The 60,420-nt window shown below is 46.3% G+C and overlaps 2 protein-coding genes across 2 annotated transcripts in view; one reads left to right on the top strand and one right to left on the bottom strand.

Moving 5' to 3' along the window:
- The first annotated feature begins 11,734 nt into the window (after positions 1 to 11,734).
- On the top strand, positions 11,735 to 40,919 carry NANS (N-acetylneuraminate synthase). The gene is made up of 6 exons (XM_082842257.1): positions 11,735 to 11,947; positions 23,145 to 23,360; positions 34,951 to 35,050; positions 35,857 to 36,011; positions 38,654 to 38,920; positions 40,689 to 40,919. Exons 1-6 carry the CDS (start codon positions 11,816 to 11,818, stop codon positions 40,896 to 40,898), a joined length of 1,080 nt encoding a protein of 359 aa, XP_082698383.1. The 5' UTR covers positions 11,735 to 11,815; the 3' UTR covers positions 40,899 to 40,919.
- Positions 40,920 to 48,026: 7,107 nt separating this feature from the next.
- Positions 48,027 to 60,420, bottom strand: part of TRIM14 (tripartite motif containing 14) — a gene marked incomplete at both ends in the record, with an annotated part of 21,375 nt that continues 8,981 nt past the window's right edge. Inside the window, 7 exon segments of the mRNA XM_082843419.1 lie at positions 48,027 to 48,130; positions 48,133 to 48,287; positions 48,289 to 48,526; positions 52,263 to 52,355; positions 56,124 to 56,304; positions 59,917 to 59,991; positions 59,995 to 60,150. Coding sequence (XP_082699545.1) covers positions 48,027 to 48,130; positions 48,133 to 48,287; positions 48,289 to 48,526; positions 52,263 to 52,355; positions 56,124 to 56,304; positions 59,917 to 59,991; positions 59,995 to 60,150 — 1,002 coding nt within the window.

Below are 60,420 nucleotides of genomic sequence, written 5' to 3'. Positions count from 1 at the left end.
GATCTTAAAAGGACTTGGGGGAGGGGTAAGATTCTGCGGTCTTTATGCAGTGTCTCAACAATTTAATACATGTGCGACTACATTGTCAATTTTTGTAGTGGAAGACTTGAGGATTGTTTTGGTAACTCTTAGCTATAAGCTACTGGAGTGAGTGTGTTTTTACACATGTAAAAGCAATGTTAAAGATTGGAAACTAATCTGAATTTGTCATTTTAGTGTCAGTGGAGCCCCCAAATCATGTACTTTACATTAAAGTCCCCTCTAGGCTTTAAAGCGGAGTTTGCTTTTTGCAAACAGCAAAAAAGACAAACCAGCCCTTGGGTGCTCATAGGAACTAGTAGGGAAGAGAAGACACATGGGAATGATGTTTACCAAGATGTAGTACCAGTGGTCCAGTAAGTGTTAAGAGTAATTTAGAGGTAGGAAAGGTAGCTTTTAACTGGGAGGATTAGGGAAGTTTCCTAGAAAGGAAAGTATTTGAGGCGCACATGCGGATGTGAGTAGAGTTTAGAAATAGAAATGGAGAAAGTAGGGAGGAACATGATGGACAGAGGTCAGAGGTAGGGAGTTGTGTACGCTTGGCTTCAAATAGGCAAGTTTGACTAGAGAATGAAGAGGAAGAAGAGGAATGGCAGGTGAGACTGGAGCAGTGATTTGGGACCTTATCCCAAGGGGGCTTGAACGGCAGACCTTTCTTTTGCATTCACTTTGCAAAAATGTCAGTTTGATCTACTACCTGTGGCCAGTGAGGATTCTAGGGAACTATCAAACCAGCTTTTCATTTCTATCATGCTTTTTCTTTTTCTTTTTTTTGGCGGTACGCGGGCCTCTCACTGTTGTGGCCTCTCCCGTTGCGGAGCGCAGGCTCAGCAGCCACGGCTCACGGGCCCAGCCGCTCCGCAGCACATGGGATCTTCCTGGACCGGGGCACGAACCCGTGTCCCCTGCATCGGCAGGCGGACTCTCAACCACTGCGCCACCAAGGAAGCCCTTTTTCTTGTTTTAAAATTAGGTTTTCCAGAAGCCTGTGACATTCAGACCTCTGGGAGGGCCTTGAGGCTTAGCTGCTCTTAATATTTATTTATTTACTTACTTATTTATGGCCGTGTTGGGTCTTCGTTGCTGCGCGTGCGCTTTCTCTAGTTATGGCGAGCAGGGGCTACTCTTTGTTGCGGTGCGTGGGCTTCTCATTGCAGTGGCTTCTCGTTGCGGAGCATGAGCTTTAGGCGCGTTGGCTTCAGTAGTTGCACCACGCGGGCTCAGTAGTTGTGGCTTATGGGCTCTAGGGTGCAGGCTTGGTAGTTGCGGCACACATGGCTTAGTTGCTCCGTGGCATGTGGGATCTTCCCGGACCAGGACTTGAACCCATGTCCCCTGCATTGGCAGGCGGATTCTTAACCACTGTGCCACTAGGGAATTCCCTGGCTTAGCTGCTCTTGACTAAAGACTATTTTAAACTTCTTGAGGAACAGGATTTTTGGTGATGAGGTCACAGAGCAGACCATATTTCTGGAGTTAATTCCCATCTGAAGGAGACGTTCATTGAGTGGGTTTGCTCCCAGCTTTTGCAGTGAATGTTTAAGTTATAAATGTCTGAGCTGGATGGGAGCTGTGATGGGCTGGATAACTGGTTCCTACTTGCTCCTTCCTGCAGGGTGGGGAGAGGGGTCTCTTCCACACACGCCTGCCCTACATCCAGAGCAATGGCCCTGTTCCTGTGTGATATGTTGGCATGCATTTGAAGCATTCGTCTCTTAAAAATAAAAGGGCTTAGAACTATTGCTCATTGTAGATATGGGGAAACTGAGGCACAGGAAAGCGTCAAGGACTGGCCCAAGGTTTCCTGGTGAAGTAGTGAAAGAACCTGGCCCTGCTTTCAACTTCGCTCTTACCTTTAGTTTATTCCTGCTTTAGGCATCCAGGCCCTGAAGAGTGACTGACACTTCTGATGGAAATGCAGAGCACCTTGTGTAAGACGCTAGCCCCCACTTATCACCACTACCAGGACTCCTAACTAGGACACATGTGAGCAGAGTTACAGCAGAGTCAATGGTTTCCATTTCTGGCATTCCTGTTTGGGCTACACCACCCTCCCATCAGAGAAGGGTGAGACAGAACCACAGAGGTGGTTCTATCCCTAGGCTATGACCTTCCCTTTTCTCCAGCCCTGTCAGGTTGTGCTGACATCAATTTTAATGAGACTGGTGATACCACTGTGTTGACAGTTTGAAAGGGAGTCAAGTTACCCGCTGACTTAAGCTTCAGCTGCCAAACAGTTGCTCTGCAGGAAAGCCACCAAGATTGAAGCAAGTGTTGAAGTTCTTCCTAGAGCCAATTAGGTCAGCTTCGTAATCTCTGACCAAGTATTTTATAACTTGTCCCAGAGGTGTCAGAAGGGCATATAGAGAAAAGAAAATGACCCTAGAGTTACCCTGATTAAGGGGTCTTGACCCAGGTCAGCATGTGTGTTCGTTACAACGTCACCCCACCCCAGCCCTGGGGAAGAGGAGTGGAGGTGTGGTGAGGGAGGCCTCAGAGAGAACCCAGAGACCTGTTCTAGCCCCAGCCTGGCCACTAGCTGGTATTTGACCCTCCTGAGTCACCTCCCTTCTGTGAACCTTCAGTTCCTTGGCTGAAAATATGGGGCCCAAGCTTAAGCAAGCTTGCAGCTCCGATCCAGCTATACAAATCGGAATGGGGGTATATATTCCAAGTGCTAACCAGCAGTAGACATGCTAGTAGTTAATTACATGCCGTTACTTCCACTTACCCCACCCTCCTGAGGAGTTAGGTAAGGGTTTGGGCTAATGGGAAATGTCAGAGCTGTGCCTTAGGCTGGTGGAGTAGAAAGGGGTAGACCTGTAGCAAGAGATCATTGAGGAGGCTGTTACAGTTACCTGGACAAGGCTGGATGAGGGCTGCACCCCCAAGACTGACGGTGAATGAGGTGTCATCCAAAAACTGCAACAGGAATACTAGTAAATCTGTTTTACTAGTCAGACTAATCAGACTGGAAGACAGAATTACAGACTTGCCTTAGCATGAGCAGGATGTATATCTGCCCCTAGCGGGGCACTAATGCTCTGAATCAGAGGGAGGGAGCTAAACTGTAATCCTCATTTCACGGATATGAAAACTGAAGGATTTAGAGGTGAAGTGCTTCTAAAGTCACGTAGCCGGTGAATAGCCAGCCTACTCCAACCCAGCTCTGCCCGAATTCAGTTTCTGCTGTTTGCCAAATGCTCCTCCGTAGGGCTGTCTGGCTCCTGGCTCTGTTCTAATGAGAAAGTTAGTGGACCTATTTCTTTCTTCTCCGGAGCAAAGTAGATGTTGGCTCACAAGACCCTGAGGCTCAGGACAGAGTGAAGACAGAGTGCGAACAGAGCTAGTTTTTAGAATTAGAACCATGAAATGCTTTAGGGGTGCAGGCAAACAGTGGGCACTCTATAAATACAACTACCACTCTTAATCATCATAATTTCACATTGTGAGAGGCAGCCCTGCCATATACCATCTTAGTGAACTGGCAAAAGACCATTTGCTTCTTGGGACTCAGTTTTCCACTTAAAAATTGGGGGTGCCCTGAGCACGCTGTGGTAAGCTAATGAATGTGAGAGTGCTGGACACTGTGAGGGGTGATGTGGAGAACTGCTGGGAACAGCCTACACCATGGGCTTCTCTTAGTGGCCAACTAGGCTAGCACGCGTGCAGCGGGGGTTCTGCACAGCTGTGCACCTGGTAGCTGCAGCAGCAGCAGCAGCAGGTGGGTGAGAGGTGGGCATCTGAGCAGAGTGGGTGACCTGGCACTGGGGGAGTCTGGGAGTGGGTGACATGGACTCTGGGGAAGTGAGTAGTCTGCAGGATCCCAGCCAGCCCCTGGTGATAGGAATTCCTGTCAGGCCCTTGGCTTTGTCCATACCAGTGCTGGGTCAGGGCCCTACCTTGTCCCTGATCTGCCATTAGGTTTCACTCCTGCTGGCACATCAGCCCATTGCTTTCCTGTTTCTGTAGCCACCTGGTGCTTCCCACAGCTACCTGTCCAAATCCTACCTACATCCACTCTGCCAAGCTCAGGCCTGACCAGCTCCAGTCTGACCCGTCCTGAGCCCCACTTCTGACAAAAGAATGATGGCCCCCAATGCGTCCATACCATGCTACAGTTCGCATAGCTCACATCCATTATCTTGTTCAAGGGAGGCAGTGTGAGGATTCTGACCCCATCTTTCAAATGAGGGAATTGGGGCTCAGGATGACTGTTGCAAGGCCCCAGAGTGCAGAGCAAGGTCGACTTCTCTCCCTGCCTTGTGCTAATCCCAGGGTAAAGGCCAGGGATGAGCTAGTAACAGTAGACTATTCCACTGGACTTGGGAGAAGCTCATCTCAGAGGATCCCTCTGTGGATGGGAACTTCTGATACCCAGAGCACTCCACAGTGCGGGTGCTTCGGCAGGAGGAAGAGGGAAATGGAAGAAATGAGGCTGAGGAAATCCAAGTTCCCACATCATAGGCCACTTGAGGCCCCTCAGTGTTTCACCCAGGACCTGTCCTCCCTATGTTGCTCAAGGGATCTCCCCACAGCCTGGTTCTCCTGATGCAGCTCAGGAACTTTCAGTGACTTCCCAGTGCCACACACCCCCCAAGTGCACACACACACAACATCCCAAATCACCCTATCAGCCTTACTTCCTGCACCTAATCTCCATATGCCCTACCTGGCCATCCGAACATTCCTGTGTGTTTCACCTTGCTCATGCTGCCTCCTCTGTCTGCACTCTTCCTCCACCTGCATAAGCCAACCATCCCAGTCTTCAAGAACCAGTGCAAAGGCATTAGCCTCCCCAGCAGGCCAGCAGACAGGAAACTTCCCTCCCTGGGTTTCTCATTCAGTGACTTTGATAACTTGTTCTCATGGCCCTGGCACTGGCTACTCTGCTCCCTGTCTTGTCTCCCCTGCTAGAGAGTGAGTGCTCAGGGCCATGGGCCTGAGTCCCTTTGCTGTGCCTCACCCACCAGCCCTCAGTGCATATTTCCTCAATGACATTTCCTCACGTGTATTAACTTCCTGGGGCTGCCATAACAAAGTACCATAGACTGGGTAACATAAACAACAGAAGTTTATCGTTTTACAGTTCTGGAGGCTAGAAGTCCAAGGTCAAGGTGTTGGCAGGGTTGGTTCCTCCTGAGGGCTGCAAGGGAAGGTTGTGTTCCAGGCCTCTCTCCCTGGCTTACAGATGGCCATCTTCTCCCTGTGTCTTTCATGTGGGGTTCTTGTGTATGTGTCTGTGCACAAATTTCCCTTTTCTATAAGGACACCTAATCATCTTGGATTAGGGCCCACCCTAATGAACTCAACTAATTCATCTGCAACAACACTGTTTCCAAGTAAGGTCACATTCTGAGGGACTGGGCATTAGGACTTCAACATATGCATTTTGTGGGGACACAATTCAACTCAGAACGCCAAACACGTGAATTGTGAAAACCTCTGGGCAGAGAATGGCAGTCAGGAGCTTAAAAGGCCCCACAGTTGGGTGTTTGGACATAAATGTGATTAAAAGTCGAACCCAGGAATACAGATTCGGAGAGGAGAGTCAAATCCTGATTTGCCTCTTCCTACCAGTTTTGTGATCTTGTGTAAGTCAGTTATCCCAAACTTTACTGCTCTTTCAAACTACACTAATTCACATTAATTATCCCCACCCCCTTTGAACTTGGAACTGGGAAAAATTATTTTATTTTGAGGAGCAGAAGGCTAAAATGGCAGTGGATGATACAAGTTTACAGACGGGAGTCTAGAGTCCCAAAAATCAGAACCCACCAATCTGGAGCTAACAAAGTTGTATCTCCAGACACCCATGGAAACTTCTAAAATGCAGTGAAATCCGGGATCCCCAGGCAGGAAGAAACCAGATCTCATCTAGTCAAATTCCTCTACTGATGTTGGAAACCCCTCAGCAACATGCCTACCTGACTTTTGTTGGATACCTTGGTGATGGGGACCTCACACTTTATAAGGCAATGTATTTACCATCTTAGAAAGACAGAAAGTTCTTTATCTCCGCAATAGTAAGGCAGCTTTATTTTTTATTATCATGGGTGTTGTTAACTCACCCTTACTTAGATAAGCTCTTACTTATCTAATTTCCTGTAACACTCTTGGCTCTAATTTTGCCCCATGGAGCTGCAGAGGGGAAAAATCCAATTTAGCTTTTTAAACTTGCAAATATTTGACAATGTCCATCATGGCTCCCCTAACCCCCAGACTCTCTTCTTCACAATTTATCCCAGATGAGTACCCTTGAAAGTTTCACCTATTGAATACTCATGTGACAAGGTTCCAATGCTGGGTTCTTCCATGTTGTAGCATGCATCAGTGCTTCATTCCTTTTTGTTGCCAAGTAATAGTCCACTGAGTGGCTATATTATACTTTATCTGTTGATTAGTTGATGGACATTTGGGTTGTTTCTACTTTTTGGCTTTTATGAATAATATTGCTATGAACATTTGTGTACAAGTTTTTGTGTGGACACGTGTTTTTATTTCTCTTGGGGATATATCTAGGAGTGGAATTGCTGAGTCATATGGTAATGCCGTGTTTAACCTTTTGAAGAGCTGCCAGATCATTTCCCAAAGCGGCTGCACCATTTTATATCCCATCAGCAGTGTATGAGGTTTCCAGTCTCTCCACATTCTTGTTATTATCTGTCTTTCTAATTCTAGATATCCTACTGAGTGTGAGGTGGAATCTCATTGTAGCTTTGATTTGCATTTTCCTGATGGTTAATGATGTTGAGCATCTTTTCATGTGCTTATCGGTTGGAATATTATCTTTTAATACACGTCTGCATCAATCTGGTTGGCCTCGGGTTGGCAGTATCACATGTTTGAGACCAGGTTGCTATGGGGCGTTCTGGTGTACTGGGGCTGTTTCTAGAGATGGTTGTGAGCTGAGCAGGCAACCAGGAGAGCAGTCAGACTGGGGTTGGTGATGAATATCTGGGAGTCACCCATGAAAACATACATCTTGAAGCTCTGTGAATGGACGATATTCCCAAGGACAGCGTAAGGGAGAAGAGTGAAAGTTGTTAAAGCTTTGGAGACTCTTGGAAGTTAAGAGTGATAGGAGGAAAAAAAATTTAAAAATAAAAATAAATTTAAAAAAAGAGTGATAGGAGGAGGTGAGACAACGTAGACTCACTGTCTTTATTTTGGCCACGCCGCACAGCTTGAGGGATCTTAGTTCCCCGACCAGGGATTGAACCCAGGCCACCACAGTGAGAGCACCGAGTCCTAACCACTGGACCGCCAGGGAATTCCCTAGACCCACTGTCTTAACTGGGGAGAGGGGATGGGCAGGACCTGCCAGACAGGGGGTTGTAGTGGGGAATGAAGAGGAGATGAGGCTGGTGACAGGCAGAGACTGTCAAGATGAGGTATGAGGATAGGGAAGGTCCTCCAAGCCACAGGCAGTGGAAGCAGGCCAGGGAGCCAGAGCTCAGGATGAGACTTCTTTCTCCCTAAGTATCTGGGGTAAGAACCTTGGGCCGCAGGTCCAGGCTGTTAGAGGTCTCACACCTCTCATCTCCTATGGTCCTCACTACGGCCTCTGGTGGTGGTTGTTTCCATTGGCTGGAAGTTGAGAAGTTCCTTAGCAGGAAGGAACACAGCTGGGAGTGGAACCCAGGCCTGACTTATTCCAAACCCTGTGATTTTTTTCAGGACACTATACTGTTTCAACCTCCTGTGGGGGCCCAGTGTGGGAATAGATTATTATCATTTGGAAGGAATTTGGGATAGGGGTCTCAGCTTCAGTGTCGACTCTTCAGAAAGACACTTCCTGACCACCCGTGTAAAGAAGGTCCCCTTGTTAGTCACACACAGCACTCAATTTGTTTCCTTCGTTGCCCTCGTTATTATAGTCCATGATTTTACAGCAGTGCGTGAACATAGATTACTTTTGTCGTAAACTACATTTACTGTAAAATACAGTTTACAGAAAGAGGGCCACACTCTTCATTCCCCTTTCTATTCCTCGTGCTTGGCGGGGTGCCTAGCATGCAGGAATTATTTGCTGGATGCGTGAGTGAGGTAGCATTTGGAAAATGGAGGCAGGTAAGTTGTGTATCCCAGGTCAAAAATCCTTCCACAGAGACAGTATGAGGTGACTTTCACCTCCCAGGCTGCCCCAGGTGTGATGGTGGGCTTGTTCGCTCAGGGACAGTATAAAAATGATGCTTATATTCCAGGAATGAGGACTAAGTTTGAGGAAGCAGGAAGTGGGTGTAGGTCAGGGTGTGACCATCAAGCGTGCCTATAAACGGAACAACTGAGAACCTGGGGCACTTGACACCAGGGCAGGTCCTTGGCGGCTGGGGTCGGGGAACTTGGGTGCATTAATACTTCACTTCTTCCTCAGAGGAACTTTCCAGAAAGCTGACTTCAGGGAACAGTCATGTTCACCTAAGAGGCTGAATGTGGCCTGAGGAGTAAATGTATGAAGTCAGTTATGCCTCAGTCCTTGCTGTCATCTTTCCTTTTCTGCACTTGGCCATTCAGAAAATGTTTATTGGCACCTACGAAGTGTTAAGTTCTGTGCTTGGTGCTACGGATATAGTAGGAAACAGTTCAGGCCCTGCTCTCAAGGAGGTCTTTGTCCTGGAGGACACAGTTATAATATAAGGCTCTAAGCCACATAAGGGCAGAGGCCTGGACTTCTTGTTTGTTCACCATGGTGTCCCTAGGGCTTTGCCCTGGGTTTAGTGCTGAGTAGGTGCTCCAGATGGTTCCAACCCAGAGGAGCTCACAGTCTAGAGAGAATAACAGACAAGAAAAGAGGGAGTCACCATGAAGGGTAGTAAGTGGGCCAAAAGAGGGTCCTATGGGAGCCCAGAGAAGGTCGGTGGGGAGATCAGAGAAGGTCCTGAGAGGAGGTGACTTCTACCCTGAAGGACTTGCAGAAGGACCTGTAGAAGGCAGGGCTCAGCGTGGTGGGTGTAGGGGAGGAGGGAGTGTGCAGGCTTAGGAAACTGCCTGTGCCAAGGCCTGGAGGAGAGAGAACATGATCCTTTAGGGGAACTCAAAAATAGTTCAGTGTAACTAGAGCACAGAGTGGCAAAAAAATTAGGCAGGAGTCCTAGGCTGGAGGAGGCTTTGCGGGAATCAGCTGCAGGAGGGGCTGATGAGCACAGTCAAACTAGCCACTGGGGTCCCAGGCCCCAGGGTCTGAGCTCTAGGAACTGGGTCCAATCCTTGACCTTGACCCTCATGACCCAGCACTCTGGGTACCCTAGTTTCCCCAAAATTAAGTTCTTCCTTGCCCTCTCCTGCCAAAAAAAAGAAAAGAAAAGAAAAGATCCCTCATTGGTTTTAATTTGTTTTTAAAGACCTTCCCATATGTTCTCGTCCATTTCGACAGATTGAACACTGGTTCATTATCCAAGCAGAAAAAGCAACAGAAAGCACTGGAAACTGGCTTTAAAAACAAGAACGAGGGCTTCCCTGGTGGCGCAGTGGTTGAGAGTCCGCCTGCTGATGCAGGGGACACAGGTTCGTGCCCCAGTCCAGGAAGATCCCACATGTCGCGGAGCGGCTGGGCCCGTGAGCCATGGCCGCTGAGCCTGCGTGTCCAGAGCCTGTACTCCGCAACGGGAGAGAACACAGCAGTGAGAGGCCCACGTACCGCAAAAAAAAAAAAACAAGAACAAGAGTAGAAGAAAAATTGTATACTTTCCTCCTTATTCGTGGTAGGTACTAAATAAGTACCTACTTTAATTTATTGAAAGTCCTTATTTAACCACAGATAACAACAGCCTAATTTGCTTCTGTGGGATGATCATATTTTTAAATGTGATTTCTTTTTTTTCCTTTAAACTTAATTTCCACTTATTTATGAACTATGCAAAACCATGATGGTTTTCTTTAGCCCCAAGTGACTGAGTTACTTTAGTGCTGGGTTTAATTTTCTCTGTAATCAGGTCCTGTTGCTCAGCCTTACCCAGGTGTGAAAGGCCACTTAAACTTGAGAGACATAAAGCACATGGCATCTAGTCTAGACATATCGCAGACGAATGAACACTGCTGCAATCTCCTTGTCCTTTGGTTGCTTCCTCCTGGCCTCCAAACTTGCACTTCTTCAGAACCGCTCAACTTTGGGACCCCCCTCTAGCCCATGGTCCATTTTCCGTCTGTTTTTAACAACTGAACTTTTCCAAGGAAAAGTCTATTTTTGCCTCCGGTGTTTCTTCATCTTCCTTTGGCCACCAAATCCATTTTACCACCAAATCTGCTGTCTCCAGTGGTCCCCCTGCCCCCATGTTCCCACCAAGTTCTGGCTCCTCATTCTCCTGCACTGCTCTGGGCCTTTGAATCTGTGGGTCTCTCCTCCTCAGGACACACACCCTGGTTCTCTGTCCTTCCAGGACGGCTGCACAAGGCTCACCTCTCCACTGCTCATCCCTCTGCACACTCTCTCCTTCAGGAGTCAAACCCATCCTCAGGTTTTCCTCAAAATGGCTCCCACATCTCTCTCTACAGCCCAGACCTCCACTCAGAGCTTCAGACCTGCCTCTCTTCCTGCCTGGTGGGCAGTTTTACCTGCATATTTACACCAACGTGTTCCAAACCTACCCTTCTCCCTTCCACCCAGAAGTGCCTCCTCCTCTCCTTTCTGTTATTGTTACTTTGCTCATTAGTTCTGAAAGTCAAGCAGGTAATCAAGTGTTATTTCTTCCTTCAAACTGGTTATTTCTCAGCTTTGTCTGTAACCCAGTATAGTGTATTGCAAGAGCCCTAGGCTAGGAGGGAGTCCAGGGTCCTAATCCCAGCTCCACCACAGCTTTCTGGACGGCTTTGGACAAGTCAGTGAACTTTTTTTTTTTTTGCGGTACGCGGGCCTCTCTCTGGACACGCAGGCTCAGCGTCCATGGCTCACGGGCCTAGCCGTTCCAGGGAAGCCCTCAGTGACCTTTTTGAACTTGTTGCCTCTCGTGTAATAAGACTGGCAACCACTTTTTTTTTTTTTTTTGCAGTATGCGGGCCTCTCACTGCTGCGGCCTCTTCCGCTGCGGAGCACGGGCTCCGAACGCGCAGGCCCAACGGCCATGGCTCACGGGCCCAGCCGCTCCGCGGCACGTGGCATCCTCCGGGACCGGGGCACGAACCCGCGTCCCCTGCACCGGCAGGCGAACCCCAACCACTGGGCCACCAGGGAAGCCTGGCAACCACTTATTGAAAGCTTACTACAGGCCAAGTACTGTGATTAGGGTGTTCTATACATCATCTCACGAACCTTAAGAGGTGGGGTCTTTATAATTTTCCCATTTCAGAGAAAAAGGAAAGTAAAACTCAGAAAGACTAAGGTATTCAGGATCAAGAGCTGGTTAGTGGCATGGGCTGGGCTCGAACCAGCTGTGTAATTCTAACTCCAGAATCTGTATTTCCATTACACTGTAGGGCGCGCACTCTCTCCACGCCGAAGGCACCCAGCCGTCAGCCTCCTTCGGGGAATGTCTGCTCACGGGTAAACGCAGGGACCCCACGACCACCAGACTCTGTGAGCCACAAGCTCAGCTCCCGAGAAGTGCGCGCGGCTTCCTCTTCCCGCCGCACCTCTCCCCTAGAGGGTGGCTCCGCCCCCTGACCTGATTGGCTGTCTGGAGCGAGGCGGCGCTCGAGGATTGGCTGCGCGGTGGTCGCGGGCTGACGTGGCGGGGCCGGTGTGTGGGCTCTGCTGGGCTGCTGACCGAAACGACCAAGGCGGCGGCGGCGGCGGCGGCACCGTGACGGGTAGTGTGGCGCGGAAGCGCGAGCCGCTGCCATGCCGCTGGAGCTGGAGCTGTGTCCCGGGCGCTGGGTGGGCGGGCAGCACCCATGCTTCATCATTGCCGAGATCGGCCAGAACCACCAGGGCGACCTGGACGTGGCCAAGCGCATGATCCGCATGGCCAAGGTGAGGGGACTGTCTAGAGTACTCGGGCGCCGAGCGGGGGGCGGGGCCTGGGGAAGACCGGCCTGGGCAAGGGTGGGGCAGGGCTGCGCAGAGCTGGGGCCATCCTTCCTCTGCCTCTCGGTGCCCTACGTCCGGCCTGCCGTCCAGCTCGCCGGATCCATTTCCAAACGTTTCGAATCCTCTTCAGCCCTCCGCCACCATCCTGATTTGTTTGCATTACTGCATCTGCGCCCCCCCCCCCCCCCAGCTCTCTCGCTCCCTTCTGGTGGCAGAATGATCTTTCTGAAACACAGATTTGATCAGCCGCCTGGCACCTTCAGTGGCTTCCCACTGCCAGCGGGTAGAGTCGAAACCCTTTAATAAAGCCTTCAAGACCTTAATGATCTGGCCCCTTCTTGCCTTTTTTTTTTTTTTTTTTTTTTTTTATCTCTGACATCTTCCAGCGACAGTGAATTACTTCCAGGAAGTTCCTGAAATTTGCTGTTGTCTCTCTCACCTGCCATTCCTTGTACTTACCTACCTCATAGAGTTGTGAGGATCAAATGAGATATAACTCGTGTGAAGCTCTTAGTAGAGTACTTGGCAAATAGGACTCAATACATGTTGGTTATTAGTGATATGATGTTAATGAGCATTTATGATCCCTCTTTGGATACTTTCTCCAATCCCTACCTGCAAAGCTGGGCTCCTGTAATTGTTCCCATCGAATTGTATTGTCACTGTCTGTTTAAACTTCTCTCTCTGTTAGACTGTGAGCCCTCTGAAGGGGAGGCCTGTCACGTTCTTCATTGTGACCCCGGGCCCCACAATAAGTCTGGGCTGTGATTCCTTGGTTTAGCGATAGCTCACTCCATCTTTTTTCCTTTCACTTCCCTTCAGTCAGTGCTGTTCACTCAGTCATTCATGATTAGGTTTTCTGTTACTCCTTCAAGACTAACTCTTATTACTCCTTCAGGACTAGCTTTTATGGAAGCCTACTGAATCATAAAAATACTTTTATTTTTAAATTTTATTTACTTTTTCATTGAAGTATAATTGATTTGCAATAACATTGGTTTCAGGTGTACAACATAATGATTCAATGTTTTTATAGATTATACTCCATTTAAAGTTACTGCAAAATAATGGCTATATTTCCCTGTGCTGTACAATACATCCTTGTAGCTTATTTATTTTATACATAGTAGATGGTGCTTCTTAATCCCCCACTCCTATCTTACCTCTCCCCCTTACTTCTCCCCACTGGTAACCATTAGTTTGTTCTCTAGATCTGTGAGTCTATTTGCAACCTAAGTGTCCATCAACAGACGAATGGATAAAGAAGATGTGGTTGATATACACAATGGAATATTATTCAAGCATAAAAAAGAATGAAATTCTGCCATTTACAACAATGTGGGTGGACCTGGAGGATATTATGCTTAGTGAAATAAGTCAGAGAAAAACAAATACTCTATGTTATCACTTATGAAATCTAAAAATTAAAATACCTTTAAAGAGTAACAATTGCTAACATTTTTGAATGCTTTCTGGGCCAAGTGCTTTAAATGCACCATCTCATTTAATTCCTACAACAACACAGTGGAATAGATGCAGTTGGTTTCATTTTAAAGGCTCAGAGAAGATCAGTGGCTTGTCTGAGGGCCCACAGCTAGTAATTCATGTATTTCAGAGCTTTGCTCTTAGACACAAGGCTCCAGCCTTTGTACTGTAACATTGTTTTCTAGGGGGAGACTTCGGCTCTTAATTTAGGAAACAACCTTATTTTGGAGGTGTCAACTCTGAATGCTGAAGTTGTAAAAATACCTAGAAATAGTGAAGCCATAGAAACAAAGTTATAGTGGTTATTTTTCTTCTTCCTGTTTTAATTGTGAAGGATAGTTTTCCCTGGGGGAGGAGAATGAAGAGTTTGAGGTTGTGTTATAGTGGAAAGAGCGCTGGACTGGAGTCATGATACCATTTACTAGCTGAATAATCTTGGGCAGCTGGATAATCTTGGACTTTTCCTCTCTAAGCTTCAGTTTCACTTGTTTTATAATATGTATGTATCTTTATTTTTAAATTTAAAGCAATGGAATCTTTTGCAATCCTTACATTTTAGGATTTTTTTTCTTGCCAGATGGAGTCACATTTCCAAGTTTAGTTATCCAGAGTATATTATGTACAAGCTGGCTTGTTCATGTATCAAATCTGTTTACAATATTAAAAGTTGAGTTCTGTCAACTTGGAAAAAATCACACAGTGTAAAAGCTGTGAGTTGAGTTTATTCAGTGTCATACTGAGTTTATTCAGTGTCATAACCAGGGAGACAGCCTCTGAGAAACTGTTCTGAAGAGGTGAGGAGGGAGGTAAGTGTATATGTGATTTTGATGAAGGGAACCTGTAATCAACCACACATCTCTGTGGAAGGTTGCTGTTAGTCACGAGGAACAGATATCTTAGTTAATGGTTTTAGTGCTTTTCTAAGTATGGGAAGATTCAAGAATCCAGGTTCATAAGAAATTTCTCCTACAAATACTTAACTATCTAAAGGCCTGTTCTGCCAGTTTTCCTGGAGCACAGAGAGCCTCATTCCTGATCTCTACCCTAAATTACTTTCAGGATATGTTGAAGGTCAGCAGCTACAGTGGGTAGTGAGTTAATTCTTGTAGAACCAGGTGGCAAGTGACCTTCTTTAATTGGCAGTTCATTCAATTGTTGACCAAAATAAAAATGTGCAACAGAAGAGTTGTGAGCTAAGTTTTATAGTGAGGACTATAGCCCAGGATACAGTCTCTCAGTAGATCTGAGAAACTGCTCAAAAGAGGTAGGGGAGAAGCCAGTATATATATGGATTTTTTGGCTAGGAAATACATGTAATCAAGCATGAATCTTGGTAAAAAAAAAGTACTGCTAATCACAAAGAACAAATATCTCAAGTTAATGATTTTAGTACTTTTCTATGTATGGGCAAATGCAAGAATCTGGGATCATTAAAATTTTTCCTGAGACATGCATGTTAGCTATCTGGGGGCTTTTTTTTTTTTTTTAACATCTTTATTGGAGTATAATTGCTTTACAGTCGTGTGTTAGTTTCTGCTGTATAACAAAGTGAATCAGCTATACACAAACATATATCCCCATATCTCCTCCCTCTTGCGTCTCCCTCCCACCTTCCCTATCCCACCCCTCTAGGTGGACACAAAGCACCGAGGTGATCTCCCTGTGCTATGTGGCTGCTTCCCACTAGCTATCTATTTACATTTGGTAGTGTATATAGGTCCACAGCATGCTCTCACTTCGTCCCAGCTTACCCATCCCCCTCCCCATGTCCTCAAGTCCATTCTCTACATCTGTGTCTTTATTCCCGTCCTGCCCTTAGGTTCTTTAGAACCAATTTTTTTTATATTCCGTATATATGTGTTAGCATATGGTATTTGTTTTTCTCTTTCTGATTTACTTCACTCTGTTTGACAGTCTCTAGGTCCATCCACCTTACTACAAATAACTCAATTTCGTTTCTTTTTATGGCTGAGTAATATTCCATTGTATATATGTGCCACATCTTCTTTATGCATTCATCTGTTGATGGACACATAGGTTGCTTCCATGTCCTGGCTATTGTAAATAGAGCTGCAATGAACATTGTGGTACATGACGCTTTTTGAATTATGGTTTTCTCAGGGTATATGCCCAGTAGTGGGATCGCTGGGTCGTATGGTAGTTCTATTTTTAGTTTTCTAAGGAACCTCCATACTGTTCTCCATAGTGGCTGTATCAATTTACATTCCCACCAACAGTGCAAGAGGGTTCCCTTTTCTCCACACCCTCTCCAGCATTTGTTGTTTGTAGGTATTTTGATGATGGCCATTCTGACTGGTGCGAGGTGAATTCTCATTGTAGTTTTGATTTGCATTTCTCTAATGATTAGTGATGTTGAGCATCCTTTCATGTGTTTGTTGGCAATCTGTATATCTTCTTTGGAGAAATGTCTATTTAGGTCTTCTGCCCATTTTTGGACTGGGTTGTTTGTTTTTTTGATATTGAGCTGCATGAGCTGCTTGTAAATTTTGGAGATTAATCCTTTGTCAGTTGCTTCATTTGCAGCTATTTTCTCCCATTCTGAGGGTTGTCTTTTCATCTTGTTTATGGTTTCCTCTGCTGTGCAAAAGCTTTTAAGTTTCATTAGGTCCCATTTGTTTATTTTTGTTTTTATTTTCATTTCTCTAGGAGGTGGGTCAAAAAGGATCTTGCTGTGATGTATGTAATAGAGTGTTCTGCCTATGTTTTCCTCTAAGAGTTTTATATTGTCTGGCCTTACATTTAGGTCTTTAATCCATTTTGAATTTATTTTTGTGTATGGTGTTAGGGAGTGTTCTAATTTCATTCTTTTACATGTAGCTGTCCAGTTTTCCCAGCACCACTTATTGAAGAGGCTGTCTTTTCTTCATTGTATATTCTTGCCTGCTTTATCAAAGATAAGGTGACCATATGTGTGTGGGTTTATCTCTGGGCTTTCTATCCTGTTCCATTGATCTATATTTCTGTTTTTGTGCCAGTACCATACCGTCTTGATAACTGTAGCTTTGTAGTATAGTCTGAAGTCAGGGAGCCTGATTCCTCCAGCTCTGTTTTTCTTTCTCAAGATTGCTTTGGCTATTCGGGGTCTTTTGTGTTTCCATACAAATTGTGAAATTTTTTGTTCTAGTTCTGTGAAAAATGCCATTGGTAATTTGATAGGGATTGCATTGAATCTGTAGATTGCTTTGGGTAATATAGTCATTTTCACAGTGTTGACTCTTCCAATCCAAGAACATGGTATATCTCTCCATCTGTTTGTATCATCTTTAATTTCTTTCATCAGTGTCTTATACTTTACTGCATACAGGTCTTTTGTCTCCTTAGGTAGGTTTATACCTAGGTATTTAATTATTTTTGTTGCAATGGTAAATTGAAGTGTTTCCTTAATTTCCCTTTCAGATTTTCGTCATTAGTGTATAGGAATGCAAGAGATTTCTGTGCATTAATTTTGTATCCTGCTACCTTACCAAATTCATTGATTAGCTCTAGTAGTTTTCTGGTAGCATCTTTGGGATCCTCTATGTATAGTATCATGTCATCTGCAAACAGTGACAGTTTTACTTCTTCTTTTCCAATTTGGATTCCTTTTATTTCTTTTTCTTCTCTGAGTTCTGTGGCTGAAACTTCCGAAGCTATGTTTAATAATAGTGGTGAGAGTGGGCAACCTTGTCTTGTACCTGATCTTAGTGGAAATGGTTTCAATGTTTCACCGCTGAGAACGATGTTGGCTGTGGGGTTGTCATATACGGCCTTTATTATGTTGAGGTAAGTTTCCTCTATGCCTACTTTCGGGAGAGTTTTTATCATAAATGGGTGTTGAATTTTGTCAAAAGCTTTTTCTGCATCTATTGAGAAGATCATACGGTTTTTCTCCTTCAGTTTGTTAATATGGTTTATCACATTGATTGATTTGTATATATTGAAGAATCCTTGCATCCCTGGGGTAAACCCCACTTAATCATGGTGTATGATCCTTTTGATGTGCTGTTGGATTCTGTTTGCTAGTACTTTGTTGAGGATTTTTGCATCTATGTTCATCAGTGATATTGGCCTGTAATTTTCTTTCTTTGTGACATCTTTGTCTGGTTTGGTATCAGGGTGATGGTGGCCTCGTAGAATGAGTTTGGGAGTGTTCCTCCCTCTGCTATATTTTGGAAGAGTTTGAGAGGATAGGTGTTAGCTCTTCTCTAAATGTTTGATAGAATTTGCCTGTGAAGCCATCTGGTCCTGGGCTTTTTTTTTTTTGGAAGATTTTTTTTTTTTTTCCGGTACGCGGGCCTCTCACTGTTGTGGCCTCTCTCGTTCCGGAGCACAGGCTCCAGATGCGCAGGCTCAGTGGCCATGGCTCACTGGCCCAGCCACTCTGCAGTATGTGGGGTCTTCCCGGACCGGGACACGAACCCGTGTCCCCTGCATCGGCAGGCGGACTCTCAACCACTGCGCCACCAGGGAAGCCCTGGAAGATTTTTAATCACAGTTTCAATTTCTGTGCTTGTGATTGGTCTGTTTATATTTTCTATTTCTTCCTGGTTCAGTCTCAGGAGGTTGTGCTTTTCTAAGAATGTGTCCATTTCTTCCAGTTTGTCCATTTTATTGGCATATAGTTGCTTGTAGTAATCTCTCCTGATCCTTTGTATTTCTGCAGTGTCAGTTGTTACTTCTCCTTTTTCATTTCTAATTCTATTGATTTGAGTCTTCTCCCTTTTTTTCTTCATGAGTCTGGCTAGTGGTTTATCAATTTTGTTTATCTTCTCAAAGAAACAGCTTTTAGTTTTATTGATCTTAGCTATTATTTCCTTCATTTCTTTTTCATTTATTTCTGATCTAATCTTTATGATTTCTTTCCTTCTGCTAACTTCGGGTGTTTTTTGTTCTTCTTTCTCTAATTGCTTTAGGTATAAGGTTAGGTTGTTTATTTGAGATGTTTCTTGTTTTTGAGGTAGGATTGTATTGCTATAAACGTCCCTCTTAGAATTGCTTTTGCTGCATCCCATAGCTTTTAGGTCATCGTGTTTTCATTGTCATTTGTTTCTAGGTATTTTGTGATTTCCTCTTTGATTTCTTCAGTGATCACTTCATTATTAAGTAGTGTATTGTTTAGCCTCCATGTGTTTGTATTTTTTACAGATTTTTTCCTGTAATTGATATCTAGCCTCATAGTGTTGTGGTTGGAAAAGATACTTGATATGATTTCAATTTTCTTAAATTTACTAAGGCTTGATTTGTGACCCAAGATATGATCTATCCTGGAGAATGTTCCATGAGCACTTGAGAAGAAAGTGTATTCTGTTGTGTTCGGATGGAATGTCCTATAAATATCAATTAAGTCCATCTTGTTTAATGTATCATTTAAGACTTGTGTTTCCTTATTTATTTTCATTTTGGATGATCTGTCCATTGGTGAAAGTGGGGTGTTAAAGTCCCCTAGTATGATTGTGTTACTGTCGATTTCCCCTTTTATGGCTGTTAGCATTTGCCTTATGTATTGAGGTGCTCCTATGTTGAGTGCATAAATATTTACAATTGTTATATCTTCTTCTTGGATTGATCCCTTGATGATTATGTAGTGTCCTTCTTTGTCTCTTGTAATAGTCTTTATTTTAAAGTCCATTTTGTCTGATATGAGAATTGCTACTCCAGCTTTCTTTTGATTTCCATTTGCATGGAATATCTTTTGCCATCCCCTCACTTTCAGTCTGTATGTGTCCCTAGGTCTGAAGTGGGTCCCTTGTAGACAGCAAATATACAGGTGTTGTTTTTGTATCCATTCAGCCAGTCTATGTCTTTTGGTTAGAGCATTTAATCCATTTACATTCAAGGTAGTTATCGATATGTGTGTTCCTATTACCATTTTCTTAACTGTTTTGGGTTTATTATTGTAGGTCCTTTTCTTCTCTTGTGTTTCCTGCCTAGAGAACTTCCTTTAGGATTTGTTGTAAAGCTGGTTTGGTGGTGCTGAATTCTCTTAGCTTTTGCTTGTCTGTAAAGGTTTTAATTTCTCTGTTGAATCTGAATGAGATTCTTGCTGGGTTGAGTAATCTTGGTTGTATGTTTTTCTCTTTCGTCACTTTAAATATGTCCTGCCACTCCCTTCTGGTTTGCAGAGTTTCTGCTGAAAGATCAGCTGTTAACCTTATGGAGATTCCCTTGTATGTTATTTGTTGCTTTTCCCTTGCTGCTTTTAATATTTTTCCTTTGTATTTAATTTTTTTTTTTTTTTTTTTTTTGCGGTATGCGGGCCTCTCACCGTTGTGGCCTCTCCTGTTGCGGAGCACAGGCTCCGGACGCGCAGGCTCAGCGGCCATGGCTCACGGGCCCAGCCGCTCTGCGGCACGTGGGATCCTCCCGGACCGGGGCACGAACCCTGTCTCCTGCATCGGCAGGTGGACTCTCAACCACTGCGCCACCAGGGAAGCCCTGTATTTAAATTTTGATAGTTTGATTAATATGTGCCTTGGTGTGTTTCTCCTTGGATTTATCCTGTATGGGACTCTCTGTGCTTCCTGGACTTGATTGACTATTTCCTTTCCCATATTAGGGAAGTTTTCAACTATAATCTCTTCAAATATTTTCTCAGTCCCTTTTTTTATTCTCTTCTTCTTCTGGGACCCCTATAATTCGAATGTTGGTGTGTTTAATGTTCTCCCAGAGGTCTCTGAAACTGTCCTCAATTCTTTTCATTCTTTTTTCTTTATTCAGCTCTGTGGTAGTTATTTCCACTATTTTATCTTCCAGGTCACTTATCTGTTCTTCTGCCTCAGTTATTCTCCTATTGATTCCTTCTGGAGAATTTTTAATTTCATTTATTGTGTTGTTCATCATTGTTTGCTCTTTAGTTCTTCTAGGTCCTTGTTAAACGTTTCTTGTATTTTCTCCATTCTATTTCCAAGATTTTGGATCTTTACTCTCATTATTCTGAATTCTTTTTCAGGTAGACTGCCTGTTTCCTCTTCATTTGTTTGGTCTAGTGGGTTTTTACCTTGCTCCTTCATCTGCTGTGTAATTCTCTGTCTTCTCATTTTGTTTAACTTACTGTGTTTGGGGTCTCCTTTTCACAGGCTGCAGGTTCGTAGTTCCTGTTGTTTTTGATGTTTGCCCCCAGTGGGTAAGGTTGGTTCAGTAGGTTGTGTAGGCTTCCTGGTGGAGGGGACTGGTGCCTGTGTTCTGGTGGATGAAGCTGGATCTTGTATTTCTGGTGGGCAGGACCGCATCTGGTGGTGTGTTTTGGGGTATCTGTGAACTTAGTATGACTTTAGGCAGCCTCTCTGCTAATGGATGGGGTTGTGTTCCTGTCTTGCTAGTTGTTTGGCATGGGGCATCCAGCACTGGAGCTTGCTGGTTGTTGAGTGGAGCTGGGTCTCAGCGTTGAGACGGAGATCTCTGAGAGAGCTTTCACCGTTTGATATTACATGGGGCCAGGAGGTCTCTGGTGGACCAATGTCCTGAACTCGGCTCTCCCACCTCAGAGGCTCAGGCCTGACACCCGGCTGGAGCACCAAGACCCTGTCAGCCACACGGTAGATCCGCAGTGGATCATAAAATGATATAACTCAGGGACAGCCAGATGAAAGGGATGCATAGGGCAAGGCACGGGGAATGGGAGCAGACTTCCCATGACTTCTCCAGGCGCACCACTCTCCCATCACCTCCACGTGTTCGCCAACCCAGAAGCTCCTCTGGGGGCTTTTTATCCAAAGCACAGAATCCCTCATCCTGTTTTTTCTATCCTGAGTTCCTCTTAGGACTCACTCTCTGTGGGTGACTACAGTGGGCTGCAACTTAAGCTTTTGTATAATTGGATGATGAGTGACACCCTTTGTTCTTTTCTTTGTTCACCCAATTATTTTTATTTTATTACAACAAAATGTTATTATAATTATATAATATGTATAAAAATATAACTGTGTTACAATTAGAAATTTGCTGATTGAATATACTTTTAACTCTCAAATTTTGATGCAAAGGGCACATCACACCTTGGCTCATTCTGTAGCTTGCTTTTTGCCAGTAGAGAAGCAATAAAAGCTTGAGCAAAGAAACCATCAGCATTATGGTAAAATAGTGACAGTGGTTGTGTTTTCTGAACCAAGAGTTGACCATAGCATTAAACAGATAGAGAAATTTGTCATATTTAGGAAAGAAGCTGAGAAAAGAAGAGGAGGAACCTGCTGTCCTCCCCATACAACTGCTGTCAGGTGGAATGTGGTAGAACTTTATCTTATCTCTTATCATTAGTACTTTCTGCTGTTTTACTTCACTTTACTACTTGCCTAGGTGGAGACAAGCTTTTTAACTTCTTGAGGGTAAGTCTACTTCTTCAGACGGAGGTGAGAAGCAAAGGGAAGGAAGCAGTGCTCTGTGAAGATCATGTTCTGCAGCGTTCAGGAAAGCCCTCTGGCCAGCTCTGCCAGAGACTCACTGTGCAGCTTTGGTCAGGTCACTCTAGGCCTTGGGCTCTTCATCTAGACAATGAGGACTCTGTTGCCCAAGGTCACTTTCAGGTCTAATGTTCTCTGAACTTCTATCCAGCATCAAGTCCTGACTGTGCCATCTTTTGATTTTTCCAGGAGTAGAAGCAGCACTCTCAGCACAGGCATTTCTGGAGCTGAGGTTTCCAGCAGCATGAAGACCTCTGTGTCTACAGAAATGTCAGCAAGCTGAGACTTTAGAGAGCTTTGCTTAATCTATCTGTTGAGTGGTTTTAAAAAACAATTTTGAAAGATTGGAGGCTGACTGGCAATAAAATTACAGCTTTTATAGTCAGACAATCCAGCTTTTATATTATAGCTTCTGTTAAGTAAAGCTGGGGCATTTCTAAGTTTGCTTGCTTTTGCCCCAGAACCTCTTGTTCAAACGAGATGCCGTGCAGAAAAGCAGATGTGCAGAACAGCTAAAAACACAGTTGTTCCTTTGTTTCCCACCCCCATCAGGGGCTCCTCAGCAAGTTACAGGTCCTAGAGCTAGTCCAAATGGCCATTTGTATAGATGGAGAAACTGAGTCCAGAGATAGGAAGTGACTTATCCAAGAGAGTCAGAGTTAAGTCAGATTCTGACTTTTTCCCCTAAATTCTGGCCCAGTTTTCATATCCTCTGCCGAGTTACACAACTTAAAATCTTCTTTGACTGTTTGATTAATTATTTTTAATATTATAATACAAAACAAAGCAGCTCCCCTTTTTTTTTTACATTTTAAGAGGGAAAAATACAGCAGAACCCCCATCCCCACCCTTTTATTCCTGTGAGACTTCCTTGCTTTTCCTGTTTCTCTTCTTTGGGAGTTCTTAATGCGTCTGTCAATTCATGTTATTTTTTTTTTTTTTTTTTTTTTTTTTTTTAGCGGTACGCGGGCCTCTCACTGTTGTGGCCTCTCCCGTTGCGGAGCACAGGCTCCGGACGCGCAGGCTCAGCGGCCATGGCTCATGGGCCCAGCCGCTCCGCGGCATGTGGGATCCTCCCGGACTGGGGCACGAACCCGTGTCCTCTGCATCAGCAGGCGGACTCTCAACCACTGCGCCACCAGGGAAGCCCCCCGATGTTATTTTTAAAGATAATAATTTCATAGCAGTTGCCCCAACACTTCTCTCGTCTCTCAGAATCTGTGCAGGGTCATTAAAGGAGCCCTAATGTGTGTTTGCAGGAGTGTGGCGCTGACTGTGCCAAGTTCCAGAAGAGTGAGCTGGAGTATAAGTTTAATCGGAAAGCCTTGGAGAGGCCGTATACTTCGAAGCATTCCTGGGGGAAGACGTACGGGGAGCACAAACGCCACCTGGAATTCAGCCACGCCCAGTACAAGGAGCTGCAGAAATATGCCGAGGAGGTTGGCATCTTCTTCACTGCCTCCGGCATGGATGAGGTGAGCCCTCTGCCACGCTGCTATTTGTCATTTTAGCAGACCTAGGGGACATCAGGTAGCCCTGTGGCTTTGGCTTAGAGCCAGCTCCAGCCCTTGCTCACTTTAGACTTTTTTGTGCTTTCTGGACCTAGAGTTCCCCATAGCATTAACAAGATAAATGCCCAACTAAACAGGAGGCCAGGGGGATCAGAGGCCCAGTGATGCAGGGAACCATAGTTTTCAGAGCAGGCTGTCTCTGGGAGTAGGGGCCAGCCACCCTGGAACCCCAGAGTCCCTCAAGCCTGTGGAAGATGCCACACTGGGCCAGTTTTCTCCCAGTGGAAAGTGGCCTGGACTCAGGAAACCTCAGTTCTGACAGGAGTCCTCCCCTTGCTGAGTGGCTGTGGCTTATCTGGGTGAGGTGGCATTGCATGATTCAGAAGGCAGTAACACACAGGATGGCCATGCTGACATACTGGACGAGTCCAGCTGGTGCCAGGTCTTGGGTCCCGTCTGCTCTGTAACCTGCCTCAAGACTCCTTTACGTGCTCTTTTTTCAAATATAAAAAAATTTTTTAATTATAAAAATTATACAATGTTATACAATGTCACAGAAAGTTTAGAAAACAGAAAAAAGGGAGAAAAACTGACCCATAATCTCTATATGGCAGCTCTTTTTTTTTTTAATCAGTTAATTAATTAATTTATTTTTGGCTGCGTTGGGTCTTTGTTGCTGCAGGCGGGCTTTCTCTAGTTGCGGCAAGCGGGGGCTACTCTTGTTGCGGCGCGCAGGCTTCACATTGCGGTGGCTTCTCTTGTTGCGGAGCACTGGCTCTAGGCACGCAGGCTTCAGTAGTTGTGGCACACAGGCTCAGTAGTTGTGGCGCACGGGCTTAGTTGCTCCATGGCATGTGGGATCTTCCCGGACCAGGGATGGAACCCGTGTCCCCTGCATTGGCAGGCAGTTTCTTAACCACTGTGCCACCAGGGAAGTCCCTGGCAGCTCTCTTTATATATTTCCTCCTGAAGTTGTTTTATGTGCATATTTTATTTCCTAGTTGTTATATTTGTGAATGTTGAGTTCCGTGCATGCTTTTCCCAGTTAACATTATCTACAGCTTTTACCCATATCTTGTTTTTTTTTTCTCAGCTTTATTGAGATATAATTGACATGTAGCTCTCCATATCTTGTGCTGAAAGTTATTAATGATGGTGTAGTATTTCTTTTGAGGATTTATAATGTATGTAACCATTTCTTTATGTTTGAACATGAGGTTATGTTTTTACTTTCAGTTTTTTGTGTTATAAATAATGCTGAGATGACCATCTTCTTTTCTGTGGTTTGAATTGTTTCCTTAGGATAGCTTTGAAGTAATGGATCATTAGATGAAACAACATTTTAAAGGCTCTTGAAACACTTAGGATTCTTTTAGTCAACTAGAATATTTGAAGGGAGCCCAGTTCCTTCGCTAGGCCTCTGACCTTTTGTGTCACTATTCCAACCCTAAGATATGTCTGTAAATTGAGTCAAAAGAAACATAACTCTAGCCTAAACCATTGGTAGTTTAAAAAAGGGGGGGAAGCAGAGAACCTAGGTGTCTGTGAAACTTGACAAGTCCAGGCTTCAGTTCCGTAGCCCGCTTACAGTAATATATCTTATCCCTACTATGCCCCATTTTGCAGATGAAGAAATGGAGACTCAGAGGGGCCAGGAAGTTTGTACAGTGTCACACAGCTGGGAAATGGGTCTTGAGGGCAGATCTGACACCTAGTGCAGTGTGCTTTCTGCAGTCCCTCAGCTGCCACCTGGCCGTCCGTCTGGGTGTGTGTGGCTTCCCAAAGCTCAGGAGAGCCTTTGGGCTTCCCCCCTGCTCTTCACCACTCTCGATGTTGGTGGCTGGAGAGTCTTTGGGCCCAAGAGATGCCCTGGGGAAAAGGGGACATATTTTTAGGAAAACCTATCTAAAGTGGTTACTGGGCATTTTTCTGATCCCATCTTAAATAGTACCTCCTCAGGAAATTCTTCCTGTGCCCCTGCTTGTTTCAGGCCCGTCCTTCTGTTGTGTTCTCTTGGTTTTCTTTTTTTTTAATTAATTAATTAATTTATTTATTTATTTTTGGCTTCATTGGGTCTTCGTTGCTGCGTGCGGGCTTTCTCTAGTTGCGGTGAGCAGGGGCTACTCTTCATTCTCATTGTGGTGGCTTCTCTTGTTGCAGAGCACGGGCTCTAGGCACACGGGCTTCAGTAGTTGTGGCTCGCAGACTCCAGAGTACAGTCTCAGTAGTTGGGGCGCACGGGCTTAGTTGCTCCGCGGCATGTGGGATCTTCCCGGACCAGGGCTCGAACCTATGTCCCCTGCATTGGCTGGCAGACTCCGAACCACTGCACCACCAGGGAAGTCCTGTCTCCCGATTTTCTTTACTTCTGTAATTACCGCTAACTATTGCTCCTTTCCACTAGGCTGTTAACACCACAGCATCCCCAGTGCCTGGAACGTAGTAGGTGCTCAGGAGATGTTTGTTGAGTGAATAAGTAAATAAGTGAGCCAAACAAAAGAGAGCGTTGATGGTTTTTATCAGATCCTTAAAGGATCTGTAAATCAAAAATGTTAGACAAAAAAGATTGTGGGCTTTGGGATCTGAAAGACTTGTGTGTTTTTTCTGGTCTTGCTATTAACTAGCTGAGTGATTAAAAGTAAGAATCTTCAACGTTTCTTGAGTGTTTATGATCTGCCAGGTTCTGTGCTAGGTATTTTAAATGTATCAGCTCATTTACTCCTCTTAACAACCCCTTGAGATAGGACAGTTATTATTCCCACTTTACAGATGAGGACGCTAGAGCACGGAGCGGGTTAGCTGTCAGTAGCTGTTGATCAGCAGAGGCTGATTCCAACCTAGGCGACTCCAGAGCCTGCCCTCCAGACCATACTCTTCTTGCATCTCTCGGGCCTGTTTCCTCATAGGTAAAGGGCAAGGGGGTGGATTAAAAATCCCCAGAAGTCGACTTTCCTGGTGGCGCAGCGGTTAAGAATCCGCCTGCCCATGCAGGGGACACGGGTTTGAGCCTTGGTCCGGGAAGATCCCACATGCCGCGGAGCAACTAAGCCCATGCGCCACAACTACTGAGCCTGCGCTCTAGAGCTCGCGAGCCACAACTACCGAGCCTGCATGCCACAACTACTGAAGCCCACGTGCCTAGAGCCCGTGCTCCGCAACAAGAGAAGCCACCACACTGAGAAGCCCACGCACCGCAACGAAGCGTAGCCCCAGTTCACCACAACTAGAGAAAGCCCGCGTGCACCAACGAAGACTCAATGCAGCCAAAAATAAATAAATAAATTTATTTTTAAAATAAATAAATAAAAGTAAAAATACCCAGGAGGTAGGCTTGACCTGAGGAGCATGTACACCCTCATGAACCCAGGTCCTGGCACAGTGTTGACCCATAGTCCATGCTTAGGAAATAGCTTGATAGGAAGGTCATGCCCAAGAAATGACAGTTTTCATTCCGTGCTTGTTTCATGTACTGTGGGTTCAGAACCTTTGGGGATTGCTCTTTGGTAACTGCCTGTAGGGCTCATTCACTCAGGGACAGCTAAATCTTAGTCCTTGGAGAGGGCTGGTTTGGGTTCAAGAAACTGATTGTTCTTGGGTCAAATGTGAATAGACTTAAAATTCCTGGGTGAAACTTTTGATCTGACCAACTTGGTAAAAAGTCAGTAATGAGGCAGATTCGTTTTTTTGTTTTTAATTTTTGGCCACACCTCTCGGCATGCGGGATCTTAGTTCCCCAACCAGGGATCAAACCCGTGCCCCCTGAAGTGGAAGCACAGAGTCTTAACCACTGGACTACCAAGGAAGTCCCTGGAGGTTCATTTTGAGGCAGATTAGTTTTTGCAGGGCCCATAAACAGGCTCTGGAGAGAAATTCCAAGGAAGTGTACAGATGTATTTTGGATCCCTAGTACTGTCTTTGGAATAAGCATTCAGGCATACCTCGAAGATATTGTGGGTTCAATTCCAGACCACCGCAATAAAGTGAATATATCAATAGAGCAAGTCAAATGAATTTTTTGGTTTCCCAGTGTTTAATTAACAGCTTTATTGACATACTATACAGTTCAATCAATTAAATTGCACAGTTCAATGGTTTTTAGTATATTCACAGAGTTGTGCGACCATCACCACAATCAATTTAGAACATTTTTATCACCCCAAGAGGAAGAACTATACCCATTAGCAGTCATTGCTCAATTCCCTCAATTCTCCCAACCCTAGGCAACCTCTAATCTCCTGTCTATCTCTATAGTTTTGCCTCTTTTGGACATTGCATGTAAATAGAATCAGATAATATGTGGTCCTTTGTGTCTGGCTTCTTTCACATGGCAACATTTTTTCAAGGTTCATCTAGGTGATAGCATGTGTCAGTATTTCATTCCTTTTTCTTGCTGAATACCATTCAATTTTATGGCTAGACTACATTTTATTTATCCACATCTCAGTTGATGGACATTTGGATTGTTTCCACTTTTTGGCTAGTATGAATAGTATGAGCAATGCTGTCACAAACATCCATGTACATGTTTTATATGAACATATTTTCATTTCTCTTGGGTGTATATACGGTAGCTCATGTTTAATTTTTTTCGAGAAACTGTCAAACTGTTTTTCAAAGTGGCTGCACCATTTTACATTCCCACCAGCAATGTATGAGGGTTCCAATTTCTCTACATCCTCGCCAACATTTGTTATTACATGTCTTTCTGATTCTAGACATCCTAGTGAGTGTGAAGTGATATCTTATTGTGGTTTTGACTTGCATTTATCTGATGGCTAATGATGTTGAGCATCTTTTCATATGCATATTGGCCATTTGTGTGTCTTCTTTGGAGGAATATCTATTCAGATCCTTTGCCAGTTTTAAAATTGGGTTATTTATCTTTACATATTCCTGATACAAGTCCCTAATCAGAAACATGATTTGCAAAAAATTTTCCCATTCTGTGGGGTATCTTTTCACTTCTTGATGGTGTCCTTTGAAGCACGAACATCTTTAATTTTGATGATGTCCAATTTTTTTAGTTTTTTCTTTTATGCTTGTCTATTCTTGTAATTTAAACATTTCTCAGTTTTAAACCACAATGTGATATCACTGCACAACTATCAGTATGGCTAAAGGCTAAAATAAAAAGTGATGGGACTTCCCTGGTGGCGCAATGGACAGGAGTCCGCCTGCTAATGCAGGGGACACGGGTTCGATCTCTGGTCCGGGGAGATCCCACATGCCGTGGAACAACTAAGCCCGCACGCCACAACTACTGAAGCCCACGTGCACCTAGAGCCAGTGCTCTACAGCAAGAGAAGCCACCGCAAGGAGAAGCCAGAGCACCGCAACCAAGAGTAGCCCCCACTCGCCACAACTAGAGAAAGCCCGCGCGCAGCAACGAAGACCCAACGTAGCCAAAAATAAATAAAATTAAATCTTAAAAAAAAAAACTGATGATAACACCAAATTGTGGCAAGGATGCAGAGAAAATGGACCTCTCATGCATTGCTGGTGGGAATGTAGAACGGTACATTCTAGAAAATTCTTTCCTTTTTTAAAAACAACTTTATCAAGATATAATTCACATACTGTACGATTCACCCACTTGACATGTACTGGTAGTTTCTTATAAAACTAGACATGTGCTCATCATGTGACCCACCCGTTGTCATTTGGTAATTTATCCCCAAAGAAATGAAAACCTATGTTCACCCAAAAATCTGTATATGAGTGTCCATAGCAACTTTATTTGTGGTAGCCCCAAACTAGAACCCAAACTTTCTTTAGGGGATGAATCATTAAATAAACTGTAGCGTATCCACACCACGGAATACTACTCAGCAATAAAAAGGAGTGAAAACTGATGGCTGCCACAGCTTGGATGGATCTCAGGGATATTGTGCTGAGTGAAAAAGCTTCTCTCAGAAGGTTGCATACCGTACGGCTCTGCTTATTTAACATTCTCGGAATAACAATTATAGAGCTGGAGAGCAGATTAGTGGTCGTCAGGAGTTAGGGAGGGGAGGGCTTGGAGGTTGATGTGGCTATAGAGGGGTAACATGACGGGAGCCTTGTAGTGGTGGCATAACTCCGTATCGGACTGTGGTGGTGGTCCGCGTGAGTCTGGGCACGTGGTAAAATTGCAGAGAATTAGATACGAGCACACTCAGATGGGTACATTTGAAAATGGTGAAATCTGAATGAGATCGGTGGCCTCTATCAAACTTACCCTCCCAGTTATGATATTACACTGTAGTTTTGCAAGATGTTACCACTGGGGGGAACTGTAAAGTGTACATAGGTTCTTTCTGTATTATTTCTTACAGCTACATGTGAAGCTATTAATTATCTCAAAATAAAAAGTTTAAAATCTAAAAAAAAAATCCTTGGTTTAAAAAAATTTTTTTTTTTTTTTTGTTGCATTGGGTCTTCGTTGCTGCACGTGGGCTTCTCATTGCATGGCTTCTCTTGTTGCAGAGCACGGGCTTTAGGTGCACAGGCTTCAGTAGTTGTGGCTCGCGGGTCTAGAGCGCAGGCTCAGTAGTTGTGGCGCACGGGCTCAGTTGCTTCGCAGCATGTGGGATCTTCCCGGACCAGGGCTCAAACCTGTGTCCCCTGCATTGGCAGGCGGGTTCTTAACCACTGTGCCACCAGGAAAGTCCCTTAACATATTTTAATTCAGTAAATATGAATAGGTAGAACCTGCATAAACAGAAACTCAGTAGAGTCCTCAGTACTAAGAGTGCTCTCTAGTGCAGACTCTGGCTGGATGGGCCCGTGGTTAAGTGTACAGACTCTGGGGTCACATTTTGAGTTTGAATATGGTTTTGCCTGTCATGCCTGCTGAGTCCAGGTGGAGGTTATTTACCTTCTTTGTGCTTCTGTTTCTTCAGCTGAACCCATCTCGTAGGGTTGTTATGAGGATTAAATGTGATCACCCATGTAAAGCGCAGCACACAGCCAGCGCTTAGCGATGTTAGTTACGGTTCAGGAAACAGCCTGGGCTGAGGATCGGGACATCCGGGTCCTTGCCCTGCTCTGCTCTGAGTGTGAGCTTGGAAGAGTCCCTTCCCTGATGTGGGCCTCCATTTCCTTTTGTGTGTGAACAAGCTGCTATCCAAAGGCTCTCCCTGCTCTGTTGTCCTGAGCCAGCATAGAATCAGAGATAGTGTCACTAAGGTGACTTGGATTTGGGATGAGAACTTTCCTGTCCAGTACACGTTTCCAGGCACCGGAGCTCCCGGTTGTGGACTCTGAAGGGGGTGCATCTCCTTGCATCTGCTCAGGAAGTCACTTCTTTAGGTCTTTCACTCCCCGGTGGCTTCGAGGTGGGAATCAGGAGCAGGTGGGAGAAGGAGAGGAACCTGGCTGGGTGTTGGTAGCTGGGGCTGACTCTCCGCAGGTACCCTCTTGCTTTCCCAGGAAGCACTTCTCTTTGGTGTATAAACGCGTGCTCTGCGGACACCCTCTGAGTTCAGGTCCTGGTACTAGCACTTGATCGGTGGGCTTGGGCTGGTCATGTAGCCTCTTTGAGCCACACGTGTCCAATCTGTAAAAACGGGGTAATCAAGATGCCCACCCCAGAGGCTGCAGTGGGGACCCAGTGAGGTGAGTCTAGGAGGTGCAAGATCTGTACCCACTGAATGACAGCTGTTCTGTTGCTCAGAACCCTTTTCTCTGCTTCACACTAACAGGGCAGGGAGGCTCCTCTCTCCTGAGAATGCTGTTTGTTCCCCACTAGTCTCCTGACTGACCTGGGCATAGGCAGTAAGGAGAAATGCATTCTTAAGAGCCTTTGCAAGTTAATTTTCTTTGCCGGCCAGGTCCCTTTGCCAAACCAGCAAGTCCTGTCTACCCGGCTGTTGGAGGTGGGTTGGTTCCTTGTTCTGTGTTTACCTGGCAAGTATCTCTGAGTATTTACCCACCCAAACTTCCTCATGGATAGTAGGCATTTATTGAGTGCCGATTTTCTCCACTCTGTGTGCTGTCCTAGGGCATTCTTTGAGTGCTGAGGAAAGGTTAAGGCATGGTGGAACGAATTTTGTGAAGACCAAGAAAACTGCCAGGGCACACGGTCAAAACTGCACGGAGGCATGTGGAACTTGACTGAAATAAGCAGAGTGTCTGGTCAAAATGGAGGGTTCTGTTGAGAAAGCAAATGGGAGCCGTGACATAGAGGTGGCCCCTGGAGACCCATTCCGGCAGAGCTGCCCTTCCCTCCCAGCGCCTGCCTCCACGGTGCCCTCTTTCCTCCACCACCTCTGCCACAGGGCACCCCCTGCCTACGTCGTGGTGCACTCTGACAGGGCCACCGGGCTGAGGGCAGGCCCAGCCTTTATGGCTCCGTGCTTCCCCCCTCATCATTTCCTCACCCTGGGCAGCTCTCCAGCGCCCCCTGTTCCCCCCAGCTCATCACCATGGATCCAGAAACCAAGGGGAGTGGAAGCAGCTCTAGAAAAATCCCAGCTCCACTCCTGTCATTTCTGTTACCCCTTAGATCAGCGGGCCCCCAAATTTCTCATGGGACATGATGTGGAAAGGGGGTTCTGTGGGCACACGTTGTGGGAAGGGGGTTCCTTATTAATTCATTAATTTAGAATCAAAGCCCCTTCCCCAAATAAATAAGGGTTCTGAGTAGAATAAGTGTGGAAACACTGTAAAATAGCTAGACAATTGTATTTACTGGGACCCTCTAAGGGAGAGTGTAACAGTGCAGCATTTTACCCAAACCAGTTTGCTAGTGGGACTGTTTTCTGTGTGTTTAACCCAGTTGGATGCCCAGGGAGGGTCATACTCAGTCGAGTTCCTTTCAGACAGACTCAGAAAGCCTTTATGATGTGTGGGGTGGGAGGGAGGAGAAGTTGTGAGACTGCCTGGCTGCATTGTACCCGTAGATGGAAGGAGGACAGACAGCAGCGTGGGCAGGGCTAGAGGAAGCCAGGGAGTCCACAGAGAGAAGGCAGCCACTGGCGCTGACCTAGACTGAGGGGCCCTGGGCACAGTAATATTGCCTCAGGATGGAAGGCTAGTACCTTCCAGATTACTATGGAAGTTGGCACCGTTTGCAGGGATTAATCCAAAATGGCAGTTTTCTTTTTCTTTTTTTAATGTTTAAAGAATGCTTTCTCTACTTATTTATTTTTAAAATTTTATTAATTTTTGGCTGCGTTGGGTCTTTGTTGCTGTGCGCGAGCTTTCTCTAGTTGCAGCGAGCAGGCGCTACTCTTTGCTGAGGTGTGCGGGCTTCTCATTGTGGTGGTTTCTCTTGTTGCGGAGCACGGGCTCTAGGTGCGTGGGCTTCAGTAGTTGTGGCATGCGAGCTCAGTAGTTGTGGCTCGCGGGCTCTAGAGCGCAGGCTCAGTAGTTGTGGCGCACGGGCTCAGTTGCTCCGTGGCAGTGGGATCTTCCTGGACCAAGGATTGACAAAATGGCAGTTTTCTAAATGGCCACTAGATGGGGCTGGCTCCCCAGGAGGGCTGCAAAACGAGATGCACCTTTCTCCTCCGGCAGGAATTTCCCCTTTTCCTACTTGAAAATTGTAGAGCTCCATGCAGATTTTACAATCAGTGTAGGTAAGCTTTTTAAAAATTTTTATTGGAGTGTAATTGCTTTATAATATTGCGTTAGTTTATACTGTACAGCAAAGTGAATCAGCTGTACATATACATATATCCCCTCTTTTTTGGATTTCCTTCTCATTTAGGTCACCACAGAGCATTGAGTAGAGTTCCCTGGGCTATACAGTAGTGTAGGTAAGCTTTTGCAAAGTGTGTTTTCTGCATTTGGCCCCTCCTTGCCCCTGCGCGCTCTGCACCTCTCCTGAGTGGGCTCATCCATCTCTTTATGCCCTTGGGGACTTTTTCATCATGAGCCATGCTCTCACAAACAGAGCATTTTACAGACGAAAACTTAGCATAGGGTTTTCCCTCTTAAAATAGAAAACACTCTTCATCTGCCAGATGGAGTGAGAAGGGTGGGAACATTAGACTTTGTTCAAGAAATATATTAAAAACAAATGGTTTTCAGTTCCACCTTAGGGCTGGTTAACAGTACGAGAGATACATACACAGGAGAGAGTGACATAGAAAACTGTGGAAGGGAAGAGAGAGACGAGGAAGACATAAAGCAGAGTGGGGGAAGGCAGTGGTGGCTTAGCACCTTGGAGGGGAGTGGCGCCTGGGCCATCCTGAGAGGTGTCTCTTAGACCGAGGGGGTTGCCTTCTGCCTTTGAACCGTTCACTGGCTGGTTGGTCACTCTGTATGAATCACCAGCAGCTCTAACCCCTACATTATTAGAGGATTAACATATGAGGAAGGTGATTCTCTGAGTGAGACCAATGATTGGAGTAGCTCATCACCTGCTGGGAAGATGGAAGGGAGCTCCGGCAGTAGTGGGTTGATTTAAAGAACCTGCTGCAGAATTGCCTTCTCATATTGTTCCTTACCACCCCCGAGCCCTTTGGATTTTCATGCTGGTAACCTTGCTACTTGCTACTCAGAGTATGACTCACGGAGCAGTAACAGCAGTGTTACCCAGGAACTTACAAGAAATGCAGACTCTCAGGCCCCACTCTAGACCAACAGAATCAGAATTTGCATTTCATTTGGGCAAGATCCATGGCAGGTTCGTGTGCCCGTAATAAAGCGTGAGAAGCACTGACCTAGCTAATCAAGTCTTCCAAAGTTACTTCTGAGACTCAGCCAGCATTTTAATAGATGGAACTTAGATATTGGGAAACGTTCCAAGACATTGATTCGCCCTACTTCTGATTTTCAACTTCAATTTAAAAAAAATAGTAATGAAAACAGTAATAGTAATGTAAAATTGTAATTTTACAGCAAATTGAGATTTTATTCTTAAAACTTGTGGTCCACCGATTCCTTCAGCAAGCATTTGCTGACATTTGCCAATTTCCTGAGTGTTATTGATGAATCCCAGGTAAGGATGGTGAAGGGCCCTGGAGAGGTAACCTCAAACAGTGACGTTGTGTCCAAAAAAGTGACTGAGGTTCGTTTTTTCTGTGGGCAGCATAGTTTGAGGTCTGAAAGGGCTTGGGTTTGATGGGCCCCGCCAGCTGTGGATCAGTGTGTCAGGGCTAGGCCATCAAACGCTCCATTTTTTCTATTTTTGGCAAGGATTGAAATGGCCTCTCTTCTGACTGTTTGGTCCTGAGGAAAGGATAAGGCCTTTGAGGGACTTTCACTTGCTCACTGCCTGCTTTGCTGGGTCAGGATTAGGTCATGACCCTTTTTCGTTTGTTTACTGGGGCTCCAGGCCCCTGGGGAAGGAAGGTCTGGCCAGGGTTCCGATTCTTTTCCAGTTGCTCATAGCCAGTGTGTGCCAGCACGCAGTGTTTGTTGGACAAATGGATGGGTGGATATGAATGACGGAATGTTTGAATTTGAATGACATGACATAACGAATCTGTGTCTGCTTTCAAGTTGTTGAGAGAGTCCCTCTTGCTGGGCAAGAGGGGTTTTTCTCTTCGTATGTGGCTCCTCGCCTGTCTTCAGGACAGTGCTTCTGAACAGTCGTGAAAAGGAGCTCCCTCTTGGATTTTTGTAGATGGCAGTTGAGTTTCTGCATGAACTGAATGTTCCATTTTTCAAAGTTGGATCTGGGGACACTAACAACTTCCCTTATCTGGAAAAGACAGCCAGAAAAGGTGAGTGTTTAATTTTTGTCATACATCTGAGTCCAGACCTTCATGTTTTCACCCCGCTAGTAATAACCCGCTAAAGGAGTCTCCTGAAGACAGATTTTCCAGTCAGCCTATCCTCCCACTTTTTCATGTGCTGACTTGCAAGGAAAGAAATGAAAAATAAGACAGTTTTTTAAAAGAATTTTTAAATTATTTTTAATTTCTAAGAAAATATTTATATAAAATTAAGGATATGACAGTATGTGTCAAACTTCTTAGAGGAAGCTCTGACTTTGAGAAGTATTCTGTAGGTATAATATCCAACCTCCACACATCACAGTTTGTAAAGTGGTTTTACAACATGACTGATCTCATTTGATCCTCATGACAATCCTGGGACTGACGCAGGTCATATGATGATGCTGCTTTCTACTTACTTCACTGACGAGGCATCTGAGAACACACAGCTAGGACGCTGGCCGCCCCGGGCCTCACACTCTTGAGTCTGGGGCAGTGCTCACCCTACCACACTGTGCAACCTCTTAATCCAATGAGATGCTCATCTTTCTCTAAGGAGTGTGAAATTCCTCTTAATTGGGTTCACTTTGCTGAACAATAATGTTATGGGGGTGAGGGAAGTCTATGTTTCCCGTGGCTGAGAACAGGAACCCACCAGGCTCACCTCTGTTCCCCCACTGTGGCTGGCACAGTGCTTAAGAGATGTTTGCGGGGTTCAGTAGAATGATGAAACCAACAGCAGGGGTGTGCTTAAGGGAGAGTCAGAACCCCTAAAAAGAAAGTGATGATGGTGTTGGTGTTGGGTCCCTCAGGCCGCCCAATGGTCATCTCCAGTGGGATGCAGTCCATGGACACCATGAAGCAAGTCTATCAGATTGTGAAGCCCCTCAACCCCAACTTCTGCTTCCTCCAGTGCACCAGTGCGTACCCGCTTCAGCCCGAGGACGTCAACCTGTGCGTCATCTCGGTGAGCCCGAGGGAGGGCCCTTGTCTGATTGGGCCGTTTGCTGTGGGGAAGATGCAGCCCAAATTCTAACCAGTCTTGACATGCTTCGTAATTCGAACATCCTTTGACGATCTTGCTGTTGCAGAATCAAATTAGAATCAACTATGCAGTTAAGGAGTCAGATACATTCTAAAGATTACAAATTACGTTTTCTTAAAACCAACCTTAATTTCTCTCATTATAAAATTTAAGGGGGAGTCTTCATAATTGTCCATATACATTTTCTTTACCTGTGTGTATTGGCCATCAGCGGTCCGTCTTCTGTGAATCGCTGGCTTTCTTAGTGAGTTGTGGGTTTGTTTTTGTAAAATATACATATGATTTACCATCTTAACCATTTTTTGGCGTCCAGTTCAGTGGCATTAAGTACTTTCACACTGTTGTGCTACCATCGCCACCATCCATCTCCAGGACTTTTTCGTCATCTCAGAGTCAAACTCTATACTCATTAAATACTAACTGCCCATTTCCCCTCCCCGAGCCCCTGGCAGCAGTCATTCTATTTTGTCTCTATGAATTTGACTACTCTAGGTATCTCAAATAAATGGAACCGTACAGTACTTGTCATTCTGTGTGTCTGCTTTCACTTAGCATAATGTCTTTAGGGTTCATCCATGTTGTAGCATGTGTTAGCATTTCATTCCTTTTTAAGGCTGAAAAATATACCATTGTATATATGTACCACATTTTGTTTATCCAGTCATCCGTTGATGGACATTTGGCATGGTTCCACATTTTGGCTATTGTGAATAATGCTGATATGAACATTGGTGTACAAATACACCATTTTTCTCCATATTGACAAACAAAATACCCATTTTGTTTGTCAGTGGGGGAGGGGGAAATGGGCAGTTAGTGTTAATGAGTATAGAGTTTGACTCTGAGATGATGAAAAAGTCCTGGAGATGGATGGTGGTGATGGTAGCACAACAAAACCATTTTGGGATGGTTCCACCTTTTGGCTATTGTGAATAATGCAGATATGAAGACTGGTGTATAGAAATCCGTTTTTCTTCATATTGAGTTGTAGGAGACCTTCTTGAAACTTCTGGCTTTTCCTACTTCCAACTCTCTGTTATTTACCAGCTCTCTGATTCTGAGTATCCTTGAGGGTCAGAGTTGTTACAGTGACAACCTTGAGAGAGCTGTCTCTCTCCCAGCATTTTGTCTGTTCCACTTCAGTCGGTTTACAGGTGACGAGGTCCAGTCCTTACCTGGCCTGAGATCTCACAGCATCCTGGTGGCAAAGCTGGAGTAGAATTCTTTGTCTCTTATTGTTTCGGGCCATCTCTATCAATTCCTCCTGGTAGCTCCCGAAACATAATTAATTGGAAATATATAGGTGTGTAATTATCGTACAAAAAACATTATAGTAAGAGTAGTGGAATTCTAAATATATACACACACAATCCTGATACTGCAATTAACCAGTTTTTCTTTTATATTTTTCTTTCATTACCGTATATGACATTCTGCGGGTTTTTTTCCCCCCATGATTATATAAGCTCTTATACATTTTTTTAGAGTCTTCATGTTTAACTTAAAAAAAAAAATTAACCTTTTTTGAAATGACACTACTCTCTTTTTAACTAAAGTTTCTGTCTCTCCCAGTTCTGTAGTCTTTTCTCCATTTCTAGCTCATCTCTAAATCATGTTATTTTTTAAATTTAAACATGGTTTAAAAAAAAATTCAGCCCTGAAATATATAACATACAAAATGAACATCCTCTGTAATCCCATCCCACAGAGATTACCGTAATTAACAAGTTAGTGTGTCTGACGCCAAATATTTTCCTCAGTTTTCTTCCTTTGTGAAGTGTGGTCCCCATATCCCTTCCATCCCCACCTGAGGTATGCTCACATCCTCTCTCTTTAGAGCAGGGCACCATCAGAGTTAAATTGCCAGCCTGCCCCCCAGGCCCAGCCCACCCCTGTCACAGCAGGGTGAGTCCTCTGACCTAGCAACCTGCACTTCTTTGTCCATCACACACCCTTAAGCCTGGTTTTCAAGGCCTTTGCCACTCAGCCATCCTTATCTTCTATTAATTCCCATCTGGGTCTTTCTGCTGTACTTAAGCTTTCTGGTCACCCTCACTGACAAGGCTCACTCCACTTAGAATGTCTTTCGTCACATCCAGTGAATTATAGATAACCAATTAATTAATTATTTAGCATTCCCACCAAAGGATTGTTTTGAGATTGGGCTGTATGTATTATTGATGGTGATATTTGTGCATATAGCATACTTGCTTTCAGCAGCTCAGGCTAATTAAATGTGACAGATGCTTTTTGAATGGGTTTAGGCATTTGGTTATAGTTCTGTTATTCTTCTTCGTGGTTTACGCAGTGTGTAACATTCTTCAGATGTGTTCCTGATAACAGCAGCCATTATTTTTGAGCATTTACAGTGTGCTGAGTGCCCTCCACAAGTTCATAGCAGCTCCCACCAGGTACTGCTATCCCTGGGAAGGAGAGACTCAGAGAGCCTCGGAGGCTTCCTGGAGCTTATTGGGCCTCAAACTCAGGTCTGCCTGACTCTAGAATGTATGCGGAAAGTACCACACTATTTAACTTTTTTTTCCCTCCCTTTTTCTATTTTAAAGGAATATCAGAAGCTCTTTCCTGACATTCCCATAGGGTATTCTGGGCATGAAACGGGTATAGTGATATCTGTGGCCGCAGTGGCTCTGGGGGCCAAGGTCTTGGAGCGTCACATAACTTTGGACAAGACCTGGAAGGGGAGTGACCACTCGGCCTCGCTGGAGCCTGTGGAGCTGGCCGAGCTAGTGCGGTCCGTGCGCCTCGTGGAGAGGGCCCTGGGCTCCCCGACCAAGCAGCTGCTGCCCTGTGAGATGGCCTGCAACGAGAAGGTGGGTTCTTCTGTCCTGCCGGGTGCCACTGTTGAGAGGGGGCCGCGTGCGCTTACCTGAGAGGTAGTTGGTACCAGCCCTACCTGAGCCCAGGCCAGTGGAATGATGCAGGGATGTCGCTCGGAGCCTATGAGTTTTTTGGGGTTTATATTAGCAGCGGGAGGAACTGGTTATTTAAGGAACTTCAGCTGTTTCTCTGGTTCCCTGGCATATTACAGTTTTCCATTAAGTCTCTGAAGCCTCTGGCCCCAGCGCTCTAGACCCCGGGTAAAGGGGGGTGGTATCCGGGGCCCCTCGTGAGGCACGCGGGTAGGTCAAGTCTGGGGTCCCGTGGAGTAGGTAATCCTTGAGGGACATCCAGGCAGAGGGGCCCCATGAGGCAGTGGGAGGAGGGCCTGTGCTATGTCAAGGCATCCCTAAGCGTGGGAGGCAATGGATGGATGGGGGTGGGGCTTGTCACGGGGTTGGTGGGGAATGACGCAAACGTTCCCTCAGGAGCAGTTTGAGCTGTGCAGCGTTAACCTTCAGACAGAGGGGACGGGGAGGCCCGCGAGCCCTGCCTGGCACACTGACTATCTGGGCTTCCCGGAAGCCATGGCCTATACCTGGCTCGGCCTCTGAGTCTAGAGCCAGGCGTCCCGGGGCTGCCAGGGAAGCAGACACTCCTCAAACGCTGCAGGCTGTCTGGGCCAGAACAAAGATCTAACACCAGGCCTGCTAGAGGAGTGCTCTTTTATCCCAGTGGGGCCTACTTGCTGCCCTCAAATTAAAGATGCATATACACCAGGAAATTAAAATAACAGTAAAAAGAAACAAACTACCTTATACAAGAAAAGGGGAGAGAATTGGCCCAGAAACTGGAATGAGAGTTATAGCAGTTGAGCACTTAATTTGGTTCTGAGCCTCCTGGCTCCCTGGGCAAACAGTGAGGTACCAGAGGATGCAGAACCTGATAATCATCTGCCGACAGACCTTTTGTCCTGGCATAAATTCCAGAACTGATTCCGTGGCCCTTACCTGGAAGATGCAGAGTATTGGACTAGATACTTTGTTGAAAAGCATCTATGGGCAAGACCTAGAAACACTGGTCATGAGCTTCAGGTCTCCTTTGTTCCCCTCACCTGCCCAGCCTATCTGCCTCTTCCTAAGAGGCTCCCTTCCATACTCAGCGTCTGTGCGCCCTCTGTACTGCTACTGTACTGAGCAAGGAGGACACAAGGTTTGTGTCCCTCGAGCAGTGGGCCAGGAGTCAGGAACCCCAGGTTCTCATCTTGGCTCCTCGCAACCTTGGCCAGCTTACCCGCCCTCCGTGGACCTCCGTTTCCCCATGTTTAAAATGTGATGAACTGGACGATGACAAAAGCAATCATAATTTTAATTTACTGAGAGCAGTCTATGTTCCAGGTAGGTTACATACATTATTATCACGAATCCTTGTAATCATCTGACAGGGCAGAGACACTGTTATTTCCCATTTTACAGAGAAACTCAGCCACAGCTTGTACCCAGCTGCCTGGGATTCGGATCTGGCTCTCTTTGGCTACATAACCTGAGTCCTTTATTATAAAGGCCCCTCCTCTGAGTCCACCCCACACTGGCCGAGTCCCTGCTGTGTGTGAGATACTGTTCTAGGCACCGAAGGGGGAAAACAGAGTCCCTGCTATCCAGGTAACCTTGTGCGAGAAAACTGATCAGGGACCTTGGGGATAAAGCAACGTGTGCTAACTATTTCTGTGAGGCTGGCACTGAGTCTTAATTTTGTCCACAGCTGGGCAAGTCTGTGGTGGCCAAAGTGAAAATTCCGGAAGGCACCATTCTAACACTGGACATGCTCACTGTGAAGGTGGGTGAGCCCAAAGGCTACCCTCCTGAAGATATCTTCAGTCTGGTGGGCAAGAAGGTCCTGGTCACTGTGGAAGAAGACGACACCATCATGGAGGAATCGGTAGAAAATCATGGCAAAAAAATCAAGTCTTAAAATAAAGTGCCATTCTCTGAATGCTGGTGCCGTCAGGTGCATTTGGGTGAGGTGGGGCAGGAATGGTGGTCTCCGGGGATCTGGCTTTCATCCACTCCCCACCCAGACAGCAGACATTTAGGGGCCAGGCCCTGGGTCAAGCCCGTTGGAGGGATACAGAGAGCAAATATGGGTGGCCTCTGCCTCAGGCTGGCTGGCCCAGAAGGGGCGGTGGGCTCAGAAGCATCTCATCACTGCCCAGTGGCAGTGAGGGTGCAGAGGAGTGAGTGCTGGCTGTATGGGCCCTCTCCTTTCAGCCTTCCTTCTTCCTGCCTGCAAAACCAACCCTAATGACCCCAAATATCTCTTCCTTCCAGCTCTCTCTCCTTATCCCCTGCCGCCCTGGGATTGAGTCTAGTTAGCTGTATAGCCATCACTAGGCATTAGAGAAGGGGTTGGCCAAAGTGTTTTGCAGGCAGAGGATGCCAAAGCACTCACAGCTCTGAGCAAAGAGAGGGAAATGGCATTTATTCCTTCTTTAAACAAATACGGAGGGCCTACTATGTGCCAGGCCCTGCTTTGGGGCCTGAGGATACTGCAGTGAATCCCCTCCTTATGGGAGTTCCGTTCAGATGGGGACAGATGCTCCATAAACCAGGAGCACAGTAAAGTAAACCACAGAAGGTGACACGTGCAGTGGGAGCTGGGGAGTGTGGGGCTTGGCGTATTTGCAGCTTGTGGTGACTTGTAAGTATGCTGGCGATGCTGAAATCAGCCCTTCCATGATCCGTCGTGAAATTACAAACCCAGCTAACAAAAGATCCTCACTGTTGGACTTCCTTGAACTGAAGCATGAACCCTTCACAGAGATTCCCTATCATAGTCCTCTTTGTTCTTTTGAACCAATACTAAGATTAATGATTATTTTCAAATGTACTTTCAAATTCTTAATCTTTGTTCATATTTATTTGACCTGGTTACTTTAATTCCTCTTGATTCAAAGTGTATCTTGGGGGGCTTCCCTAGTGGCACAGTGGTTGAGAGTCCACCTGCCGACGCAGGGGACACGGGTTCGTGCCCCGTTCTGGGAAGATCCCACATGCCGCGGAGCGGCTGGGCCCATGAGCCATGGCCGCTGAGCCTGCGTGTCCGGAGCCTGTGCTCCGCAACGGGAGAGGCCACAACAGTGAGAGGCCCGTGTACCTCAAAAAAAAAAAAAAAGTGTATCTTGGAGTCTCTTTTCGAATGTGTAAATTGCTCTTTGAAGTTTCTTTACTTGTGAGGATAGGGCCTCCCTCTCCTGGGGATCCCAAAACAGTTTCTGGAAGGAGACTCGCGTTTGTATGTGTGGGTGGGGTGGGGTGGGAATCCAGGGTTGTACTCACGAGAATCCGTAAGATTGACGTGCTAGGAGCTGGAGTGTGACGGCATCCATTTCTGGCTGCTGTTTACTCCCTTTCACTTCTCCCTACAAACAGTCATGAGCAGACAATCAAAATTTCTGATTCCATAGCCTTTTTTTTTTTTTCTACAAGAGCAGAGATGACATTAAATATCTGAGACCTCCTAACAAGAAGAGACTTAGTATGGTAGTAGACGGATGTGTTCCAGGGCCTGGGAAGAGGAGGTGGGTCTGAAAGGAAAGGAGGGAAGAGCCTAGCTGGGGCTCTGGCTGAGAATGTACGGCAGGCGGTTTCTAGCAGGGAATCTGTCAGTTGCTTCCAGGTCCTGTCAGACTGGAATGTGAGAAGGGCCCAGGCTGCTCTGTAGACCTCAGCTAGATTCCCCCACAGGGCAGAAGCCAGTGAGGGCACAGGGCCTAACTCTGCCCTTTGGGTAGAGGCCTGGGTAATGTGTTGGAGAGAACTGTGAAGAAGGGCCATCGTCTAGAACCCGCTTCCCATCAGGGCACATAGAGAAAATCATAGCCTGTGAATGCCGTATGTAGGTAAAGTATGGGGCTGCCTGCAGCCAGGAGCAGCTGGCCACCTCATGCTGTGCCAGGCCCTGAGGGCAGGAGGATGGATCTCTGGGCACAGCTCTGGCCTATTCGTACGTCCCTGAGCACCTGCCAGGAAGGAGATCCAGTGCTGGGCCCACAGTGAGGCAGCAGACGGTCCCTGTTGGAGAATTCACAGCCTATTGGGTGCAGTTACGTCCACAAATAGTGCCCTGCATGTGTGAATTGCGGAAATGTTTTCTAAGAGTCATGAGAGCTATGGGAGTGGGGATGGGAGAGGAGGCGTTGGCCAGGGAAGCTCTCCTGGAGGAGGTGGCACTTTAGTTCAACTGTGCATGTTGAGAAGTGACTGAGGGAGGAATTGTGGAATCTGGGGCATGGGAAGTACCATGTATGTCCAGGTGAAAGTTGGGCAGGGAATGGCCACATGGAGAGGAAGGAAGGGATTTGGAAGGTTGTCAGGAAGGAAACAAGGGCTTAAAAGCCTGCTGACTTTGGACTGTGTTCAATAGGCAATGGGAAGCCATGGAAGGCTTCAGAGCAGGACATGGCGGACTCAACCTTGGGCCCCACCGCTCTTATGCTTACCGTCCCACCTCGTATGCAGCTTGGCTTCTTGGGCAGCCTGTCCCCTCCTCGTGGTATGGACTCCTGCTCACCATGCCCTGGCTGCGCTGGGCCACCTCTGTGTGCCCTCTGCTAGGCTGCGTCTCCTCCACCAGGCTATCATCACTGTCCCCCTTCTCCCTGGCAAAAAGGAACTGCAGAAACAGAAGATATCATTCAGTAGACAAGAAAGGGTCCCTGAAATCTCTAAAAATTAGTAAGTGACCACAAATGGCTTCAATGTTGATCAAAAGTTGCCCAAAGTTCCGTAATATTATCTTGGATAGGAACTGCTGGGAGGCAGAATTTGTTGCCACATAAGCAAGAAGTTCTAACGTGAATTACCTTCAGAAATAGTGAACTCCCCCCATTACTAGAGATATTTCATCAAGGACCAGCTGACTAGAGCAAGAAAGTTGTGGAGGGGGTGGGAAATGAGCAAGGCCCCGTCCAGGCCTGGGTGCCGTGTACTTGAAGCAACACAAACTCCCAATGAAGAACACGGTTAAAAGGGACGGTACGGGCTTCCCTGGTGGCGCAGTGGTTGAGAGTCCGCCTGCCGATGCACGGGGCACGGGTTCGTGCCCCGGTCTGGGGGGATCCCACATGCCGCGGAGCGGCTGGGCCCGTGAGCCATGGCCGCTGAGCCTGTGCATCTGGAGCCTGTGCTCCGCAACGGGAGAGGCCACAACAGTGAGAGGCCCGTGTACCAAAAAATAAAAATAAAAAAGGGACGGTATTCATTTTATTAAAACCACATCTGCAAGCAATTTGCTCTTATCAATAAGGAAATTTCTATAAATTCAAGTCTGAAAGAGAATAGTGATCAGTACCGTTACAGACATGGACCCCAAGGAAGCTCAGTCCTGTGCTGAGTATTCACGGAGGCTCCTGCTACTGCCAGATGGCAGCTAGGAGTATCGGCTGTCTCAGCACCGTGTCAGGCACAACAGGAACTCCACTGGGGATGCAGATAGGTCCTGGCATGGTACAGTACTGTACAGTTTTTAAGGCAAGTTCATATCCTGTGGGCTCATCTGAGCCTCACAGCACTTGCAGGTAGGGTCATTAACCTCATTTTACAGATGATGCCCCAAGGAGTACAGTGACTAGCTTGAGGTCACAATTGATTGTGGACCAAAACTGCAGTTTTCATCCTTTATAGTCCAGCTCTGACTCTGCTACCTGAATCCCAAACTCTCAAATCTCCCTCTGGGTGTAAGACCTCATCTCAGAGCCCATGGAAGGTAATCCGAAGGTAGACTTAAGTCCCACAGAGAAACCGAGCAAAAGCAAAGCATCACAGGCCTAATAAGAGAGGGGCCATCTCCAAAGAAGATATACAGACGGCCAACAAACACATGAAAGGATGCTCAACATCACTAATCATTAGAGAAATGCAAATCAAAACTGCAATGAGATATCATCTCACACCAGTCAGAATGGCCTTCATCAAAAAATCTACAAACAGTAAATGCTGGAGAGGGTGTGGAGAAAAGGGAACCCTCTTGCACTGTTGGTGGGAATGCAAATTGATACAGCCACTATGGAGAACAGTATGGAGGTTCCTTAAAAAACTAAAAATAGAATTACCATATGACCCAGCAATCCCACTAGTGGGCATATACACTGAGAAAACCATAATTCAAAAAGAGTCGTGTACCAAAATGTTCATTGCAGCTCTATTTACAATAGCCAGGACATGGAAGCAACCTAAGTGTCCATCAACAGATGAATGGATAAAGAAGATGTGGCACATATATACAATGGAATATTACTCAGCCATAAAAAGAAATGAAATTGAGTTATTTGTAGTGAGGTGGATGAACCTAGAGTCTGTCATACAGAGCGAAGTAAGTCAGAAAGAGAAAAACAAATAGCGTATGCTAACACATATATATGGAATCTAAGAAAAAAAAAAGGTCATGAAGAACCTAGGGGTAAGACGGGAATAAAGACACAGACCTACTAGAGAATGGACTTGAGGATATGGGGAGGGGGAAGGGTAAGCTGTGACAAAGTGAGACAGTGGCATGGACATATATACACTACCAAACGTAAAATAGATAGCTAGTGGGAAGCAGCCGCATAGCACAGGGAGATCAGCTCAGTGGCTTGTGACCACCTAGAGGCGTGGGATAGGAAGGGTGGGAGGGAGACGCAAGAGGGAAGAGATTGGGAACATATGTATACGTATAACTGATTCACTTTGTTATAAAGCAGAAACTAACACACCATTGTAAAGCAATTATACTCCAATAAAGATGTTAAAAAAGAAAAAAAAAGGAAAAAAGAGAGGGGCCAGAGCAAGTAGGCACTGGCTAGAGACCGGCTGCATTCACCTGAACATGGTGGATGAGTACAGACCCCAGTTCCACCATCAGCTGTGTGACCTTGGGCAAGTTACTCATTCTGTGTCTCAATTTTGCCATGTGTACAATTGGGATAACTTTCTACCTCCTAGGGGTGATGTAAGGATCAAATGAGTTAATAGCTGTAAAGCATTAGAACAGTGCCTGACAAAATAGCAAGTATTTTTACTTGGACCCTGTGGCCGTGGGTCTGGGAATAAATATTGGTTTGCAGGGATGAACAGAGATATGGGGTCAAGTGCATGCATCTTCCTCTGTCAGGAATGCCCTCTGCCTGTCAGAAGTCAGCTCTGGGCCATCCCCAGTAGAAGTAATTTCCCTCTTCTCAGCATTCCTGGAGCATAGTGCTGAAGACATCTATCCAAGCTAGCGTTTTAAATGATTTGGTTAGGACTAAAGCCACTTTTGAGGTTCCTTCTGCCTTGTATTCTACTTACATTACATTGCCCCATATGAAAGTACCGTTTTTAGGTTAAAAAAAACTATTGGAAATTGCCAGTTTTATATGGTTCAAACCAATTAACGCACTGAGAGTCTGTTTAAACCCTGCGGGAGATTGCTTTGCGTTTTCCTCACCCTACCACTGCCCTCCTGCCAAGCACCTAAGAAGATACTTTTACATAGTACCACTTCAAAACCATATAAGGAATTTGACCGACAGGATGCTGAACCTTCAGAACTGAGGCACAGACCCTGGAAAGAGGCCTTTCCCTCCCTACTAGAGGGGATGATCTCCCTGGGAAGCCCTGCTGATTTGGCCTTCTCTATTTCCATCATTACCTTCTGGAAAGCAGGGGCTCTCTGGGTTTCCTTGGCAACTTTTTGGATCTGAGGAGCATAGGGATGCCTGAGCTGCCCAAACCCCACTCATAGTTAGTTCCTCTCCTTTTGATTCCAAGACAGTTAGGAAAACTGCCTGTGGTTGCTTAGCAACAGCCACCTGCTGATTTCTTCCCAACATTCCCTAAGAAATGAATAAGCAGTAAAATCTTCCAGGTTTAAAGCTGGGCCTGAAGGGCTGGGCCAGGGGGCAAGTGAGACACATGCCTGAGGGCTGGGAGGTGGCCGAGCCCTTAATCACCGTGGGTGACTTTAGGCAACTTTCTTTCAGGACCTTATTCTCCCCAAATGTACAATGGGGTCAGGCTGAGTGATCTGTGAGACCCTCCCAGCTCAGCTGTTCTGATTCAATAGCAGCCAGCTAGTAGTCATTCACTCGCTGCCTTGGAGGGAAGGGACTTTCTGAACTTTTCAGGGTGGGTAAGGTGTAGGACATGGCTGCCCTTAGGAATCTTCCATCTAATTGGAAAGACAAGTCCCAGACTGTGGATCTGATACAGAGAGATTCTTGTAGCTTGGGGAGACTTCCTGGGGGCAGTGAAGCCTGGGGAAAACAGGCAAAAAGAAGACGGGGCTTTCCTGTATAAATGTGTTTATATGGGAAAGGGCAAGGGTATAGAGGTGGAACTATGCGACACAGTTCTGATTGGAGAGTCTCTGAAAAGAGCAGTAGGAGCTAGATGAGGATGTGTAGTTTGGGGCAGACTAGAAAAGCCTTGACTGCTAAGGTAAAGTGCTCCCCTCCCCCCCCATAGTCTCCTTGGGAACCTTCTGATAGTTCTAAGAGGTTAAGTGGTTTCACGAAGATCACTCTAGCTGTAGGGTGGAGGATGAGCATGGGAAAGGGTTCAGGCCAGGTGTTAAGAAGCTCTTGCAGCTGCTCTTAAGGAAGTGACATGGACAAGCTGAAGGAGAGTGGAGAGGAGGAAGCAGATCCAAGGGACATTAAGGGACAGAAGAGTCTTAGCGACTCTTATTCACATATTTACTGTGCGCCTACTATGTGCCAGGCGGTTCTGAGTGCTGTATGAGGGAGAATGTTCTGAGGCTGAGGATCATGTATTCTGACATGGTGAGGATGCTTAGGGCTCACCCATGGGTGTGTCCTTTCAGGAACCTGGACTAACAGCAGTGTAGTAGAAGGGCCCTGGTGGCGGTGGGGAGTTCGGATGATAGAGCAGCAGCGGAGGACCTGTGTTTAGGGCCCGTTTGAAACTAGCCTACCTAGGAGAGGAACTGTTCAAAGCACAGGGCATGACTGGTAGGGGAGAGGATGGGAATGCTTACAGAGGCGGCAGTAGACCAGCCATGTCTGGATCGGGTGAGACCAGAGCCGCGGAGAGCCTAGGGCGGCCACTCAGGTGTCGGCCCCTAGGGCAGTCGGGAGATGCTGATGGCCCCTTCCCAGAGCCGCAGGGCCGGGTAGAGCAGCTCCTGGAAGGCGGCACAGAAGGTGTGCAGGTGGGTCATGCCGTCACGTCGTAAAAGGTGAAGACGCCGAGCCGGTCGGGGTCGTCGCGGGGCCGCAGACGGCTGCGCTGGCCGTCGTGGAAGGCCCAGTACTCGAGGTCATATAGTTCGAGGCACCAGGACTGGCGGTTGCAGCCCAAGCGGGCGGCGGCAGAGGCGCCGCAGGGAGCCGTAGGCCGCGCCCACCCACCAGCCGACGCCCGCCTCCTGCACGTCCACTTCCCAGTAGTGGCGGCCGGCGTCGAAGCAGTCGCGGCCCAGCACCTGCCACAGCGCGTCGAAACGCAGCGCAGAATTGAGCCCCAGGTTGCCGTGGTGGCCACAACGCAACTTCAGGCGGTCTGCCGAGAGGCGCACGCGCGCATGCAGCGTGTCTGGCTCCAGCGTGAGCGTACGCGCGTCTGCGGAGGGCGGGGACACCGGGCCAGGCCCGAAGGGCGGGGCCAGTGCCCCTGCCCCGCCCCGCCCCCTGGAAACCGACCCTGCTGGTACCCACTGTCCCGCAAGTGTTCAGGGTAGAATACAGGGAAACACGGAAATCACGAGTGGGGCGGTGGCTGGGGAGCACGGGCAGGAGAAAACATTTTAGTGCACACCCGTTGTACGGCTTGAATTTTGTACCATGGAATTTGTTGCCAATTTCTAAAAAGTTAATAAAAAATAATCCTATCGGGGCTTCCCTGGTGGCGCAGTGGTTGAGAGTCTGCCTGCCAATGCAGGGGACACGGGTTCGAGCGCTGGTCTGGGAAGATCCCACATGCCGCGGAGCAGCTAGGCCCGTGAGCCACAACTACTGAGCCTTTGCGTCTGGAGCCTGTGCTCCGCAACAAGAGAGGCCGCGATAGTGAGAGGCCCGCGCACCGCAATAGTGAGAGGCCCGCGCACCGCAATGAAGAGTGGCCTCTGCTCGCTGCAACTAGAGAAAGCCCTTGCACAGAAACGAAGACCCAACACCATCAAAAATAAAAAAATAAATAAATTTAAATTATATAAAAATAAAAAAATAATAATAATCCTATCACTGTTAACACTTGGGTGTATATGCTTCCAATTTTTTTCTTTACTTGCCCCTTTATAGTTTTTTTCTTAACGTTGGTGTCATACTATACAGGCTCTTGGGTAATCTGCTTTTGAAATTTATTGAAGTATTTATGAACATTTTACCACATCAATTTCATCTGTGGATTCAACCAACCTCTGATCAAATTTTGATGGGCTGTTGGATCTGTGCATGCAGAATCCATGGATACAGGGAGCTGAGTGTATTTGCAAACCATATAACTGTTAAGAGATTAATGTCCAGAGTATATAAGGAACTGGTACCACTCAGTATCAAAAAAAAACAAAAACAGAAAAAAGAATAACCCAACTAAAAAATGAGCAAAGGGGCTTCCCTGGTGGCGCAGTGGTTGAGAGTCTGCCTGCCGATGCAGGGGACACGGGTTCGTGCCCCGGTCCGGGAGGATCCCACATGCCGCGGAGCGGCTGGGCGCGTGAGCCATGGCCGAGGAGCCTGTGCTCCGCAAAGGGAGAGGCCACAACAATGAGAGGCCCGTGTACTGCAAAAAAAAAAAAAAAAAAAAGCATTTTAATGGCAACCTTAAGATTTTGATGTATAGATGAATTATAATTTAACGTATTCCCTCCCCCTGCCTTAAAAAATACGCTTTTTAAAAAGGTTTTGAAAACACTAATATGAATACATCTTTATGTATCTGATTAGTTATTTAGAATATATTCCTAGAAGAAGAAGAATTGCTCGGTCAACGGGGATGATTGTGATTTTAAGGCCTTTGGTAAATATTGCCAAACTGTCCTCCAGAAAGGTGGTGGTGATTTAAACTCCCAATAACAGTTCTTGCTGCATTATACACATCTGTAGACATGAAGTTAGAGAAAAGTCTAGATCTTAGGGCATGTGGATGTTTAGCTTTAGTAGATACTGCCGGATAGTTTTCTCGGTAATATTTTGGAGTTTTCTGTAGAGAGGTTTTGTATGTCTTTTGTTAGATTTATTCCTAGCTTTTTAAAAGTGTTACTGAAAATAATGTTTTTAAAATTTCATTTTCTAATTGTTTATTGCCAATACATAGAAATACAATTGATTTTTGTATGCTGACATTACATCCAGCAGCTGTTCTAAATTCATTTGGTAACTAATTTATTTATAGATTATTTTGGATTTTCTGTAAATAATAATGTCACCTTTGAATAATGATCTTTTTTTCCCTTTTCCCATCCTTATAGGTTACTTTTTTTTTTTTTTTTTTGCCTCAAGGCACTCTCTAGGACATCTAGAACAATGTTGCATAGAAGTGTTTATACTGGGCATCCTTTTCTCCCACTCCTGGGTAAATACCCAACAGAAATGCATACATAGGTGCATCAAAAGACATGTACAGGGATATTCAAAGCAACATTATTCACTATAGGCAAAAGCTAAACAATCCAAAATGTCCATCAATATATTAAGTGTGCTACATTCATACAATGGAATACTACACCACAGTGAAAATCAACAAACTACTGCTACACACAATCATATGGGTAAATCTCACAAATGTCATGTTGTTCTGTCGAAGCAAGACACAAAAGAGTAGTCTGAGTGATCTCATTATATAAAGGTCAAAGACAGGCAAAAGTAATCTTTACTGTGAGAAGTCAGGAGAGTAGTTACCCTTCGGGATAGTGAACTGGCATGAGGAAGGATTCTGGGGAGCTAGAAGTTTCCATTTCATGGTCTGAAGGAAGTTATTGAATGTGTTCACTTTTAAAAAATCATTGAGCTACAGCCCTTTGACTTGTGCACTTTATGTATTTTATATTTGTTAAAGTTTAGTTTAAAAAAATGCATGCCTAGTAATTCCATTTTGAGAAATTACTCCTAAAAAAATACAAAAATGAGCTAAGGTGTATTCAGTCACTAATTAATTCAACAAAGAGGTACAAGAATGGATGTTTACTGCAGCATTGTTTATAGAAATGAAAATGTAAAGCAGCCTAAATGTCCAATAGTATGATATGAGATTGATTTAAACATGGCATATTCAATGGAATACCATGTATCCTTTAAAAATAACTATAATATCTGTGTTTATTAAAATAGAAAATTGTTCAATCTATACTATTAAATTTATTTATATATTTATTTATTTATTTTGCGGTACGCGGGCCTCTTACTGCTGTGGCCTCTCCTGTTGCAGAGCACAGGCTCCGGACGCACGGGCTCAGCGGCCACGGCTCACGGGCCCAGCCGCTCCGCGGCATGTGGGATCCTCCCGGACCGGGACACGAACCCGTGTCCCCTGCATCGGCAGGCGGACTCTCAACCACTGCGCCACCAGGGAAGCCCTAAATTTTTAAAATTACAAAAGAAGGCAATTCCCTGGCGGTCCAGTGGTTAGGACTCCGTACTTCCACTCCTGGGGGCCAGAGTTCGACCCCTGATTGGGGAATTAAGATCCTGCAAGCCTCGTGGTGGAGCCACAAATAAATAAATAAATAAAATTACAAAAGAATATCTATAATATCCCATTTTTAAAAATCTGTAGACATATATATTTTTAAAATGTCTGAAAGAATATATGACAAAAATTAACATCATTTAACTCTGGGGCAGCCAATTGTTTTCTTTTAGTATATGTAATTTCGAATTCTCTACAAGAAGCACACATTACCTGTATAATTTTTTAAGGGAACAAAGATGTTCATAATATATCAGTAGATGAAAACGCAGATTACAAAACAGGATGTAGAGTATGACACCATGTTTGTAAAAAATATATATATTAAATATTTATCACAGTATGTATATAGATATGCCAAAGAAAGCTAAAAGGGCAAACTAATAGTAGTTATCTACTACTACGTGTCTGCTTGGGTATGTGAGCAGAAACATTTCCGAAGCTCTTCAGTGATTTATGAGTGATTTTCTTTTAAAAAACTTTTCTTTGTTTTCTAATTTTTCTACAGTGAACGTGTATTATTTCTGTGGTTTTTAAAAAACTGATAATAAGGGTTAAGAAAACTGAAGTTGGGTTTCTTAGGGGAAACGGGGGGGCCTCTACTTCAGTGACCCTCCCTCCCACAAGTACACCCCACGCCCTCTTCACCCTCTCCCCGCTCCTGGGGTCTTACATTTTAAGAAGAGTGATCGCTCTGGTGAGGGGCTTGTTTTCAGCAGGGAACCCGGCTGGGCGCCGGAGGAGCCCGAGAGCTGGCAGTTCACGTCTGTAATGAATTGTGAGAAATGAGTGCCTGGTGTTCATGCAAGCAGCACAAATTACAAAACATACTAAAAATATTACAGAACTGGGGATTCGCATAATCTCTCCCCAAGAATTGCATGCAAATTTAAGTAGGAAATGCAAATTCACAGTAACAAGAAAACTTCAGGACAAGGCTCAGATCTATACAGAAACGCACTTTCCAGGATCCGAAGCAAACTGAGCAATGACAGACCAGTGTGAGTGAGGCCTGGACATGGGGAGGAGACAGCAGGCTCCAGGACCATCCTGAGAGTCAACCATGTATTCAGCAGTCAAGGAAGGGGGCAATTTCATGGCAGACATGCAAATTCTAGGATAAAGATTGAAAACAAGAAATCAAAGCTGAACCCTTAGGAAGGTCGCGTTCAGGTCTCATCCAGGTAAGAGGGAGTCATGGTCCCTGTCTCCAACAGCTCAGTCAGGTAAATGAGGTGAGAAATGGGCTTGCTTGAGCCATACCGCTCAAGGCAGAGAGTGCTCTGGATCGAAGAGGAGACGTGAAAGGGCTCCAGGCCTGGAGGGGTCAGTGAAGGCTTCATGGAGGAGGAAGCATCTCAGCTGGCCCTTAAAGGATGGGGAAGATTTGGACACCCAGAAAAAGGATGGGAGCCTTTCCCCAGGATACAGCAGAGCAAAGACATTAAGGACAGGTGCTAGGAGCGTCTTGTAAAAAGTGAGGAGCCATGGAAGGTGTTTGAAGGAGCGCAGACATGAGCAGAAGAATCTCCAGAGCTCTCTCTGGTGGGGAGTGGATGGGGCAGGGTGAGTGTGGAGGCAGAGGCCCTGTTGGTAGGCTCAGGCCTGACCTGGGGCAGCAGGGATGGAAAAGGGGCTGGGTTCAGGATATACTGCAGTGGTACAAGTACCAAGGCTTAACTGTAATGGGAGTGGAGAATGAAGAGTAGATTGGAGTCAAGAAGCAGAGGATTGGGGGTTGAGGCATGGAAGATGCCGGATTCCATTTCAGCCTGTTGAGCCTGCAATGTCTGTGGAACTCACAGGTAGGGAGGTGAGGCGGCACACTGGAAGGGCAGTGGTGCTGCAAGACCCCCACCTCCCTGTGGCCTTCCTGGGAGTCAGTACCTCTCAGTATTACCTGTGATAGTAAGAATGATGGCCTTATCTTGTGGTGGATGAGGGGTGATGGGCTGAGAGGAAGCAGACTCCAGGGGATCAGAACACAAACCTTGGGACCAGAGTCTGTTTGAATTCTGCCTCTACCCCTACCAGCTGTGTGACCTAGGGCAAGTCAGTTAACCTCTCTGACCCTCAGCTTCCTCATCCGTAAAATGGGGGATAATGAAGATGTCTACCACACAGGGTAATGCTGATGGTTGCATTTTTTAGCAAAACCAACACAGAACACATGAAGTAAATAACCATTGGTAATCTTGACATCAACATGAGCTTCAATCATGGTCTGCCATTTTTTGACCATGGAGCACATTTTGTCATGGATAAGATCCATGCCATGAAAGTTAGGCAGTTCTTGCCCTGAACATCTTCAGGAATTAGCTTTAATTCTCTTAAATGCAGCTTCATCATTCTGCAGGTCAGCAAGGCTCACTTCCAAAAGTTAACCCTTGAGGCCATCAAAAGCAATTTTGGTTCCTAGAGTTCTCATGACTAGGGTTTTTCCAATATTTCTTATATGGAATGTAGCTGGTGCTTTCACATCGTACCAACCTTCCTTAGAAAACAGATCAACCATTTTCTTCTTGGCTCCCTTTTAACTGCCTTTCGTCAGGCATTTGCTCTTGCAAACCACCATGGTGCTGCTCAGAGAGCCAAAAGGGCCATTCCCTCCAAGTCTAAATGCTCTTTTCCATCTCAGAATATGACAACTTCCTTCTAGTTGTTCCGGTCAAAATCTGTGGAGTCTCCTTGGTATCTCTTTCTCTCTTCTTCCCTTCCTGCGCCCACATCTACTCCTGTTGACTCCCCCCACCTACCCTTTGCTGTTCCTTCAACATGCCAAACTTACTCTTCCCTTGTGCCTCGGGACCTTTGCACTTGCTTTTCCCTCTGCCTAGAAGACACTTCCCCCAGATATATCAGCAGCAGCAACAATAATAGCTAACACTCACATGGTGCTTATTATGCCTGAGCGCCATTCTGAGCGCTTTACATGTAAGAACTCATTTAATCCTTACAACAACTCTATGAGACAGGAATATATTATCATCTCCATTTTATGGATATAGAAACAGAGGCATAGAAAAGTTAGGTGCCCTGCTCAAGATGGCAGGGTTAGGAAGTGGTGGGCCTGGGATAGGAACCCGGGCAGTCTGGCTCCAGAGTCCATGCATGTGACCACAATGATCTCCAGCCCATCCTTCAGGTCAGCTCACACATCCCCTTCTCAAAGAGGCCTCTCCCACTTCCCATAGAAAATAGCCCTGGGCTTCCCTGGTGGCGCAGTGGTTGAGAGTCCGCTTGCCGATACAGGGAACACAGGTTCGTGCCCCAGTCTGGGAAGATCCCACATGCCGTGGAGCGGCTGGGCCAGTGAGCCATGGCCGCCGAGCTTGCGTGTCCGGAGCCTGTGTTCCGCAATGGGAGAGGCCACAACAGTGAGAGGCCTGTGTACCGCAAAAAAAAAAAAAAAAAAAAAAAAAAAAGCTCTTCCTCCTGGTCACCCTCCATTCTCCTTACTCAGCTCATTTTTTTTCAAAGCACTTCTTTTTTTTTTTTTAATAAATTTATTTATTTGGCTGCGTTGGGTCTTCGTTGCTGCGCGTGGGCTTTTCTCTAGCTGCGGCGAGTGTCGTTGCGATGTACGGGCTTCTCAGTGCTGTGGCTTCTCTTGTTGTGGAGCGCGGGCTGTAGGCGCGCGGGCTTCAGTAGTTGTGGCTCGTGGGCTCTAGAGCGCAGGCTCAGTAGTTGTGGCACATGGGCTTAGTTGCTCCACGGCATGTTGGATCTTTCCGGACCAGGGCTCGAACCCATGTCCCCTGCATTGGCAGGCGGATTCTTAACCACTGTGCCACGAGGGAAGTCCAGCAAAGCACTTCTTATCGCTGACATATATTCATTTGTTGTCCATCTTCCCCTTAAAAGACTGAGCACCACAAAGGCAGGAGCTTTGTTTTGTACCCCACTGTGCCCAGCACATAACAGGGGCTCAGTAAATGGTCTGAATGAATCCTAACAGCAGAAATGAATGAATGGATATTTCTGAGCACCTGCTTTGTGTCAGGCCCTGCAGTGACCTCAGAGCTGGACCCAAAGTGGTTCTTGCCTTCCAGGCATTTAAGAGAGGAAGGGAGGGGTCCATGTATCCAGCTGACAAACACCCCCAGGCAGAAGATGGAGCAGGCCCAGGGCAGAGGGGGGAGACGGCCGGGAGAGCGAGCGAGCCCGGGGTTTCTTGGAAAGGCTTCCCAGGTGAGCACAGCTATGGGTCCTGACCAGGCAGAGGAAGAGGAGGGGGAGTTGGCCCTTCCAGCTGGGAGCCCAGCGCAGGCAAAGCTGAGGTGTGGCAGAACCTCGGGAGCAACTGAGGGGCAGGAGCAGAGCAGGGCAGCTGCGAGAAGCAGGACCTGGTCTCCGAATGGGTAGGAGATGAGGTTGGAAGGGAGGGTTGGGCCCAGGCCCAGGAGACCTTGACCACCCAGCCTAGGGCCTCTGTGCAGGAGACACATGATTTAGGTGGCGATCTTCACAGTTGTCTCTAATCACAGGGCTCTAGGGGAGTAAAGGACCCAAGGTTGGTCACACGGTGACTTACTCGCCTTAAGGCAGACGTCCAGTGGCATCTGCAGCGGGCTCTGCGTGGCTTCCACAAGGCCCTTAAAGAAGCTCTTGACGGGCTCAAAGGAGTGGGGCACGGGGTGGCATGACTCCCCCAGGCTCATCTGCTGCGGCATCTGCTGCTCAGCGGCCGTGTATGCGTGAGGGCACGTGGGGCTCTGGGTGGCTTGGAGCCGCGTCCCAGCCTCCACCACTGTGCCCAGGAACAAACCCAGCCAGCAAGCACTGGCCCCACCTGGCCGTGGCACCTGCTGCCACCCCAGGCCCTGCCCCTGGAAGCAGAGCCCCAAGGACCACAGCCTTGGCAGTCCCCCCCGACCCCCGCCTCGAGGAAGAAGGCAAGCTGACTGCCCCTGCCCTGAAGTTGCTCACCACCTCGAAAGGGACCCCGAAGCTTTACAGACACTGTGACAGAGGTCGGCCGGAGGTACAGGGGACGAAAAGAGCGAGGGGCCAGTTTTCCCGGGGAAGGCGCTCCTGGGGCATGTCCAAATGGGGGGAACAGGAAACCATATCCCAAAGGGGAAGCCAAAGGCTCTGGAAGCTCAGCTGGAATGCTGACCAAGGGGGTGTGCCCACCACAGTGGGGGCCTGTCCTGTTTTCTGCCTGGACAGCACCTTTTAAATACCCTTCCTGTGTTAAGTGTGGCTTTGCTAAGTATAAGCAAGAAAACTGTCCCAGCCCCCGGTGTAGGCATGTGACGAGGAGTCTCCACTCCAAGACTTGGATGTGGAAGTGAGGGTGGACTGGTGACAGTGGCGTGTAGCTGTCAGGGACAGCAGTGGTGGAGGTTGCAGGGGATGTGCTCTGGGTCAGGGGTGTGAGCTGTGACATCTGCCCAGCGGAGAAGGGTGGGTCTACACTGGAGCAAGCCTGTGCCATGGCCCTGACTTCACTCCTGCGGCCTGGTCTTCATCACGACTTTCTGGCCTTCCTGGAGATCAGATGTGCTGCCTAATACTCTTTCATAAACTCCTTTCTTGCTTAAAACAGTTACAGTGGATTCTCTTGTTTGCACCTAAGATCCCTGTCTGCACTTTCTGGAGGCTTGTCCTGGGCAGGGATTTAGAAGACAACAGATTTCCTTAGGAGAGCAGGCCCTGGCTGGTGGGCGGTGCTGCCCAAGATGGGAGGGGTGGGTGGATGCCTCAGGAGGGAGGGAAGGTGGCCCAGCGCTTGGCAGGAAGGATGCTGGGCCTTGGAAGGGCTGAGGGACGGTCTCCAAGCCCTGTCTACCTAGGAAGCTGCAGGTCTAGAGCCCATCCTCATTTGGGTGGGAAGAAGGTAATTTGTGGACAAAGAGGGCTAAGGTCACACTCAGAGGGCTGGCCAGGGAGTCAGATCACTAGCAGGGAGGGCAGGGAGCGGCTCCGGGGTGGCCCAGAGGGCAGATGGGTGGGGTGGGACTGGGGAAGGGGATGAGGGACAAATGCGACCACCTGGTAACCCCAAACTCCAGCATCTAGCACAGGGCCTGACACATAGGAGGTTCTCGATAAATGTTCACAATGCAATAAAGGAATGAATGAAACTGAGCACATCTACTTCTTGCCTTTGCAGACTCAGGGAACAGCCACATAACCACCCATGTCTCAAGCCAGAAACCAGCTGTCATCTTGGATTCCCCCAGTCACCAATCCTGTCACATCTATCAAACTCGCCTGCTTCTCCCCATCCCCACAGACCCTTCACTGGTCCAGCCCACCATCATCTCTCTCCTGGATACTGTGGTCTCCTCTCAACTTTCCTTCCAGGCTCCATTCCTGCCTGTCCAGTCCATCTTCCAGCCTGTCACTAAAGTGACCTTTCTAAAGCACTAATCTGACCATGTCATTCCTCGCTGCAAAACACTCCCCTGGCCCCTGTTCTCTTTACAGGACAAAGTCTAAACTTCATAACCAGGCATATAAGACCCTTCATCAAGTAACCCTGGCATCCCTGCATCTCCCAACACGCCCCCCTCCCTTGTACCCTTGCCCCGCCTCCAGTCAGGCTGAACCCTGGCAGTTCTCCAGCCTGCCAAGCTCTCACACGCACATACTTCCTCTCTGCCTGGGATGTCCTCTCTGCTTTTTTCCTCTGTATATACCCAGTGAGCTCCTCCTTATTCTCCCATACCAGCTCCACTGTCACTTCCTCCTGGAAGCCTTCCCTGATTCCCCATACAGAGTTGGACTTCTCTTGGACACTTTTGCTAGCTCACTTAGCTGTGCTGTGTTGTGAGTAACTTTCTGAGCATGTCTTCCCACCCATGAGCTCCTAATGTGAAGCAGGGGCCTGTTGCAATCAGGTTGCTCAGTGTATATTTGATGAAAATATGAGTGAACAAATGGAAGGAACGATGAATGATGAAAATCAGTAGCTTGGGCACCAGAGAATTAAAAAAAAAAAAAAAGAGAGAGAGAGATGAGAAAGCCCTGAAACTGTATCTATGATGGAAGAATAGCATTCTTCTCCATGGAAGCCTCCCTTTGAATCAGATATTCCTAAAATGTACCATTATTTTAAAAGAAAAAAAACGTGCCCCTCTGTGCATCTTGCCTCTCTTAAAGTACAACGTTTAAAGTGCCTAGGAGAGCACCTCACCCAGAATATTTTGTTAGGGTTTTTTTGTTGTGGTTGTTATTTAACAATGAGACACAGGCTGAATTGACCAAGGCCACATAAAGGCACAGGAGGGTAAATAGCCTCCAGGGACTGGCTTGACTAGTCTTGTACTGACTTATTTATTTGTCTGTCTTATTTTGCAGCCAGAGCCCAGGCTAATCTGTGGTTCAACTCAGTGCCATCTTTACTTAGTTGTACCTTGCTTCATCCCACAAACCTTTAAAGCATCTTACAAAAGTTATCTAATGCTGCAAGATTTTCCTTTACAGTGAGAAAAATGAAGCCAAGAGAAAACCAGGATAAGACTGGAAGCTGGAAGCCAGAGTGAGATGAGGCATAAACTGTATGCCACAAAGTCTCATCCCAGCTATTTGAAACATATTTGGCTCTGAGCTTCCCAGAAGCTATGGCAAAGAAAGAAAGAGGAAGAGTTAGATGAGTAGAAAAGCAATCCAAGTGCACAGGTGACTGCACAGGAGTACTGACACAGAGAGGAGTTTCTCCCATGGTTCCCTGAAGACGGGAACGTGACCCTCAACAACATGCTTTCACTAAGTGTAGTAGTGAATATTAAAGGGGCTAGTTTTTAGATTCTCCTTCAGGATAATAGCCTTCAACAGAGCCCACTGGCCAAGGAGTCCCGTCCTTCTCTCCCCTTTGAGCAAACTGTGACTCCACTCTTGAAGTCTGCTTAGTAGCTTTTGCAAAGGTGCCTGCCTTTCCAGGAGTGATGGTTCCATTAAGACTGTACTGTCAGAGGACTGGGCAGTGATGCCTTGTGGCTTTAGAGTCAGACAGACCTGATCCCAGATCTGCCACCTACCAGCTGTATAACCTTGGATGAGTCCCTTCATCTCCTTGAGCCTCCATTTCTCATTAGTAAAATGGGGTGAGAATATCCAATTTGCAGAGTTCTAGTAAATATTAGAGCTAAGATACCTGAGGTGCTTGGAACACAGAGGCCCTCAAAAATGGTGGCTGTTCATGTCATTTAATTAGTCCAAGATGTATATTATCTTCCTAACAATGTAATCAGTCTACCTGCTGACAAGGCAGTTCTCTGTGTATTTACTCAGTGTGTGAATACTGTGTTCAGTGCCACATTAACCAAGATGAAATGTGGCGGCCGGTGGCCACTGTGAGGGCAGAAACCCAGCATTACCTGCAGCAGCTGTACAGGACTGGGTTCCTGGCTGGTATTCCAGACCCTGTTGGAGAGATTGTTCATGACATCGATTTACTCCCCATAAGACTCGATTTGCTCCCTGTATGCCTGCAGGGCAAGCTGCGTGATTTTCTCAATGAATTTCTTGGTCAGAGTTTCCTTTTCATCAAGTAGTAATCTGAGTTCAGTAAATTTCCTTGTCAGCCAGGTTTTATTTGACTCTGCATGAGCCTAAAGAAAACCCCGAACAATACAAAACCAGATGCAGATGATATGATTGCCAACCAGGAAATCCAAAAGCATCAACATGAAAAAAATTATTATAACTTCTAAAAAGTGAGTTCAGCACTTATAAAAAGCTTTCCTAAGTACCAGCTATAACCAATTGGAAAATGAATGGAGGAATAAAGATCATTCTTAAAACAGTAGGAAAAAAATAGCAAAATATTTAAAACTAGACCTAACAAAAACTGTAAGGGCCTAGATAAAGAAAAGCATAAA

Source organism: Leucopleurus acutus (assembly GCF_964270905.1).
Source record: "Leucopleurus acutus genome assembly, chromosome: 7".
Lineage (NCBI taxonomy): Eukaryota > Metazoa > Chordata > Mammalia > Artiodactyla > Delphinidae > Leucopleurus > Leucopleurus acutus.
Note: the sequence above shows the minus strand (reverse complement) of the source record. Positions and strands in the feature narration are given on the sequence as shown.

Coding starts and splice junctions, on each gene's coding strand:
- NANS (XM_082842257.1), top strand. CDS start 11,816: ATGCCGCTGGAGCTGGAGCTGTGTCCCGGGCGCTGGGTGGGCGGGCAG. Junction 23,361..34,950: donor CTGCCTCCGGCATGGATGAG/GTGAGCCCTCTG, acceptor GGATTTTTGTAG/ATGGCAGTTGAGTTTCTGCA. Junction 38,921..40,688: donor AGATGGCCTGCAACGAGAAG/GTGGGTTCTTCT, acceptor TTTTGTCCACAG/CTGGGCAAGTCTGTGGTGGC.